At 37.4% G+C, this 69,330-nt stretch overlaps 9 protein-coding genes across 12 annotated transcripts; 3 read left to right on the top strand and 6 right to left on the bottom strand.

Annotated features, from left to right (window-relative positions):
• Window positions 1-7,198: 7,198 nt before the first annotated feature.
• Window positions 7,199-8,758, bottom strand: LOC104226085 (uncharacterized). The gene is made up of 3 exons (XM_070155456.1): window positions 8,473-8,758; window positions 7,521-8,289; window positions 7,199-7,451 (listed from the first exon to the last, which is right to left on the bottom strand). Exons 1-3 carry the CDS (start codon window positions 8,756-8,758, stop codon window positions 7,199-7,201), a joined length of 1,308 nt encoding a protein of 435 aa, XP_070011557.1.
• A 5,072-nt stretch (window positions 8,759-13,830) lies between these two features.
• On the top strand, window positions 13,831-17,835 carry LOC104226084 (uncharacterized). The gene is made up of 3 exons (XM_009777974.2): window positions 13,831-14,857; window positions 17,013-17,549; window positions 17,638-17,835. Exons 1-3 carry the CDS (start codon window positions 13,994-13,996, stop codon window positions 17,731-17,733), a joined length of 1,497 nt encoding a protein of 498 aa, XP_009776276.1. The 5' UTR covers window positions 13,831-13,993; the 3' UTR covers window positions 17,734-17,835.
• Window positions 17,836-18,091: 256 nt separating this feature from the next.
• Window positions 18,092-20,656, bottom strand: LOC104226083 (uncharacterized). The gene is made up of 4 exons (XM_009777973.2): window positions 20,234-20,656; window positions 19,020-19,174; window positions 18,862-18,928; window positions 18,092-18,749 (listed from the first exon to the last, which is right to left on the bottom strand). The coding sequence occupies exons 1-4, from the start codon at window positions 20,607-20,609 to the stop codon at window positions 18,604-18,606; spliced, it is 744 nt and encodes a 247-aa protein (XP_009776275.1). The 5' UTR covers window positions 20,610-20,656; the 3' UTR covers window positions 18,092-18,603.
• A 1,095-nt stretch (window positions 20,657-21,751) lies between these two features.
• Window positions 21,752-26,989, bottom strand: LOC104226082 (sphingoid long-chain bases kinase 2, mitochondrial). Its single transcript, XM_009777971.2, has 12 exons — window positions 26,688-26,989; window positions 26,432-26,508; window positions 25,245-25,298; window positions 25,109-25,168; window positions 24,441-24,518; window positions 24,255-24,301; window positions 24,121-24,161; window positions 23,855-23,939; window positions 23,123-23,237; window positions 22,842-22,964; window positions 22,636-22,736; window positions 21,752-22,105 (listed from the first exon to the last, which is right to left on the bottom strand). Exons 1-12 carry the CDS (start codon window positions 26,854-26,856, stop codon window positions 21,976-21,978), a joined length of 1,080 nt encoding a protein of 359 aa, XP_009776273.1. The 5' UTR covers window positions 26,857-26,989; the 3' UTR covers window positions 21,752-21,975.
• Window positions 26,990-28,592: 1,603 nt separating this feature from the next.
• LOC104226081 (uncharacterized) lies at window positions 28,593-38,258 on the top strand. Its single transcript, XM_009777968.2, has 10 exons — window positions 28,593-29,424; window positions 29,559-29,657; window positions 29,809-30,020; window positions 32,288-32,481; window positions 32,625-32,730; window positions 32,838-33,157; window positions 34,351-34,746; window positions 35,285-35,366; window positions 35,473-36,990; window positions 37,841-38,258. Exons 1-10 carry the CDS (start codon window positions 29,360-29,362, stop codon window positions 37,993-37,995), a joined length of 3,147 nt encoding a protein of 1,048 aa, XP_009776270.1. The 5' UTR covers window positions 28,593-29,359; the 3' UTR covers window positions 37,996-38,258.
• A 1,024-nt stretch (window positions 38,259-39,282) lies between these two features.
• Window positions 39,283-40,393, top strand: LOC104226080 (agamous-like MADS-box protein AGL61). Of its 2 annotated transcripts, none has more exons than XM_009777967.2 (2): window positions 39,283-39,367; window positions 39,659-40,393. In XM_009777967.2, exon 2 carries the CDS (start codon window positions 39,683-39,685, stop codon window positions 40,172-40,174), a length of 492 nt encoding a protein of 163 aa, XP_009776269.1. In that variant the 5' UTR covers window positions 39,283-39,367; window positions 39,659-39,682; the 3' UTR covers window positions 40,175-40,393. The 2 variants fall into 2 exon arrangements, with proteins under 2 accessions (XP_009776269.1, XP_009776268.1); XM_009777966.2 differs by having other exon boundaries at window positions 39,323-39,424.
• A 479-nt stretch (window positions 40,394-40,872) lies between these two features.
• On the bottom strand, window positions 40,873-49,391 carry LOC104226078 (protein REVEILLE 6). Of its 3 annotated transcripts, none has more exons than XM_009777964.2 (9): window positions 48,980-49,391; window positions 47,659-47,716; window positions 46,450-46,573; window positions 46,194-46,358; window positions 45,983-46,108; window positions 44,344-44,397; window positions 43,160-43,269; window positions 42,061-42,157; window positions 40,873-41,421 (listed from the first exon to the last, which is right to left on the bottom strand). In XM_009777964.2, the coding sequence occupies exons 1-9, from the start codon at window positions 49,237-49,239 to the stop codon at window positions 41,387-41,389; spliced, it is 1,029 nt and encodes a 342-aa protein (XP_009776266.1). In that variant the 5' UTR covers window positions 49,240-49,391; the 3' UTR covers window positions 40,873-41,386. The 3 variants fall into 3 exon arrangements, with proteins under 3 accessions (XP_009776266.1, XP_009776265.1, XP_009776267.1); XM_009777963.2 differs by having other exon boundaries at window positions 42,098-42,157; window positions 48,980-49,389; XM_009777965.2 differs by lacking the exon at window positions 44,344-44,397 and having other exon boundaries at window positions 42,098-42,157; window positions 48,980-49,388.
• Window positions 49,392-50,143: 752 nt separating this feature from the next.
• LOC104226077 (C-terminal binding protein AN) lies at window positions 50,144-56,080 on the bottom strand. The gene is made up of 7 exons (XM_009777962.2): window positions 55,370-56,080; window positions 54,950-55,118; window positions 54,720-54,850; window positions 52,079-52,867; window positions 51,640-51,687; window positions 50,787-50,900; window positions 50,144-50,479 (listed from the first exon to the last, which is right to left on the bottom strand). Exons 1-7 carry the CDS (start codon window positions 55,943-55,945, stop codon window positions 50,408-50,410), a joined length of 1,899 nt encoding a protein of 632 aa, XP_009776264.1. The 5' UTR covers window positions 55,946-56,080; the 3' UTR covers window positions 50,144-50,407.
• A 463-nt stretch (window positions 56,081-56,543) lies between these two features.
• On the bottom strand, window positions 56,544-57,916 carry LOC138876471 (secreted RxLR effector protein 161-like). Its single transcript, XM_070155452.1, has 2 exons — window positions 57,526-57,916; window positions 56,544-56,590 (listed from the first exon to the last, which is right to left on the bottom strand). Exons 1-2 carry the CDS (start codon window positions 57,914-57,916, stop codon window positions 56,544-56,546), a joined length of 438 nt encoding a protein of 145 aa, XP_070011553.1.
• Between the last annotated feature and the right edge of the window lie 11,414 nt (window positions 57,917-69,330).

Genomic DNA, 69,330 nt, shown 5'->3' with positions numbered 1-69,330 from the left:
GGGCATTAAAATGAAGAAAAGGAAAGGCAATGAAAAAGAAATAAAAGCAAAAAGACAAAACGAATGTTCAAAGTGAAAAACAATAAAAAGGGATTCAAGAAAAAGCAAAGATTGAAAGGTGTGGAAAGTTGAGAAAGGAGAAAAGGGTTTAAAATGCATAAGATAGAGTGACAATATGTCTCTCTAACCCCTTAGAAAGACGTGAAATGACTCAAAGAGTCAAGAGAATGTGTGCCAAATGAATCAAAAGAAGTACTTAAGGGAAGATGGAACCTACTTAGACCAAAATATGTCCTACCCTGAACCAAAAGCCTTCACAATATCTCCACAAAAGCCCTATATGATCTTGAGTTGAATGAAGCTTACATTAGTGGATTCTCACATAAGAGGCAAGCATATGGTACTCACATGAGAGATAAGTGAATTTCCATTAGCCTCGTTTTGCGTGCTAATATTCTAAAGGTGAGGTATGTTTAGGGAGAGTTAAGGATGTGTGAGTTTGGGTTCCACAATGACCAAAGTAATTGAAAGAGTTCTTTGATGTGTTGAGTCAACTCTTGATGCTCTTGTGTCACACTTGATCCATGGTTTTTCAAAGAGTAAATTTGTTAATTAATCATGTGTGTTGAGGGCAATTGTTAGTCCCAATTGATGCTAGTTGAGGTTGCTTTAGGAAAGCTGAAAATTTCTTGGATTTTCCCTTAAAGGGTGGGTCTTATTTTGTTTGCTTGAGGACAAGCAAAAGCTTAAGTTTTGGGGAGTTGATAACTAGGGATTTTGATGCATTTTATACTTATTCTTGCTTACGCTTTGATTATAAATTCATACAAAATAGTCCCAAAAGGCTCATAAGTTGTGCTTGATTGCAGGTTTGATCAACAAAGTGACAAGATGTCAAAGATCAGCTCAAAAGGAGCGAAACTTGCACAAGTACCAAAGACAAGACAAACTCAGGAAAAACAGGCCTAGTGCGGCTGCACTTCACTTTGTGTGGTCCGCACTAGGGAGATTCAGAGAGCTGGTATTTCAGGCATTAAGGCAGTGTGGCCGCAGAAGGTTTTGTGTGGTCCGCACTGAAGGCATTGCTGCCGCACTACCATTCTGTGCGGTTCGCAGAGCCAAAGTTCAGAGAGGGTGAAGTTGGAGTTTTCATGCCTATGCGGTCCGCGGTCCAGTTTGTGCGGACCGCACTAGAAATCTCTGCGGCCGCAGTCGATTCTGTGCGGTCCACGGAGCCTGAGTTCAGGGAGTCAAGTTTTCGAGTTGAAGAGCCTAGTGCGGCCGCACACCATTTTGTGCGGTCCGCACTAACCCCGCAGGGGAAATTTTGTCCTGATTTTCTAGCATAGTATAAATAGATTCTTTTTTCATTTTTAGGGTATCAGACATTTAGAATAGCTGATGCGCTCGTGGGAACGTATCTTGTAGCCATTTTGGGCATTTTTACTTACTTTTTATCATTGAATATTTGTATTTAGCGTAGAAATTAATTAATATGCGTTCATCTTCATCTATATCTCTGTTTTTCTCTTCAAGCATGAGTAGTTATACCTGTTAGCTAGGGTTGTGGCTCAACCCTAGTGTAGGTAATTGATGGGTGTTGTGATTTAAGGCTAGATTGACTATGAGTGTTTGTTATTTGGGTCAATTTCATGGTTTAACTTATGAATTAGTGGTTGCAAACACTAGTTTGTGCTAAGTCGACTTGGGATCTTCTTGAGAAAGAGAGCCTAAGTCTCTGAAATTGACTCAACAAGGAATTGGGATGGACTCAAGAGATTTGATAGTCCCAATTAAAGGGTTAAACCTCGAGAGAGTAATACCCGACTTGAACCCTAGTTGCTTGGGCAAATATGCATACCCAATTGATCTTGAGAAAGTCAATTGGGCAAAATCAATCTTTCTACCGAGAGGTGTAGAGTGGGTAGTATCGATCAACGGTTATAATATATTACCCAATCATGTCAATCGTGCCTTAGATGCAATTACCCGTCAATTGACCACCTAGGCGGAAGTCACTACCCTAGTGCCTTTTAACCCATTAGATACAACTTGTAGCATTTAACTCTTAGCTTAACCTAGTTGCAACTGTAATTTGTAGTTTGATAATAGTAGAGTATAAAGAAAACCCAAAAAATGAATAGAAGTGCAATTTGGAACAATCACGCAATCTTAAGCTAAATATACACCCAATTCCATTCCTAGATCTCTGTGGAAATCGATCCCGACCCACAAATCAGGTAAAAGCTATTGCGACCCTCTCTCGCTACTTATTAGTGGTGCGGAGTTGGTTGCGGTAAGATATATCGGGCAAAAGCTACATGTCTTGGGTGCTTGATGCTGAAATTTGTACGGTTTAAAGCAATCTGGGCGATGTGGTATAATCGCCTTAGTAAATATTTGCTGAAAGAGGGTTACATAAATGATGTTATTTGTCTATATATTTTTATAAAGAAAATGGCCTCAGAATTTGTTATAATTGTAGTTTATGTTGATGACATAAATCTTGTTGGAACTCCAGAAGAGCTCTAAAAGGCAATTGAATATCTTAAGAATGATGAAAGATCTAGGAAAGACAAAACTTTGTCTTGGTCTGCAAATTGAACATTTAGAAGACGAGATCTTTATCCATTAATCTGCCTATACAGAAAGGGTCTTAAAATGCTTTTACATGGACAAAGCACACCCATTGAGTACACCAATGGTTGTTCGATCACTTGAAGTGAATAAGGATTTGTTCCGACCTCCAGAAGAGGATGAGGAGCTCCTTGGTCTTGAAGTACCCTATCTCAATGCAATTGGTGCACTAATATATATTGCTAATGCTACAAGGCCTAACATAGCGTTTTCTGTTAATTTACTAGCAAGATATAATTCTTCTCCTACACGGAGACATTGGAACGAGATTAAGCATATATTATGATATTTAAAGGGAACTCTTGATATGAGTTTGTTTTATACTAACAAAGATAGTGCAGATCTTGTTAGTTATGCAGATGCAAGTTATTTATCTGATCCCCATAAATGTCGTTCTCAAATCGGGTACGTATTTACATATGGAGGTACTGTCATGCCATGACTTTCCACAAAGCAATCTATTGTTGCTACTTCTTCAAATCATGCCGAGATAATAGCTATTCATGAAGCAAGTAGGGAATGTGTATGGTTAAGATCAATAATTCATTTTATTCGAGAAAAATGTGGTTTGGAATGTGAGAAAGACCCATAATTTTATACAAAGACAATGATGCATGTATAGCCCAATTGAAGGTAGGATTTATAAAAGGAGATAGAACGAAGCACATTTCACCAAAATTATTCTACACACATGATCTTCAGAAAAATGGTGATATTGATGTGCAACAAATCCGTTCAAGCGATAATCCAGCAGATTTATTCACTAAATCTTTGCCAAATTCAACTTTTGAGAAGATGGTATACAAAATTGGAATGCGGAGACTCAAATATTTGAAACAAGGTTTTCGCCAGGGGGAGTAAAATACGTTATGCACTCTTTTTTTCTTACTTAATTTATCTCCGACTTTGATAATAAAGAATGATACTCGACATAAGACTAATAAAAAATAATACTCATGATACTAAAAGAATGACTATGGAGCGACTCTAAGTATTCAAAGAAAAGACCATAACAATTGATAAAAAAATCTTCGCCCATGCGAACAACTGCGAGGCTCACCAAGAATTCTCAACTTGAGTCCTCTAATAAACGAAATCCTAGCTCAGTGAGTAATAACACTTAACCACAACCATTTTTATTTGGGGACAAGTCAGAAAATATGCTAGTATCTCAAACAGATAACATCAAAATGCCCTTTCAGAAACCATAAATAATTTTCAGTCTCATCATACTTTTCTTGTAGTATAATACAATTAACAGTTCAGTAATAAGCTCGGTAACCACTGTATAATATCAATATTCACATTTGGGAGGTTTCAATGAACGGATCATGTAATCGGTATAACTGTGGACTTCTTTGCAAGCAGTCATATATAACGGTAGTCCCTACTCGAGGGAAATCGATAACGGTATGCTAGTTCTACCTTCCCAATAGCGAGGGCTATAATGGTAATCGGTAATTACAAGGTGCACCAGGTCTAACGAACCCGCCGTTAGCTCCGGGATCCTTCAATGTCTACTCCCATTTATACTTTTCTCTGTAATCCGTATATACTCGTAGAAAATAATTTAAAACAATATAGAGCATTTCGATTTTTATCAAATCATGTAATTTTATTTCAGTAACGGTAAATCTCATCTCAAGTAATAGAAAAACGTATTCAGTAACAATGAGAATATTCAGAATAACTGTAATTGTCTAAAATAAATATAATAGTATCATATCGAGTAAAGGACTTGTCCCACATGCAGATTCAAATCAGTCGGTATCATGCTCATATTAAAATCATATGTAAATCATGTTAGTTGTAGAAATACAAATTGAGGTAAGGTTACTACTCACAGTACTCGTGCCGAAATACCAATTACTTCACGTCAAGCAACTCGTACAAATTCCTCCAATCAATCTCTTGAGTCGGAGGAGAGCTTTAATACTTTCAATTTCAACTCTAAATTCTTCCTTTGCCCAAAGCTTTCTTCTTCTTCTTGTTCTCTTTTCCCCTTTTTTCTTTTTCTGCTCGTTTCCCTTCTTTTTTTGGCCATTTTGAAGCTTTTAGCTTCGTTATTCCTTATAAGGGTGTTGTTAACCCTTTTCAATTTTTTGTTGGCAGCTTATGTAATGGGCCTTTTGGCCCTTTTTGCTTTTTTCTTATTTTTTTTGTTATTTTGTTTTATTAATTTGCTCCCTTTTTTGTTATTATTATTATTATTATGATTTTGCTAATGACCAATACACCCTTATTAAATATAGGGTATCACGTCCTCCCCACCTTATGAAATTCGGTCTCCGAATTTAACTCAAGTACGTACCTATAAACTGAAACAAATGGGGATACTTCGCTTTCGTATCTTTTTCTACCTCCCAAGTAGCTTCTTCAACGGTATGATTTCTCCATAAAACTTTAACGAACACAATTTCTTTTGACCGTAGCTTTCTTACTTGTCTATCAACAATTACCGACTGCTCCTCCTCGTAAGACAATTTCTCATCAAGCGGTATAGTTGGTGCTTCAAGCACCTGAGATGAGTCTGATATACATTTTCTTAGCATTGAGACATGAAACACTGGATGAATAAAGGAAAACTCGGGAGGAAGTGCCAAACGATAAGCCACAGCTCCCACTCGATCTAGTATCTCATACGGTCCTATAAACCTGGGGCTCAGCTTGCCTCTTTTCCCAAACCGCATCACACCTTTCATAGGACAGACTCGTAGGAGCACTTTGTCTCCAATTGTGAACACTAAATCTCTTCTTCTCTTATCAGCATAAGACTTTTGTCTGCTTTGAGCTGTAAGCAATCTCTGTCTGATCAACTGGACTTTGTCCATTGCTTCTTGTACTAAGTCGAGTCCCAATAAGTTAGTCTCACCATCTTCAAACCATCTGATAGAAAAACAACATCTTCTACCATACAATGCTTCGTACGGTGCCATTTGAATATAGGACTGGAAGCTATTGTTGTAAGCAAATTCAGCTAACGTTAGATAAGTGTCCCAACTACCTCCAAACTCAAGAATGCAAGCTCTCAACATATCCTCCAAGATCTGAATAGTATGTTCAGACTGCTCGTCTGTCTGTGGATGAAATGCAGTACTAAGATCTACTCGTGTACCTAATGCTTCTTGAAAAGATTTCCAAAAGCGTGAAGTGAACTGTGATCCTCTATCAGAGATGATGGATACTGGAACTCCATGAAGTCGGACAATTTCGTTTATAAATATCTATGCATACCTGACTCCACCATATGTAATCTTCACCGGCAAAAAGTGTGCTGATTTCGTCAGTCGGTCTACAATCACCCATACCGAGTCATAACCTCTATGGGTTCGTGGTAGCCCTATGACAAAATCCATAGTAATTTTTTCTCATTTTCACTCTGGAATCTCAATTTGTTGTAGTAGTCCTGCGGGTCGCTGATGCTCTGCCTTGACCTGCTAATAAGTCAAACAAATAGAAATAAAGTTAGCAACATCTTTCTTCATACCTTCCCACCAATAAAATTTCTTCAAGTCATGGTACATTTTTATGGATCCAGGATGTATAGTGTATTTAGTATTGTGAGCTTCTTTAAGAATAACATGTCTCAACTCATCTACGTCTGCTACACATAGCCGGTCACCCATTCGAAGAACATCATCACTTCCAACAATCATATCCTTGCTTTTACCAGCTAAGGCCTCATCCCTGTATTTGCATAATCGTTCATCCTCATATTGGGTGGCCTTAATACTCTCAAATAATGAAGACTTAGCCTGAGCACAAGCCAACAATGCCTCTGAATTTCCGACACTAAATCTGATACCTGTATCTTCTAGTCTCTGAGTATCTTTGGACAAAAGTCTCTTTGTAGGGGCTATATGTGCCAAACTCCCCATGGATTTTCTGCTCAATGCATCAGCCACATTGGCTTTTCCAAGATGATATAAAATAGAACAATCATAGTCTTTGAGTAGTTCCATCCATCGACACTGCCGAAGATTCAGATCTCTCTGCTGAAAGATATACTTCAGACTTTTATGGTCGGTATAAATCTCACAAGTTTCGCCGTATAGATAATACCTCCAAATTTTAGAGCAAATACCACTGCAGCCATCTCCAAATTATGTGTAGGATAGTTTTTCTCGTGCTTTTTCAATTGTCTCAAAGCATAAGCTATAACACTTCCATTTTACATGAGAACACATCCTAATCCCACCCTCGAGGCATCACAGAATACTGTAAATCCTCCAGAACCTGATGGTAAGGCTAATATTAGTGCAATTATCAGACACGTTTTGAGTTTCTGAAAGCTTTGCTCACATTCCTCTATCCACTGAAACTTTGCATTTTTCTATGTTAGCTTGGTCAGTGGCGCTGCTATTCTGGAGAAATCCTGCACAAAACGCCTGTAATAGCCTGCTAAGCCTAAAAAGCTGCGAATCTCTGTAGGAGAAGTAGGTCTGGGCCATTTCTGTACAGCTTCGATCTTCTTAGGATCTACCATAATTTCATCTTTGGATACAACATGTCCCAGAAATGATACTGAGTGTAGCCAGAATTCACACTTCAAGAACTTAGCCTAAAGCCGATGTTCTTGCAATGTCTGCAACACAGCCCTGAGATGATTCTCGTGTTCTTCTTGGCTATGAGAATATATTAGGATATCATCAATAAATACTATTACAAATCTATCTAGAAACGGCTTGAACACCCTATTCATTAAATCCATGAATGCAGCTGGAGCATTTGTCAGTCCTAAAGGCATCACAAGGAACTCATAGTGTCCGTATCGAGTTATGAAAGCAGTCTTAGAAATATCTTCATCTTTGATTCTAAGTTGATGATAACCAGAATGAAGGTCAATCTTTGAAAAGTGGGCAGCTCCTTGTAACTGATCAAACATGTCATCTATACGAGGCAAAGGATATTTATTGCGTATTGTTATCTTGTTCAACTGCCTGTAGTCAATGCACAGTCCCAAGGATCCGTCTATCTTCTTTATGAATAGTACTGGTGCACCCCATGGTGATGCACTAGGTCTAATAAAACCCTTATCTAACAAATCTTGTAACTGTTGCTTTAGCTCCCTCAACTCTGCTGGTGCCATTCGATATGGGGGTATCGATATGGGTTGTGTGTTAGGTAGCAAATCAATACCAAAGTCTATTTCTCGTATTGGAGGCAATCCTGGTAAATCCTCAGGAAATACATCAGAAAATTCTCTCATTACTGGTACATTCTCTATACTAACTATTTCCTTTCTTGTATCATTTACAATAGCTAAGAGACCTAAGCAACCTTTCTTCAGAAGCCGTTGAGCCTTCATAAAAGATATAATTTTGTAAGTCTCTAGAACCTGACTCCCTCTTAGAATAAAACTGGGTTTATTTGGTATATCAAACTTAACTATCTTTGCATGACAATCGACTATAGCATAGCAAGAAGATAACCAATCCATTCCCATCAGTACATCAAATTCAATCATATCAAGTACAATAAGGTCAGCTAGAGTATCTCTACCCTCAACCCGAATTTGACAAGCACGATACACGCATTCAACTAACAAAGACTCTCCAACATGAGTAGCAACTAGAAAAGGATCATTCAATAGCTCGGGTTGTCTACTAAATCTCAAAGCAAAGTATGAGGACACAAAGGAGTGAGTACAGCCTGGATCAATCAACGCAAGTGCATCAAATGAACAGACAGAAAGAATACCTGTAACCACTGCATTCGAGGCCTGAGCATCCTGTCTAGTAAATGCAAAAACTCTCGCCTGACCTCTACCAGCATTGCCTTATCCTTGATTCATAGTAGCACGGTCTCCAGCACCTCGACATCTATTTCTTGTACCTGTAGCACCTGAAGTATTACGAGTAGTCTGAGTCGGTGCAGCTGACTGAATAGAAGCCTGGTTGAAATTTCTCGGAGGCTGAGGGCAATCCCTCAAGTGATGTCCCAACTGGCCACACCGAAAGCACTCTCCAGTTAGAACACGACATTGGCCCAAATGTGATCTACCACAAGTCTGGCAGACTGGAGTAGTGGCATATATCTGCCCAGAATTACGATGTCCAGAAGATGATGGTCCTCTATTACCTTGTCTGTAATGTGGTCTGTATGTGGATTGTGAAGACATGTGTGTCCCTGTCTGAGAACCCTGTTGTTGTTGTTGTTGTCCCTGATTTCCTGCTCTTCTATTTCACTAAAACCACCACTAAAAGCCCCTCATATCTTGGCCTTCTTACGTAAATCACTAGCTGCACGCTCCTCATGTCCCTTGTTTTCAATCTTTCTAGCAAGGTCGACTACATCATAGTAGGATAAAGTCTTCATCCGTGGGGCTACTGCAGTGTATAGACGACCAACCAATCCATCAACAAACCTCTGAACTCGAGCTTTTTCGTTAGGCACTAAGTGAGGAGCATATATAGCCAGCTTACAGAACTTAGTGTTATATGTTGACACATCTATATCTGGAGTCTGAACCAATCTCTCAAAGTCTCTAGCATATTGTTGCATCAGACTGTCTGGAAGAAAATGATTCTTGAACAACTTAGTGAACTCGTCCCATGTCAGCGGTGGTGCTCCTGCTGGCCTTCCTAGCAATACCGTTTCATAGCATGTGTTGGCCGTATCCTCTAGTTTGTATGCTGCGAGCTCCACGACTCTCTCACTAGAACATCCAAAAGCACGTAATGCCTTGAGTGTCCCATCCAAGAAACCTTGAGGATCTGCTGAGTTATCGGAACCTGTGAATTTTGGTGATTTCAATTTTAGGAACTCATGTAGGGATACTTCCTTATTCCCAAAAGGCTGAGTCTGTGTAGGTGCTTGTGTCTATAAAATAGCCTGAGGAGCTGAACTTCCGCCCTGAGTAGGCACCAATACCTCTAACACATTCAATAACTTTGCCACTGCATCTGCAGGTAAGGCGATAGTAGGTAAAACAGTTGGCATTGGTGGTGGAGCGTTCTGAACTCCTTGCTCTTGCACTTGATCTGGCATAACAACTTGGGTTTGATCCATGTTCCCAACTTGAGTTTGAGGAGCAGTCTGTCTTCTAGTTTGACGAACCCCAACTTGACTGCCACCTCGGGTAGCACCACGTCCAGCAGATGAGGGTGTGCGTGTCCTAGCCATCTGCGAAAGAAATATTCCAAAGTCAATCTCAAGTTATCTCAACGCACGATCAAAGAATGAAAGAAGGGAAATCATTCCTAAATGTTCAGTAGCCTCAAGGTCATAAGTATGGGCGCCTACATACCCATGAACAAGACTCTACTAAACATTGCTCCATGACTCGGGACTTAAAGCCTAAACTCTGATACCAACTTTGTCACGACCCAATTTAGGATCGTGACCGGCGCTTAGGAGCAAGTGCTCCCAAGTAAGCTTTATCGGTATTTTACAGAAAATCGGACAGAGTTTTCCCTGTTTTTGGACTATCCCAAAAAATTTCCTGTCTCAAATCAAAAACCAAACATCCTAATAGCAATTCAACCAATAGACAACTTATCAATTAACCAAAATAGTCTTCACCATTACTAGTCAACCTACTAACAACCAGAAATACTAATTTATCTCCGACTTTGATAATAAAGAACGATACTCGACATAAGACTAATAGCAAAATAATACTCATGACACTAAAGAATAACTATGGAGCGACTCTAAGAATTCAAAGAAAAGACCATAACAATTGATAAAAAAATCTCCGCCCACGCAAACAAGTGCGAGGTTCACCAAGAATTCTCAACCTGTGCGCTCTAATTAACGAAATCCACGCCTGCGTCAACTGCTGTCTCTGTAAAAAAAAATTAGCGGGGAATGAGTCGCTAGTTCAGTGAGTAATAACACTTAACCACAACCATTTTTATTTGGGGACAAGTCAGAAAACATGCTAGTATCTCAAACAGATAACATCAAAATGCCCTTTCAGAAACCATAAATAATTTTCAGTCTCATCATATTTTTCTTGTAGTATAATACAATTAACAGTTCAGTAATAAGCTCGGTAACCACTGTATAATATCAATATTCACATTTGGGAGGTTTCAATGAACGGATCAGGTAATCGGTATAACCGTGGACTTCTTTGCAAGCAGTCATATATAACGGTAGTCCCTACTCGAGGAAAATCGGTAACGGTATGCTAGTTCTACCTTCCCACTAGCGAGGGCTATAACGGTAATCGGTAATTACAAGGTGCACCAAGTCTAGCGAACCCGCCATTAGCTACGGGATCCTTCAATGTCTACTCCCATTTATACTTGTCTCTGTAATCCGTATATACTCGTAGAAAATAATTTAAAACAATATAGAGCATTTCGAATTTTATCAAATCATGTAATTTTATTTCAGTAACGGTAAATCTCATCTCAAGTAACAGTAAAACGTATTCAGTAACAATGAGAATATTCAGAATAACTGTAATCGTCTAAAATAAATATAGTAATATCATATCGAGTAAAGGACTTGTCCCACATGCAGATTCAAATAAGTCGGTATCATGCTCATATTAAATCATATGTAAATCATGGTAGTTGTAGAAATACAAATTAAGGTAAGGTTACTACTCACAGTACTCGTGCCGAAATACCAACTGCTTCACCTCAAGCAACTTGTACAAATTCCTCCAATCAATCTCTTGAGTCGAAGGAGAGCTTTAATACTTTCAATTTCAACTCCAAATTCTTCCTTTGACCAAAGCTTTCTTCTTCTTCTCTTTCTCCTTTTTCTTTTTTCTGCTCGTTTTCCCTTCTTTTTTTTTTTGCCGTTTTGATGCTTTCTGCTTCGTTTTTCCTTATAAGGGTGTTGTTAACCCTTTTCAATTCTTTGTTGGCAGCTTATGTAATGGGCCTTTTCGGCCCTTTTTGCTTTTTTCTTATTTTTTTGTTATTTTGTTTTATTAATTTGCTTCCTCTTTTTATTATTATTATTTTGCTAATGATCAATACACCCTTATTAAATATAGGGTATCACACTAAGATTTTTTCCCACATAGTTTTTCTTATAAGGTTTTTAATGAGGCACCTAACAATATGTATTACTAAAAATATGTACTCTTTTTCCTTTACTAGGATTTTTTTCCCATGGGGTTTTTCCTAGTAAAATTTTAATGAGGCGCATTATCTTTTAAAGATCCAAGGGGGAGTGTTATAAATATATTATATTATAGATGTTTATTTAGTACTCCGTTGTAAATAAGCTTCCTGAAGAAGCCTATCCATATGGGACTCCGCCGTAAATATTTTTATCTATTTAGTACTCTATTGGAAATAAGCCTCCTCAAGAAGCTTATCCTTTCGATACTCCGCTATGGATAAACATTACCCTCGGTAAAAAATTATACATACCTAGTACAATGAGCTTATCCTTTTGGTACTCTGTTATGGATAAACATTATCCTCAATAGAAGATTATCTATATCTGGTACAATAGCAGCTTACACAGCAACTTGAAGTCTTCTATAAATAAAGGAGATTTCAGTTCATTATGTACATAAGTTTGAAGTTGAATAATATATCAGTTTCTCTCTATACTTGTATTTGGTTTATTTACTTTATAGACGTTATTTTATAACAGAAAATTATTTTTTAGACAACATTAGACTCAGATCTAATATTTTCTCATAAAATATTAGATTGTGATCTAATATCTATAATAACTTATAAATCTATGGACCATAGTTTAACATTTTTTCATATAATTTTGGGTTTGCTTAAAAAGGATTTTTAGAGTGTGCTGCGAAAATTCACTAACAAGTAACTAAAAGCCCAAAGCAAAGACTTTCCATTGTGAAATGATGTACTATTTATCTAGATAAACAATTATTAGAGTTTTACTCATTTGGTATATTATTCGACTGAAGTCTAATACGTAGTTGGAATTACTTTATTTTACAGCAAGATTCCATCTTTTGACCAAAATTTAAGTAACGAGCTATCAAGTTTTTGGGAAAGTGTATATTTTATTCCCGAAATGCTTTCAAGATTATATTGTACTTACTCATTTTAACGTCTCAAGCTCGCACTTACCATTCATAGGAAAAAAATATTATTATACAATAAACTTGAAAGAATTTCCAAATTAACAAACCAAATCCAAATACCCAAAGAAGTAACTCCAGTAAATTAACAGGTAAATCCTCTTTGCGATGTCTCCTTACTAAAAGGTAGTCTGGTGCATAAAGTATCCAGTATTTATGCAGGACTCGGAGAAGAATTGCACCTAATGAATGTGATGTAGGCATCCTAACCTAACTACATAAAGCATCTCGCATTCACGCAAGGTCCGGAGAAGGACTACATCCAATAAGTGTGATTAGGATCGGCAAATAGTCGTGTCGGGTCGGATATGGTTCGGGTCGAAAACATGTAATGAAAAATAGATAAATTATCCGATCCGACCCATATTTAATACGGATAAAAAAGAATTAACCGGCGGATAATTTGGGTAACCAAATTATCCATGACTTCTTGAATATGATCACTTTTGGGAGAATTCCTAGTCTCCCAAACTTGAGCAACCCCCAATTTAAGGCTTTACAAATGTAAAAGTTAAACTCATTGGTTAATCATTTTCTAAATGGATAATATGGTTCTTATCCATATTTGACCCGTTTTAAAAAGTTCATTATTCAACCCAATTTTGGTGGATAATATGGGTGGTTAACTATTTTCTTTTAACTATTTTGTCACCACTATGTGTGATGTAGATATCCTAACCTAATGCAAACAAGTGACTACTTTCACGACTCGAACATGTAACCTATAGGTTACATGCACGAAGACAACTTTACCGTTTAATTTATTCATACTTTTTAGGGATATAAGGTTTAATAATACCATTATATTTTTTTGCCTTCTATATCAACTAATCTTGTTTTTATGGTAAACTATCCACTTACTATAAAAACAAGCCGCACTGTAGCATATTATATCAAATATACAATGATATAGTATTAGTTAGCATATATAGTTTGTTTTTGAACTTCCAACCAAATCAATACGGATATCTACCACAATTAGTTTACCTTATTTTGCAAGAGAATTATCTTTAAAAGAAAAACTTATTTTTTATCAACACTCGAATCAATCATGAATTAAACCAAAAAAGAAAGGTTGTTTACTTGTATCAAGCTTCTACTCCTATAAGTGTTCAAAAAGGTATTAAAACTTAAGAGTCTGTATCAAACTAAAACTTCAAATAGCCTTATTATACCCAATTTCCATCAAATTAAACCTCTCCTTTTCCATCTCCTTCCGTATTATTTGGGGAAAATTTCAGGTTTTGCAGAGGAAGTATCACTTTTCTCTTTCCTATATAGGAGGAACGATTTTTTTTTTTATTGTCTTTGATTTTGCCAACAATGAAAAACAGACCACAATATGTGGTCTCCTTTATTATTGCTGAAACAAATAATGTGTTAAACACTTTTAGAAGAATACTTCCCAGAATCATGATCACCTTCATCTTTTTCTTTTGTCTTTTATGCGTTTTTTACTCTTTAATTTTCTTAAACCCTTCATTCAAGTCCACCCAAAAACCTCTAGGTATTTTTATTAGATTTAACGAAGAAAACCAGTCAAACACTATCCAAACTACCCCAGAAAAAACTCAGCTCCACCATATTGTATTTGGCATTGGATCGTCACGTACTACATGGAATTATAGAAAAGAGTACGTAAAATTATGGTGGAAACCAAATAAAATGCGAGGATTTGTATGGTTAGACAAGCCAGCTATGTCAAAGAATAATCAAAGCACGAGTATTTACAACGTTACTTCTCTTCCAGAAATCAAGATTTCAAGCAACACATCAAGATTTAAGTACACTAACCAAAAGGGCGATAGATCAGGAATTCGTATATCGCGAATTATATCAGAAACAGTAAGGATGGATTTGAAAAATGTGAGATGGTTTGTGATGGGAGATGATGATACATTTTTTGTGCCTGAAAATTTGGTTAGGGTATTGAGGAAATATGATCATAATCAGTATTATTACATAGGGAGTGTATCGGAAACACATTGGCAGAATCATGAATTTTCATATAATATGGCATATGGGGGTGGAGGTTTTGCTATAAGTTATCCATTGGCTAAGGCTCTTGAGAAAATACAAGATAAGTGTATTGAGAAATATCCTCATTTGTATGGATCGGATGACAGGATTCAAGCTTGTTTGGCTGAACTTGGAGTTCCTCTTACTAAAGAAGTTGGATTTCACCAGGTTTGTTCTTCTTTTTTCGCATCTCTTTTTCTATTAGAATTCTTAGCCCAACTTGTTTGGAATTGAGACGCATTTTTTTCTTGTTGTTATTAGTATTGTGCATGATAGTTCAACTTAGTAATTTATTTACGGTCCTTCTTCTTAGGTAACTTAGTAACCGTGACCTTTCCTTTAATTTAGTCGATAGGATCATACCAACTAATAAGTCCCTAATTAAAGGAGAATATAATTATTCCCTAAAATAACAAATAAATAAGAAGGCGATTAGTAAAGTGGGAGAGATTTTGTTGTTTATTGCAAGGCAAATGAATTTCCGAAATTAATTGACCCACTTTGACTTCATGTTATATAACCCCAAAATTGTTTAGGAGACACCAAATATCTAAATGTTGGTGGCGATTCTTGTCATGTAATTTCATCAAAAAAAATCTGTTATATAATTCCAATTCTTCAAAAGTTAACATTGTCTCAATATTTTGGTTGTATTTCTGAAGGTAAACGGGGGAAAAAATGCATTAGAAAAAGATATAAAACGTTAGAGTACAGTTTTTAAGAGATCAAAAGTGAGCCAAAAATCTTCACTGCACCTATTGCCGCATATCAGAGGCGGATGTAGTGTTTAAAGGTAGATTCAACTGAACCCATAACTTTTTATTCGGGGTAAAAATTTGTATTGTAAAAGTATTGATATGAACCCATAATTTTAAAAATATAATGGGTTCAATGTTAAAAATCTTAAAAGTTGAACTCATAGGGTTTAAATCCTAGATCTGCCTCTGCTTTTGGTTAGTTCTAGCAGATGTATCAGATTTCCTTCGTTTTATGCAGGTAGGAAAGAGGAAGTAAAAATTAATCTTTGTCTACTTAGTGGAGGTGTTTGGGCAAGATAAGTTTGATATTAATAAAAGAGGTAGCATAAAGTCTTAAACTACCTGCAACTTCCACCAAGATAATTACTTATTAATTTTAGCATGTATTGGTTTTGCATAATCATGTACTTTTCTGTAACACTCTTTGCTTTCTAATTTGCTCCAAAAATAGTATATCGTTTTTAGGGTATATTTGAAAATAGCTAAACTTTTAATATTTAAGGACAAATAATATTCAAATTGCAATATCTCTAGTCAAAATATGTGTTGCAAAAAGAAAACGGATTTTCCTTTGGTTGTTATAGTGAATTAGAATTGGTAGGTTCTGGATGGAGAGGGCTAGTGGCATCTAATCCTCAATACTAAACCACTCCCCCGTTAAGGTGGGTGGCCTACAATTATCTACTTTTTAGGATATGTCCCTTAATTCCCATTTCTCAAATTTTTTCCCCGGTTTCAATAATAGCAACACAAATACTACTATATTAGGAAAATGGTAGTTCAACTAAACAAATTTCCCTCTGCGTATATTATATCATATCAATATAGCTTTCTCATCAACCTACTTGTATAAATCAGAATACTTAAGTAGAACTTAGCCAATATAAGAGCCCGTTTGGATTGGCTTAAAAAAAAGTGATTTTTCTGCAAAAATAGTTTTTAATCCAAAAAGCAATAAGTTGGGGTTGCCCATTTCATTGTTTTTGGCTTGTTTTAAGCACTTTTAATCTTATTTTAAGCACCTTTTGACTTTGTCAAACACTAAAAAACTAAAAAGAGCTTAAAAGCCCGTCCAAAACACCCTCTAAGTTCAACAATAACAAATAAAAAGTAAAGGTATTAGTCACTCAAGAAAAATAAAACCAATAGGTCCAAAAGGGCAAGCATCATATAACCAATTAATAGAGAAATGACTTGTGTACATAGTTAAACCGATCCACACACCTAGGGGAATTAAATTTTAAAATCTTATATTAATATTTTTGATCTAGTCATCTAGGTATCAAGATAACTTCGATTTATAATTATATTTGCTTAGAAATTATTGTGTTCGTTTTGCTCTCGTTTTTTGTTTGTTTGTAAAACTAATTATATTTGTGGCAAGTTTTAATAATTATATGTTTTTAGAATTTTAAACTATATTTATAGGTTAAGTCTGTCAATGTGGAGTAATAAATCCAATTCTTTTGTACCAATAATAAATTTCCTTGTATCGGTTTTTAACGCATACTGTATATGTTTATTATTTGATGATTTAACAATAAGACAATATTTACCTGGAACAGTTTGACCTACATGGCAGTGTGATGGGCTTCCTCTCAGCCCATCCAGTTGCACCACTAGTTTCTCTTCATCATCTTGATAAAGTTCAGCCCATATTCCCAAAATTAAGCCGAGTTGAAGCGTTAAGACGGCTCAACAAGCCCATAAAACTGGACTCAGCTGGGCTCATGCAACAGTCCATATGTTATGATAGGTCCAGGGGATGGACCGTTTCTGTCTCGTGGGGCTATTCGGTCCAGATCAATAGGGGCATCTTACCGGCCCGTGAAATGGAAAAGCCCATTACAACTTTCAATGATTGGTATGCAACTGGGGATGAGAATTCCTTTACATTCAACACAAGACCATATCATAAAAATGCTTGCCAAAGACCATTTTTCTACTTGTTGTCTAATGCATACGTGACAACCAATCGCACAACAAGCGACTACGTGTACGATGGGGCCCGTGGATCGAAGTGCAAGTGGCGTATGGCTGATCCATCGAACGTGCGCCACGTGGAAGTGTACAAGAAGCCTGATCCAAATTTATGGGACAAGGTAATTAATTTTAGTTTTATGAAGTTGTTGATAGCTAGTCACTATGGTATGTGCTGATAAATATGTCCCTTTTGATGTTGTCAAGCAGTCTCCTAGAAGAAATTGTTGCAGAGTTTTGCCAACAAGCAAGAATGACACTCTTTTAGTAGATGTGGGTGAATGCAGAGAAGGTGAAACCATCTAATTTTAGTGACAGAGACTTAAAGAGGATTTTTTGGTATTCATGTCATTATTTGTAGCCCCCCACCCCCACCCCAATTGAGTATTCTTTTCTTCTTCTTTTTTCTTCCTTTTCTAGGTCTGAAAATGAAAGGAGCTCCAGATTACATATATTGCCATGTATAGAAAAAGCTAACACAATGCTTCATGTGAGGCTGTGAGCTCCTAATCTTCTTATACTTTGAAAGACTGCAAGATCTTATATATTTCATATAAACTTATAGTGAGGAAATTTTGTTAAATGAAGAATATCAATGTACTATCACTTGAACAATATAATAGTAACTCTTACTATTCTAAGAAGAATAACAACATTCAGAATATAAGGCAGAATGCGTCTAATTCTCTCTATATTCCTCATGAAACCAGCATAATTTTAGGTGTGAATCTGATGAACGGGCCTAAACAATATAAATACACTTAATAAAAACTCTACAAATTTGTTTCAGATACTTGCACGCAAACTGTATTTAATATGTACCTAAAGCACTAGTTCATTCAACATATTTGATGACATATATGACCAACTGCAAGACTTAACCCTCAAAGGGAGACTTCTCATCTAAAGGCCAAAGCTTATATTGGTCGCAAAATGCTGCAAGAAAAATCTATGCGCTACTTCTGCAACACTTGTATTGACCTTGATGCGCTAGGCATATGTTCCAGGAGTTATATCTTCTCATCCCTTCATTCTTTTTCGACACAATCCACATAACAGACCTCCCTCCTCTTAAAGTATCAATATAGTGTATTGGTGCTGTTTATATTCTTGTTCATGTTGTGAATTTGAGCCAGTTTTGAGGCTTGTAGTTCACATGGATCGCTAGCTACTACTTCAACCACTGGCTTTTTTCTGCCATATTCCCCTACTAGGCCGTATGATTTGCTTCAGAAGAGCCATCTTTGGGACATTCCAATGCTCTATATGCCTGCATACTTTTCCAGATTTCTCACTGAAATAGTATTCTGTATAACCAGTTGCTGCAATAGAATATAATGTTGAGTTAAGGGCAACGACAAGCATCACAGTCAATAGAATGTCCCATAAAAATAAGAAACGCTTTCTATATGTAAAAACAGTGATTTCACAAACCTGAAAGAATGGGCTTCCATGGAAATGACAGTATGCAACTGAAACGCCAGTGACCAATCGCCTTCTCCTGTATTTACAAACACGCGCACTTGGTAAACAACAAAACTAAGCATGAAAAGTAAAACTTTTAGTGCTATCTGAATCAATTGTGATCTTACCTCAAAGTCCTCCCACTTCACGAGCTTCATATTTGATCTCTCAACAAGGTAACCAAAATTAGTGCAATTCCTTTTAAACCGACTAAGCCCTTTGAAGGAACCTGCTGGATCCGCAAATTCACAATTCTCTTCATATGCATTAAGGGTCAGGTTTCCTGAAGCATAAGATAGCAAAAGACTTTAAGCTGATGGAATTTGCAAGTGTCAATACTTAATCATTGATCTCATAAACAGCAATATCAAGTTCTGATCCAACTTATTGTACTCAACAATATATAGCGCTCAGTTTAGCTCATCTTTTTAAGCATAGTTTCTGCTTTAGAATTAGGCTAAGTTTATTACTGACTGCTTTTCTTGCTCCTTATTTGTAATGGCCATGAAAACTTGGACGAATTAGTAATTTAGTTATCGCTAATTTGTTCTTATCAGAGGATAGAGTGCGGAACTTATTTCAAGATTTTCTTCCTTCCCAGTAGCTACAACCGAAATCTCCAAAAGCTATTATTCCTTAGCAATACTCAACAAACCAATTAAATACAAATAGTATCACACTACAGGAAATGAGAATTTGGAATCTAGATATACGAGCCCATTTGTTAACGGCAGGGTTATATTTGACCCCAACTTTTACAGCTTGCTTGGATGGTGGTTACGCATCGTTTCATAATGTATCGTATCGTACTGTATTGTATTGTACTGTATCGTTTAATAAAAACAATGTTTGGATAGATTGTGTCGTTTGCCATCGTTTTATGATATCACGCACCAGCAATATGAAGATTAAACTTGTAATATTAAAAAAAAATGATACAGGGTATATTAGAAGGTAGAGTAAATGACAAAATAAAATTATTTAATAATAATAAAGGGTGAAATTGAGAGAAAAAGACAAGGTAACGACGCGACCACACTAAATCGGTCGTTACCTAAAGTGGCATATTTCATCGTTATGTAACGACGGATTTAACGATACGATACAATAAAATTTAAGTAACAATCAAAACAAACATCGTATTTAAAGCATATACGATACAATAAAATGGGTAACAACCATACAAACAAGCTGTTAATGGAGGGCAAAGTTAGACCAATTCGCATAGTTAGGGGGTAAATTTCGACCTTTTCCCTCAGTATAGCCAATTCCATCAAATCCCGAATTAAGTCTGACAGGTTGGTCGATTGAAAATGTTAGTTAATTGTCTTCAAGAAAATACCTGTAACAAAGTAGGATCTTTGGAAGTCATCTTTAATAGTATCAGCCACAAGGGCACGATCAACAACTCCAGACCCATCAATTTCAAGTTCCAAATTCCCCCCAGAAGAAGCTTCAGTACCCGTGGGAGAACGAAAAAAGGAAGCAGCAATGCCAAGAACCTCAGAACCATACCAAGCCATCTTCAGCAGCACATTTTCAGACTCAGAACCTTGGCTGCTAGTACTAGTACTGGTGGATGAATTGCCTGTTGAGTTTTCAGCATTGCATCGCAATAACTTGTGTATTTTCTGACTACCATTTGGATGGAAAATAGAACGTCGGTCGCTGGACTGAAGATTGGGAATTCTGATAGCAAAAGAAGTAAAAGTTGCCATAGCAAGACACAGACAAGTTAGGCAGTTGGAAATTGAAATTGAACTATTTGCCACATGGTTTACCTTATAAAATATCTGTCCTCATTAAATACTGACCACGGAAAAATTTGAGGCGGCAAAAAATGAATTGACTTGAGAGGAAATTTTATTTTTTTATTTTTCCATTAATGGAATATTTGTTAGTTTTACAATGCAATCTTAATCGGAAAAGAATTAGTAATACTCCTAACAAATATAAACTTGGCTACTCCCTCCGATCCAAAATAAATGATTTTTTGGCTTTTTTCCTGTGGTCCAAAATAAGTTATTTTTCCAGATTTCAAGAATGAATTAATCATTTTTTCCTACATTGCTCTTTGAGTAATTAATGTTGAAGTATGTGTTAGGAGTGTTTATATGAATAGATAGTAAAGGTTAATATGGTCAATTTTATTGCTAATTAATATTAAAAGGTGAATTTCTTAATATGTGTGAAAACAATTAAAAAATCACTTATTTTGGACCAGAGGGAGTATATTGCAAGACTAACATTTCAAATTCTCTTTTTGAAGATACAAATGTACTAATCAAGACACACTCAGAGAGCATTACATTCTTAGTCAAATTATACATGGATCGTAATTCGAAAAATAATAATCATTATAATATTCTCATTTGTTATCATCATAATAAACTTAGCTACCTTACCAATTTAAACAATATTGTTGTTTTCCTCTGTTATTGAAATGAGTAGCATACTACAATTAATAATCAAAATAAATCTATAATATCAATATTCAATTATCTCATACAAAGAACTAATTTTAAGTGAATTTAAAATGAGACATGCTTAAGTATGAGATAAATAAAGAAATATTGCACTAAATATGATATTTTGCAATAAAGAAATATTTCAAACACTTACTTTGCTAGAAATATGTTAGAGATAATATCTAACTAAACAAGTGATAATATAATGGACATTTTTCACATTTACAAATGGTACAGAAATTCGTATAACAAATTTGGATATTGTTAATAAGAGAAACCAAAAAGCCACCCAAAAACTCATTGTTGATGCAAAATTTAATAGCAAAACAATTTGTGATAATTCAGGTAACCAAACGACTCCTAAGTGCGTGTTAGAAGAACATTAAAAAAAATAAAAAAAATCTGAACTTATACAAATTATTGCAGCAATTAACCGTGTGCAGACAATGAAATGCTAACAAGACCAGTTCAAATATCTAGCAATTCCAGTGGGTTCAATCTTCTGCAACTATGAGTACACATGAAATATACCAACTTGCCTCCAAAATGAAGTCCTAAAACTGCTTACTAAATTATTTCCAAAATCATGTCCTTTCATTAAGTTTTTTCCTAAAGATTAGCAAATCAGTTCAATAACACCAGGTAGTAAAGAAAACTTCCTAGGAAGGAATCCTAAGAATTCTCCATCAGACTGAACGTATATTGAGCTATTGCTTCCAATCTCTTCGACTTCAATTGAACGTGCCCTGCAAAGACAAATAAAACTGTTGAAGAATCTCATAAACAAAAACCAAGCTAAGTAGATTATAAACAGTTCACTTCTAGTGTCTCATATGTCAAATGAATCATGTTCAAATAAAAAATTGCCGGAGAAATTTATCTCCTCTACTTTTATACTTTGACAAAGAGCCTTTTGCATTAAAGTGCTTAATAAGGAAACGTAGACGAAGAGAAGGAAAAGCAACCGTCACAGATGAGAGTCGTGATTCAAATATGAATACACAAAGACCCCTTAAAGTGATTATTGGAGGTTCTTATGGAAATTGTAGTATATGACCTGGGAAACCCCAAAGACTGTGTGTTAAAACACAGAATCATATAGATATACTTTCTCAAAAGCTGAAACAAAAATCAGTAACTATGTATAAACTGACTTCTGTAGTGATGCAACATGCACTGTTGCACTACTGTAAGCAATGGGCAATCTGGAATTCACAATAAAATTTGAAGAAGAGATGAGAAATGCTTTTTTCTTTCTGAAGCAGTGGCGCTATACCTTCTTGAAGATACATTTTTCACTGATAAGTGTGTCCCATTGTACAGCTTATGCATTTTGAAAATGAAATCATACCACTTGAAGTCCTGCAGGATGACCACCTGCACAAAAAGTAATTAGTCATAGTAAGTCACATCTAAACAGTTCTTGGAAAACAGAGATGTTGAAAATGATGACCAAGGACAGGGAAAGAGAAATCATTCCACCTCATAATCCCCGCTTGAGGGGTTGGCATTTGGTGTAATCTCCATTCCGCCACCAAAATATTTTGCATTCCCAATGCAAAGAGCAGTTACTTGGGAGCATACTTCCCATTCCCCCTCATCAACCTAGATCATCATGTTGTTTTTCTACTGATAAGTGAGAACAAGCAAAGCAGAAAGACTGACTAATGTATATTGACTATGCAGTGCATTGCAAAATGAACGACCCCCCTTGCTGCAAATAATCGAGAAATACCCAACTCCAGCAGGTAAACCAAACTGACCTTGATCCTTAAATCTTGGTTGTGGTGCCGAAAGAAAGCTTGCAAAGCACCAATAACATAACATAAGTTTCCAAATTTCTTGTACCTTGAGGCATAATAACCTGCTTTTGCGCTTCTGCGAAACATTAAAATTTACAAGGCTCAATCAGATGTATTTCCTGATCAGAAGCTAGAACTGCATTGGCACACAAGAATAAGACTACTCACTAAGAATGGAATGAAGGCAACAAAGCCAGAAATTTTAGTTCCTTTCCCACAATTTGCTATATGCTAGAATCAGTTCCCCTTTTCATGCAATGCTTAATTTTGGTGAAGACTCAATTGCTTGAAGGGGCAAATACAAGGAGAACAGAATGGAGTAAATCCAGAGAATGTAGAGGACATGACTAGCCTGTCCAATCGTTTTATTCAATGCCTAATTTTGGTGAAGACTCAATGCCTTGAAGGGGGTAAATACAAGGGAAATAGAATAGAGTAGATTATGGTGAATGTAAGGACACGACTAGCCTGTCTAATCTTCCTAAGAATTAACCTCACTCGCACCTTAACAAGAATCACAATTTTATGGGGGTGCCTGAGCAATGAAATCAGCAGCAATACAGGAATTACCAATCCAAAAAATAGAAGAGTGGGAATGGAGCCCTTATTGCAGATTCCCCTCCCCTCCCCTCCTCCCCTCACCAAATGTCAAACATAACCTTAGACTTAGGAATCTTCAGAAACTGTCCTTACAGATGAATATCAGCAACATTGATGAAATAATGGGATTCTCCAATTTCTCCAGTTATGCATCCAACATCAATTTTGGATTTCAGCCCTACAAAAGACCTAAATCAGACTTTCTTCAGCAAAAGGAAGGAGAAGGGCGAAGGATAGAAATACTGAAGCTGTTACTATAGAGTAGGACATCTCTTTTTCTCTCCATTTTATTAGAAGAAAAAATGATGTTTCAGATCAGAAGTTTCTACAGCAAGAGATGGAGTCTTTCTGCCAAGTACCTTTAGCAATGCGTTCTATGGCGTCATGAGGATCATTTTTCCTGATGAGAAGCAAGACCATCTATAAATACCGATACACTATGCAAGGAAATGACAAAAAATTAAGCTACAAAAACAGCAGAAGTTCCAGTTACCAGCCAAGCGTCCTGGCAAAGTCAGATCCAGTACCTAAGGGGATTATCTGTTAAGAAAGGAGACCATTTAGGTATCTTCACATGGTAATTGATACCAAGCAGTTTATGATGCAACTAACATACAAAATCTCAAGATAAGCTTTTCAATTTGATGTAAACAACGCCAATCAGCCAATGATGACTTACGCCAAGAGCAGTTGAATGACTGGAGTTCATATCATGATTACAAACAGGTTTTCCACTGCAGAAGAAGCCATTAACAACCTGAAATAATTGAGCAAAAAGTTAATAGTGAGCACAGACATCATGTGCCAACAGGGGAAAAAAACATGAAACACTGTTTGAGCTATAATATCTGCTAGCAGTCATAGAAGTTGCAGCAAAGAAAAGCGAGCATTAAAATAATTTTAAGGAAAAATTGATAAGGGAGTTTTATGACTAAGCCAAAATGATGATATGCTACCACCAGCTACCCATAATGGCAGGTGAGAGAACCTTACATGAACAATATTTCACCAGCTGTTTATTTGTTACTTGACAGTTTTTTACTGGATAGCAGTTCTGGGCTACTAGAAGAAATGCGAGTTATTAATTTCCTTCTTATCTGTGCCAGAATACTATCTAAGTGTCTTAAGGCTGGATGAACCTTAGAAGAAAAGACAACTGAAAAGCTTAGTCCAAGAGAGGTTCAGAGGCAAATGAGGAAAAACAAATATAGAAATTTAAGTGATAGCCAAACACAAGCCACACCACTCCTTTCTGTTTCCTTCTTTTGTGCTAACTACATGTACGTGTGCTGATGAGTGAAAGCAGAAAGAAGAGATTTTAGATTTCAAGAAAGAAGCAGGATGCACCTCATGAAGAGTCCCATCACCGCCCACTGCAATTACAGCATCAGCTCCTTCACGGATAGCCTGACAGTACAATTGAGATAAAAGTTTCTGCATTCCATCTGATACTAGCTTAAAGCAGAGATGTTTAGGTGTTTACCTCTCTTGTTATATCAATGGCATGAGAAGGACCTGAAGTTAAAGATTCGCATATCTGGTCAAAATAGAGAGAACTTTTTCACCTAAACAATCATTAATAAAGAACCATAGTCTATCGGAGCAGCGCCATTGCATTTGACATTTATTTCCATTTAAGTTACAGCACGTCGATCTGTTACATGTAGGACGGGTATATCCTACCAGTTGAAAATTCTTACCAAAATCAACTTATATGATACTTCCACCATATTTAATTTAGCATTGAGAACATGAACAGGCTGAAAAATGTTAGGTTCCCTAGTATTTACTGGGAGAACATAGAATGAGATTGTGAGGATCAGGGGCGGACCTAGAGCTTACAATACGGGTTCCCGGGAACTCAGTAACTTTTGCGTAGACCCTGTATTTATATTAAGAAATTCACTAAATATTTGTAAATATCTAACTGTGAACCCAGTTATTATTGCATATTAATCTAAAATTACGGTAGGAACCCATAAGCCTCAAATCCTGGATCCGCCTCTGGTGAGGATCTCTTGGATACTCGTGCATGCAAAAGTGAGATGTTACCAATATGTGCTTCATCACTACATTCATTTTTAAAGCCTTGGCGTGTTGTAAGAACTTACATTGACCAAAATCCTGAATTTCCAGAAGTACTGGAATCAAAATTTAACTCAACATATACAATCAAGTTCATGAGAAGTCTAACAACCCTGGTATGTGAGAATTTTGAAAGTGGTTCTAAGCATTGACCACTGCCGTATGCTAAAGTTCTTGCATTTTTTTTATAAATATGAGCATTCTCACATCGTCTACTAACGGAAGGCATCTTTCAGTGTCATAACAATGGTATCTGCCAAAAACAGCCATAGATTGCAGGAAACTGGTGTGTGTGTGTGTGTGTGGTGGTGTGTGTGGTGGTGTGTGTGATGGGGGTGGGGGGGGATCACTTTCAAAAAGGGGTAGAAAATAAAGAAAAGATATGCTTTTGTGAGCAATTACAAAGTTGTACCTTCTGAAATAAATTGCCTTAACATATTGAAACGAAACATCAAATTCATATGAAAACACAATACTATCATAAAAACAAGAAAATAAACATTACAAGTTCTACTTTCTACCGAAGTTAGAAACTTTAACATCGAAAAGAAAAGCAAGGAAAAAACATGAGTTGGAAAAACTCACATTACAGTCATCACCCAAGCGAGACCTAAGGTAAGGAAGTAGCTTCTTCCATTGCTGAACCGTTGTTCCATTAGCTCCTGCTCCAATAAAATCAAAAGAGTAATCAATCAATTAAACCCCAATCCCCAAATGCTGCTATTTAATTCCTTTATATGAATCCAGTTCATTGCATTCCAGTATAAAAATAAAAAAACACGTTATTCAACACCTTAATTCGAAAAAACAACAAAGACAAAATTTATGAAAGAAACAAAACCTCGGGGATTAACGACGAAGACGAGGTCACGGCGGCGACGAAGGGAAGCGCCGCCACGGAGAGCCGTGCAGTCGGTTGAAGAGAGATCTGAAGCCATAGGCTGTTCTGCTCTGATTAAAGAAGGATTTCTCGCCAGTGCAACTGCTACTATACCTTGATATATAATCATTCTTGTAGCAATAAATTTTTATATATACTCAACTAATTATAGTAAAGGCACACCTTTCTATGTGGGGTTGGGAGGTTTTGATGAGGATAAAGAAAGAGAGTGATTAATAAAGCTTTTTCAAATGGTGATCAATGGGAGCGTTGAGAGTTCGAAAAAATGAAATGAGGGGTTTGCTTAGTTGTGTAATTACTGAATTATTTTTGGATTGATTACTGACTAATAGGCCTCTGTTTTTTAATTCTAATCCTTTATTGTGTCTTTTTGTTGTTTAAATCCGTTTGTTCCTCTATCTTGTTTTCCCTTTCAGACAACCAAAAGTCATTTCACAACAAAATGTTAGGATCAATGATTAATACTGTTTGGCCCAGCTTCAGCACTTTTTTTTGTCAAAAATATTATTTTTCTAAAATTAAGGTGTTTGGCCCAACTTTTAAAGAAAAAAAGATGGTTCTCGGGATAAGCAGAACCAGTTTTGAAGAAGCAGAAAAAAGTAGTTTCTCTTCGAAAGCACTTTTTGAAAAACACTTTTGAGAAAAATACACTTAGAAGCAATTTTTTTAAAGTTTGGCCAAACATCAATCAAACACAAACTGTTTTTTACCAAAATACTTTTGAGAAAAGTACTTTTGACAAAAATCACTTCTCAAAATAAGCTAATTTTTGCCGCTCGGCCAAACGGACTATAAAAAGTTATCTATCAGATGGGATCTCTTTTGGACTTGTCATTACTCAAAGCTGGTTTGATTTAGGGATGGTAACATACGAATTATTTATTACAACTAAATTTTAATTCATGATATTAATTATTATCTCTTCTAATGCTCTTTAAATTCGTCAAAACTTATAAATTGTTCTGTTTTGCTAGAATTTGAGGTATACATCTTGGAACAGTGGCTTCTATTCAAGTGCTTTTTTGTGCGAATTTATCATCGTATTTTTATTTTTAATGACGAAATATAAGAACAACAACAACAACAATAACTCAGTAAAATTTCACAAGTGTAATTTGGGGAGGCTGAATCTTACCCCTACCACGAGGTTGTTTCCGAGACACCCTCAGTTAAAGAAAACAAACATAGATAATAGAATCTGTGAGAGCAACAAAAATCAGAAAAATAATATAAACATGTAGGAAACAAAAAATAGATGAAAAACCAATAACAACAATCACGTTACTAGGAAATACCAGAAAAACGAGAAGAAGAAGAAAAAAATAGAAAATGATCCTTCTTTCACCATTTTCGTGCTCTTCATTTGCACAAACTCTGGTTAAATAAGTCAAAAATTATATGTACAATCAACTGTGAAATATATTTATCACGGTATTTTTATATTTTACTACTAAGCAAATGTGTTTAGTTGGCACAAGTCTAAGTAAGAGAGCTGATTTTATAAACTTGTGCAAGTTAAAATGTCAACTTTTGTATTAAGCTTTCTAAACTAATGTTATTATAGCTAAAAATGTACCTCAAAAAAATATTTTTCTAATTGATGAAAATAATTTCTGCCATAAAGATAAAATTGGCTTTCTTGAAAGTTTCATTTCTTTTTACTTCTCTACTAGTAATATTAATTTACTCTTGTATATCACATGCCAACTTCTTAACACAATCAAAATTTTAAAATAAATTTTCTAGATAACATTTGTTACAGTAAAGCAAATACACCTATTTTTTTTTTAACAAATTTATTTATTTTTATTTAGTTTTTAAGTAGGCAAAAGTCATCTCCTTGGTCCCGTTTTTGATAGAAGAACAGAGAACCCCTCCAGCCTTGTCTCTCTCATCTTCTCCTCCTCCTCTCCATATACATACGACTATATACATACCTATATACACATGTCTACCTATGCAAACATATACGTATAGATTGATGTATCTATCGCAATCAGTTGAACGATTTTGAATTTGCACCCCAAACCCCTCTCTCTTGATCCAGGTAGAATTATCAACCCTAGCTTCGTATATGAAAAGATCAATTTCAACATCAGTTTACGAAGGAAAACCCTAGATTGCGCGAATCGTACTGAGCAATAACTGCTTGTATATAATCCTGAGAGAAAGGAAAGAAAATAGGTTGTAGGCAATATTAGGTTTTGCATTGTTTATATCAGGAGGTGGAAGTTGAATTGAAAATAGCTGAGCTGATTTTGTCGTATATTTTGCTGGATCGAAGTTCGAATTACTGTTGGGTAGCTGTGTATAATTCGTTTCCGGTTTCATTTGAATGGAAGTTTCTGGAATTTAGATAGGTGCTGGCATTGGATTGATGTTTTAGGAATTTGGTATTGGTTTGATCATGTTATGAATTTTGGTCCTTTATTGCAAATTTGGATTAGTTGGAACGTTATTGGATCGCTTTTCTTCTGGGGGTTGATTTGAAAGAAGTTTTGTAGAAGATGGACTTGAATCTCGTTTATTATTGTTGATTGATTTCTTGTATCAAGTTTTTTTTGTGGGTGAAGTATAGCTGGTGCACAAGTTGTTATACGTGGTATTGCACAATGAGCTTGGAGAATGAGGATCGAAGCGCCACCGATCACGTTTCTGAAATTGGTGAAGTCCGGAAGTAATGATTTAACTTTCTTGTTCCATTAATTACAGGGAAAGTTGCAGCTTATTCTATTTTCTTGGAGGTGTTGGTCTGTTATCATTTTTGTTTATTAACTTTTTTAAATGCGAATGTTCTTTGCCATGACCCAGGCATTCAAAAGTATCGTATACAAGAGAGTTTCTTTTGTCACTCAGTCAACTGGAGATTTGCAAGAAGATACCAACTGGTTTTGATCAGTCGATCCTGAGGTAAGAGTGTTTGCATAACGTGCCATTTGCTTGAAATTTAGGAGCAATTAATGTTTTACTCTCCCATATTTTATTGGTATTGCTCTATTAGGTAGTTTTATTTTGGTCGGCATGGAAAGGATTAGTAATGTGCATTTTACAATTTAAATAGTGAGCTTGAGGACACCTCACGTGGCATACAAGACCGCCAAAGAATACCTGGAAGCTTGCCCTCTCAAGGTTTCAGACGTAATGATTATAGTTCGTCTCCACCTACTCGTGGGGATTCTGATGGCAATTCAAGAGGCATTTATGGAAGATGGGAAAGTCGTTCCTCTGGGCGTAGTGATCGAGATAGTGATACACAATCAGATAAAGATTCCGGTACAGCTGATATTCTTTCAGATATAGCTGTTGTCTATGTTATACTTGATTGTTTCAATTCCGAATACATATTTGTATTCTATGTATTATTAATGGGTTGTAAGATTACTGTGGTGGTTGCATAGCATTTCAATCCATGATTTTAAAATTTACTGCCCCGAGACCACAGACTAGGCATTCACATATCCCCTATCTACTTTGTAGTAGAGTTGATTCTTCCAGTGCAGAATTGGTCCTTTGGAAGGGGAGCCTTGCCTAACTGGTAAAGTTCCTGCCATGTGACCAGGAGTTCATGAGTTCGGGCCGTGGAAACAGCCTCTTGCACGAATGCAGGGTAAGGCTGCATACAATGGACCCTTGTGGTCCGGCCCTTCCCCGGACCCTGCGCATAGCAGGAGCTTAGTTTATCGGGCTGCCCTTTAGAATTGGTCCTTTGCATGATCCTAGGCCGTCCAGCATAACACTTGGGATCAAATACGCGTTGTGCCTAACCATAACATAAAATGCTTATTCATGAAATACAATTACGTGGGAGAATACCTTGAGAAAAAACTGCCGCTTCCATAAGACTATTCTGTCTCTTCTTTGGTGTATCCAGAAGCTCTTGGGAAGTTGAAATTTGACAAATTATATATGCTTTCATTACCTGCACGAACAAAGATAGAACTGCAGAATCAATTAGGCAGAAGTGTTGAGGAGGACATGTGGGGGAGCTAATATTAAGATATATTCAACACCTTGGCTATTAAATAGGTATTCAATGTCTGGAAGATATTCTAATTGGTTAATTGGAGCCAAACATCGGGAAAAGGTGACATTTTGTGTTTAGTTGGAAGCAGATGACTAAAGGTTCAGGCCTTTTGATGTGAAACATCCGAGGTGGAGTTGCTGTAACTATTAATGAGGCCTTTGCCCCCGATTGATGGGTCCTTCCTGTTTGTGATCTCATAATGTGAAGCTAATGTAAGTGGCTGTCCCTGAGTAATAGTGAAATAACAAAGGCCATTAATGTGAATAACTGGGACTAATCTTCGCAACCAACTAATGTAGAAAGCTCGGGCTAAGAACCATATGGAATGTTAAGGGGTATTTAATAACTAAGGTTTTCCTAGAAGTTTTCTTTACTAAATAGTAAATATCACTTGCTCACTAGACATGGATGTCGTATTATCTTCATGTTACAAGGATTTACTATAAAAAAAAATAGTGATTTAGGACAAAGGTGTGAGCCTGAATAACTAGAGAGGTCCTGTTAGGAACATCATGTTGTACGTGTCTCGTCTGCCAAGCTTGGTGATGCAGGTACCACCGTCAAATGAGTTATCGGAGGGTAACAGTCCAGGAGTATTGATGCAATCTAAACATAATGCGAGCACACTAACCGCATAAGTAGTACAACGCAGAAAAAGTGTTGATCATATGAAGATTATATTATATGTACGATTTCTTTTAAACCAAAAGAGAATTATGTTACATATACTATCAAGAATTTTTTTCTTCTATTTGTTATTTGAGAACAGATTTAGAGGGTGTTTGGATTGGCTTATTTTAAGTGCTTATTGACTTTTAAGCTCTTTTTTAGTTTGTGTGGTGTTTGGCAAAGATAAAAAGTGCTTAAAAGCACTTACTTTTAGGCATAAAAAGTACAAAAATAAGCCAAAAGCCAAAAGTTGGGTATTACCAACTTATGGCTTTTGGCTTTTAGCTTAAAAGCAACTTTTTATAAGCCAATCCAAACACCCCCTTAGTTGTGAAGATCAAGATCTACTGACTGTTATGAACAATTAAAGTGGTGTATGCAAAGTAGAAAGGAAATGAGACAGTGTAAGACTTAAGAGTAATATCATGAAGAATAATGTCGGAATCGACTTTTCCAAGACAAATGCTAAGGTTAACAAGTGTTGGAATGTCCCACATTGGTTGAGGAATGAACTGTTGTCTCCTTATATTTTCTTTAGCAATTCTCACCTCATGAGCTAGTTTTTTAGGTTGAGTTAGGTCAAAGGTCCATTTTCTTAACTTGGAATCAGAGCCAAACCTATCCTTTTGCTCAGTTTACCCAATATAGGGCCCCTATCCACGCTCCAAATGTCTGGCGTTGCGCATGTAGAGGGGTGTTATAATGGTCCACAATAGTAGAGGGAATGAACTATTGTCTCCTTATACAGTATGATCTTGGGCAATTTGTTCATTTTATGTGCATGTGCATGTGGGTACTAAATGGTAATTTTCCCTTTAAGAAATTTATTTAGCGACATTTTATACAGATCCTGGTAGACGCTACGGGAATCAAGCACGCCGCACTTGGCAGAGTTCTGAGCATGATGGGCTTCTTGGAAGTGGTTCATTTCCCAAGCCATCTGCATATGCATCTGGAGTATCTGCAACTAAGGTCCGAGCAAGTGATAACTATCAGCTTAATAGGAGCAATGAGCCATACCATCCTCCTCGACCTTATAAGGTGAATTTTCACTTTATCATTGCTGTCCAACATGATGAGCACTTGCTTGATCTGCTGCATTTGTCCCATCATTTCAGATTATGCTTTAAAGATCTTTGAGAAGAATTTAACTTATGTCAATTTTATTCTTGCGATACCTTCAGGCAATGCCTCATTCTCGTAGAAACACTGATGCATGCAATGATGAGACCTTTGGTTCAATTGAGAGTGCAAGTGAGGACAGAGTGGAAGAGGAAAGGAGGAGAAGAGGTATTACCTCTTTCAGTAATATCATGCATGGCTCTTACGGTGCTATATATATGTATGCAACTTTGATGAGTTTGTGGACGATTGAGTTTTGATTGACTTTCTCTCAGCTTCTTTTGAGTTGATGAGGAAGGAGCAGCAGAAGACTCTTCAAGAGAAGCAGAAATCAAATGCAGAGAAGCATACAGCTGAGTATGACTCGGACATTTCAGTACTGCTGGAAGATAATAAAAAGGATAGGAGGCTTCTGGACAAGAATGCTGAAGTAGATATAACGACCAGCCAGCCTTGCGCAAGCAATGAATCTGGAAAATCATCTTCCTCTTCACAGAATCTCCCATCTAGACCACTTGTGCCCCCAGGCTTCAAAACCACTGTTTCAGATAAGAATTCTGGCTCAGCAACTTTGAACCATTCATGTTTGACAGAGGTATTTACTTGTACTTCCCTTAGTTTGTCTTCTGTAGAATATAGTTGCACATGAGCCTCAACTCAGGTGCATCATTATTGGAGAGGAAGTAATCCACTCTGCATTGTGCATTAATTAGCCTGGTGAATCCACTAAGCATTGTGCATTTTATTGGCCTGACTTTTAGTGATATTTTCCTCCCTCCCTATCCTAATGATGGACTTTAGGTAACGGATCCAAGGGGGCAGCTGTGGGAAACTGGGAATTGATGATTCTTCTTCTTCCATCTTTGCTCTTTTCTTATTTAATTTACATTATATAAGACCCCATCCCCAAAGCCCTTTTTTATAATGAAGAAATCCCTTGAGTTTTGTTTGAATGGCACTAAGGGGTCGTCCATCTAAACTAGCTCTAGGTTCTGAAGCCCTCAAAGTAAGTGATATTGTCTATGCTTCTCTTGTCTTCCTCTCTGTTTCAATATATAACCCTTTTTTCCTGAAGCTCAATATTCAGGGAGAGACAGGTTTAATGTACTTTTTCGTTCATTGTTCATCTTTTCAAGACGAGCTAGAGACTGTGTGAAATATACACAGATCTCTGTGAGCTGCAATTTTTATTTTTTTTTGTTTTACATTTTTTTTTTTTGGAAAATAAAATTGTATCAACCAACTGGAAGTATTACAACGAAAAAAACTGCAGAACTACATTACAGTTTCAGCAGAACACAACTTTCTCTCCTTAACTTCAGACCCTGGCTAAACACTAAATAGGATAAAAATTCAGGGTTTGCAACTTCTTAGCTATCTTAGGTTTTGCCTGGCCCCGATAGAAGATCTCCTGAACAATAGTTTTGATGATATGCTCAGTACTCCTGCTTTTTCCCTGGAAAATTCTCAAATTTCTTTCTTTCCAAAGATGATACACAGTTGCAACTTTCTTCTTCCTTTTGGGGCTGTCTTCAGCAGTAGGTGATAGGCTGCTGTTAGGCATCCTAATCCTTAATAATGTTTAATAGCTTAGTTTAGTCCCATCTCTTTCTCCCTCCCTCTCTCTCTCTCTCTCCCTATATATATATACACACACAATATATATATATATGTGTGTGTGTGTGTGTGTGTATATATATATATTATGTGCACACACATATAAAATAGATCTTCATGAATCTAAATGATGTTTTCTTTAATTGCCTGCTCTTCATATCACTTTAACAGATAGGAAAGCATGAAACTGAAGAAATTCTATTGGAAGCTAAATCCGACGCCCAAAATGGTATCTGTCAGAGCTTAGAAAGACAAAGTTCCCGAGAAATTAGTTCGTGTGATCAACTTGAACACAAGAGTTTGCATGCTTCAATTCTGAAGAAGAATGACCAAATTGTGAAATTGTCAGTGAACTCAGATGATTCTGACAGGAAATTTAGCATGGAAGATCATTCACGCCGGACTTCAAGTCTAGATTTAAACGAGCCTGCAATTTTGGAACTCAGTGCCCAGAATTCAGGGGGCAAATTTGTTGCGGAGTCCAATATCAACCATTCAACATCCATCCTGGATAAGATTTTTGGAAGTGCCATTGCAAATCTCACCGACTCTGATGCTCCAGTTACGGTAAATATTGTTCATGCTTTATGACTCGGTGTGATATTTGAATCTCGATTTGCTATTCCTAATGCAATCCTGTGAAGCCCCATGACCCTCGTCCTTTTGCAGTTCACCTCAAATTTCTTCATGTTTTCCAAACCACGTAGATTGAAATGGGTTATTATTTGGGATGATCATAATGTTGTTCATAGATTTATGAGTAATTCATTACTGGACTTGCGATTGTTTTCATGAATGCTGTGGTAACATGTCATTTCATCCACACCAAAGATTATGACAGTATCCTTAACATAGGAAAACAATTTTAAAGACGCCCTATTATGACTGGGATTGGTGCAGGAACATATACAATCAATAGGATGGATGTTTTCTTTTATTTTTAATGTGATCTGCAGAGATGCTAGAGATCAGCTTGTCTGTTTGTTTTCCTCTTTTACTGTCCAAGAATATTTAATAAATATTCAGACTTATTTAGTCGTTAAAACTTCTCACTTTCTGGCATCCGTTCTAACTAGTTATTTTTTGGCTCGACCATGTTGTCCAGAATGAAGATAGTAAGCCTAATGACAAATTAGACCCCAAAGCTGTTCAGTCATCAAAATTTGCTCATTGGTTTTTCGAAGAAGGTATATCCATTTCTTTTTTGTTTTCCCCCCTGGGTTTCTTACTGAATCCTATCAAAATCTCTTGAAATCTTATGTAGATGGTCTCATCTCATTTATGTTGTTGCAGAAAGGAAGCTGGAAGATGATTCTTCATCAAGTAGGCCTAGTGATTTGCTTGCATTAATTGTTGGTGGTGATAAAAACAGAAAGCAACCCTTTGAGGGTAATACTTTGGAACAATTACCATCAGAATTCTCCTATCAAAGTCTTGAGCCTACAAGTAAGTTTGTCTCGAATTTACCTTCTTCACTGCTTGGCGGGCCTGAGCTTGTGTATAAGTCCAGTAAAAGGGGGGCAGCGCCGACGATCCTTACTTGTGAAGACCTTGAACATACAATGTTGTCAGAGTTCAGCGAAAAAAAGTCTAATTCACAGCCACAAGGCTCGAGTACTAATCACACAAAGACTGAAAAACCTGTAAATGTGGATAGCCAGGCATCTCAGCACCTCCTTTCATTATTACAGAAGGGGCCAAATCTTGGAAATGTGAAACAGAGGTCCAATGCTGGCATTGAATCATTGGAGGCACATGGTGAGACTACCGTGCAAGACAGATCTAAGAAGGAAGATAACAATAGTCATGTTTCAGGGAATACACTTACTCTTGAATCACTTTTTGGAACTGCTTTTATGACGGAATTACAATCTGCGCAAGCTCCAGTTTCAATTCAGAGGATTTCAGTTGGTTCTGGACTAAATGATTCTCAGGAAACTCAAAAGTCGTCATTGCCTAGTTCTGATGATACCCTTTCTTCTTCGATAATTGATGATATTGGACTGAGAGGAGCAACGAAGGAGAATAACGTCTTACCTTCAAATTGCAGAGATCACCCAAAGCTGGATAAGGCAGAAAACTGGTTGGGATTCAATGATTCTTCGTTTGAAGTCAACTCCTTAAAGCGCCAAACTGAAGCGCTGTCCAGAAATGGTGATTATCGGGCTGGTGAATTTCGTCTACCTGAAGGAGAGAGCTTATTTAGTGTTGGTGATCCTTTGGTATCCCAGGTCCCAATGCCAGCAGGAAATATGAGTAAAGGTGACCTGGTGACTGTTAATTCAGTTGGCAGTGATCAAAGGTCTTTGGTGGGTCCAGGGGCACTACCCTTTCCACGAGTTTCTCATGACCAGATTGAGTCTGAGATGCTTTTTCACCATCTTCGTGCTCAACCATCATCTTCTCAGTTTCATCCTTTGCAAATGAGTCAAGGGAAACCATTACTTCATCCATTGGATTCTCGTCCTGCACATTTGAACTCTCAGATTTTCTCTGGTCCAGAGGGCATGATTCAGCACGATGCTCTTCCTGGTCATCAGTTTGCCGGAAGTATAATGAGACCTCCATTTCACCATCCGAATGCTAGGGTGACAGGATTTGATCTTCCTGCTCATCATCCTATGTTGCAGCAGATGCAAATGTCTGGAACTCACCCCCCTCATCTGCTCCATGACCGTCTAAACGGTGGTCCAGTTTCTTCACATTCCAGTAATCAGGCTGCTGGCGTTGTGCATGAAGCTAACCCGATGCAAGGGTTCCCTTTTACGCCTCACCAAGTCAACATTAATGGACTTGGGATGCAAGTTCCAGGTAAAGCCTTGATGTGCCGTCTCTACTGCTCCATGTCTGTGTCTTGTTCTTCTTTGGCTGACACCTCAATATTATGTTGCTCATCTCTGATCTTGCTCAAGTTAAAGCAAAGAGTTTCTTGATCTTTGCAACAGCTTCTGCTTATTTCTTAGTTCTATTATCGCAATGTTGATATTGCTTTCTTTCCTGCTATCCCCTGTCTGCACCATCTCACTAACATGGTTTACTGATGGCAAAGACATAAGCCTGAATTGCAGCTTGTTAGGATTTTTACTCCGTTAGTTACTGCCTCCATACACATAACTGTTAAATGTATTTCCACAACTTACTCATTTTTCGAAGGCTCTCTTTCCTGTTAGGCTTTGAGTTGTTATCAAGTCGAAATTTATGATTAACATGACCAAGTGGTATGCTTTCCATCAGTAGCCTTAGCTTGCCCTGGAAAACCTGTAGAATAGTAAATCATTTCTCCTCAAAAGAAGTAGGTATCTGCTTGTTCTTTTTCCTTTCCTTTTCTGCAGAGTTGTTTTCGTGGTATACTGGTGTTACTACTCCCCCCCCCTTCCTAATTGCTACAAATTACTCTGTTTGCTTTTGAGGCTTGATCAAGTAAATGCTATCCCCATGGCCACTTCTTTTCTGGATGCTATGTCTCAAGATTTATACCCTGCTGAATATCATTGGACGCTAAACATCTAGAACATATTAGAATATATTGTGCACATATCATGCATTCTTAAAAAGGGTTTGCACTTAGTCCTTTAATTGGTGCTACTTTTCTGATTGAGGATGAATACTCTATCGATGTTCTACACTGTTCGAGTTTACATTATATTCTTTTCGTCCTCAGGTCCAGATATCAACAGCAGAAACAATCATCCTGAGGCCCTGCAAAGGCTTATTGAGATGGAGCTTAAGGCTTCAAAGCAGAATCACACTTTTCCTGCTGGGCGTGGACAGGGGACGTACAGTCACGAGCTTGACATGGGATTGCGATATAGATAGTTGGCCATGTAAGGTTAACATTTTTCATGCGGTACTCATCTACCATCACCTATGTGCAAGTATTTGGTAAACATATCAGGGGAAATGACATAAGTCTTAGATTCTACTTTCTGGGTACTTTGTGGGGGTGGGTGGGTTAGTGTCATCTACATACGCCAGTGACGAGTGACTGGAAAGGGCCTCTGTATCCACAACTCTTACTATATTGTGCAAACATGGTTGTGCAATTTTTCAGTTCATATTTATCTTTCTTGTGTTCCTAATTTAGTTGTTGCCTGCTCTCTTCCCTTTTTTATTTTTCTCTGGCATCACTGGAATCCTCATTATAGTACTGGAGTTAACCAATTTCAAAGTGGTGGGACTCGGTTGTTGAAGAATTTCATTCTATTGAAGAGTCGTTTTCGATTTCAACTCTTGTACACTTATTTTCACATCTTAAAAGTACTACTAATCGTTTGATTTGATTTTTAAACAATGCTATTGAAGTCAAAAAATGTTCTAGTTAAGAGTAAGGAAGTAAAATATTTATTTTAACTGAACAATTGACGAATTATCTCCCCTATGATTGATCAATGAACGTCCCCGTTTTAAGTTTTATTAGGTAAAACATAGTATTATCAAGTAAGAAAGAAAAATTAGGCAGATTGCCACATTCTCTACGTCCTTACCCGGTTACCCTTCTTCTTTAGTAAGATATTTCTTCGTTAAATTATTTTCTTTAACGAATAACTGTAAGGTTTCCCCAAAGGCAACTAATTATCCAAGAGTCTAATGTCTAGTGCAATAACGAATAATCACAATTCAACGAGGTGAATTAATACTCAGTAATATGTATATATGATGGAGAAAAAAAGAATTTATATTCGGTAATATAGCCGTTTTCGATATAAAGCTTGCCCCAGCTGATGGCCTTTTTCATCCCATTTACGCCCCCACCAAAATTTGTTACTCCTTCATAACATTTTGCTTTATCATAAGGTGGAAATTACCATTATTATTACTTTTCCTCTAGTGATGCTTGAATGTAAATTTAATATAAATATACTTCCTTCGCCTAAAAGGAAATTACAATGCAACTATTTGAGGAGTTCAATTTTTTATTTTTATTTTTAAGTGTGACTTTTTCAAACATTATTTAAATACAAAAAATTTGCAATTTATTTTTTTTTTGGATAGTTTCTATATGTTAATTATATTTAAATCTTTTACTTTTGCGAAAATAAAAAATCACATTGAAAATTAAATGAATTAAAGTTATATATAGAGTTATACACAGAGCCGTCTTGTGGCCTAGTGAATTACGTCTCCCATTGTGTTACTTTGGCGGCAAAGCGCAGTCTGATTGAAGAGAAAGGCACATTCTCTCTCATTGGTAATCCTCCTTTCCTCTAGAAAATAATTTCGTTACTGTTACTGATCATCTCTCATGGTAAGTTACCCATTAATTTGTGTATCCATTGGCTTGTAGTACTAGTTTTCATTAACTACTAATCTGTATTTTCAAAAAGAATAAAGCAGATTCATGTTTGAATTCGAACTACCTATTGACTTAGTGCAGTTCTACATTCAGAAAAACTAGGGTTTTAATTTCTATTTTTCTTCTTCTTGCATCGTTAAACAAGTCAGGAAAAACCCTAGATTTAAACCCCTTTCAAAATTGCAGGTTAAGTACTACTACCAAGCAAGCATGGTGCGTACAAAAGTAGAGATCAAGAGAATAGAGGATAAAGCTAAAAGGCATACCACTTTCACCAAACGTCGACAAGGTCTTTTTAAGAAAGCTAAGGAGTTGGCCAAAAGATGCGACGCTCAAGCCGCTGTTATCACGTTTTCTTTGGCCGGCAACGTCTTTGCCTTCGGCCATCCTTCTGTTGACGACGTCGTAAACCGTTATATTGCCGCCACGTCAGCTCCTGAAGAAGGCAATGAAATTCCGGTTCATAAAGAGGCTGAAAAGAAGGATAAAGATGTAGTGATTGAGAATAATGTGGATCAGGAAGATGAAGAGACGACATCGTTTGAGTTGCCGGTTGGAGATATGGGTATGGAGGAATTGGAGCAGTTAGAGGTTGCAATGGTGCAGATAAAAAAGAAAGTTGTTGATAGAATAAATGGGATAATTTCAAGCTCAAAGGATGAGGACCTTGGATTGCCATATACAGGTTTAACGTTGAACTGAATATACGTAGTTCTATACATATATCAAGAATTTAGAGACATTAGTGGATTCTTTAGCTTCAGTATTATATAGATGTGATTTGCATGCAAGCTAGGATTTGATTTTAATTTTTCTCTTTAGAGGGGTCAAGGTAGATTTTGATTAGTTCCCCAATTAATACATGTTCTTAGTAGTGAAAGGTGCAATTACAAAGTAAAGTTCCTGAGTCATATTGTGGTATCATTTGATTTGTGCTTAGTGTACGCGTTATTGCTGGTGTACTGATGCAAAAGTAACAACAAAAAGAAACCGAAGAAAATGATAAAGGAAAAGTTGATCTAACGTATTCCGGTGAATCGTGATAAAGCGATCAAATGTTTTTGATGTATACTCTTACGAAAATGCGATCTTTAACACTGTTCAACAAATTGTTTTTAACATGAAATTCGTTGGCTGATTCTCCAATTTTATCCGATATGGTTCAAAAATGTACTGGTCAATCCCTTCAATTTTTGGCTAAAGGACCCAGATTAATGTGTATAGGCATCTACTTGGTCACATTAGCTTCAAACAAATGGCCTAAAATGCATTGATATCTTACAATACTCACTGGAGTTTGTTTTTCTCTGTAACTGAAGCATTCTCCACCTTTAACACTATTTATGCTCCTTGCTTTCTTTCCACCTTACACAGTTTTTATCATTTAGGTGACTGATCTATTTCTTCAAAACCACAGTTTCGATTTCCGTTCTTCTCAACATTGCCAAACAGTATGCCAAACACACTGCTACAAACGTGTCTAACCTATTACATTTTTAGGACAAAACCCATGAAGGCACCTATTACATTTTTAGGACAAAACCCATGAAGGCACACCCCTCAACAATATACAACACAAGCCCTACGCCATCTACCTATAATACAGCACAAACATATACTACTCTCCACAAGTACATACAAGCCCTCAAAGTGTATCTCTACTCCCGCATTGTCTTTCCCTAAAAGTATATACAGAATGGAGCTGGAAACACTGCGAACAACTTGCAAGTTTGAACCATATAAACAGACTAGATACACAAGCTGCACGTGTTTGCATCACGCTGCCCTCTCTTCTGTCTCCACCAGGTATATGCAATGACCACGCATCTTCTAAAACTTCCTCCAGATTCCTAGACAGCTCGGATTGCATTCTCTCTAAAATCAGTTTTTATAGGATGGTCCATTTTATCTTTTTCAGCGCCCAAGCCATACGATGAGAGCAACCTCCTCTGCACAAAGCATGAGAAAACGAATTAAGATAAACAATGGATAATTGACTAACTCACTTAGCTTTCATGCTATGCAACATTTTATCCTAGTTAAAATTACAGTATGGTGATATAGCTAGGCCAACGGATGAACTAGGGACCAAACAGATCTCATTGTTGCTTCGTCTCGGAGTGTACTGGAAAGCTACTACCTCAAAAATAGACCAATGGATGAAGGTCGTTAAAATTCAGCACAGCAGCGAAACTCCATTTCTTAGTTCGTTTTGACTTCTCTCTCTCTCTCTCAATATCCATTTGTTCTTTTTACTTTCTTCACGAAAAGAGAAATAAAAAAAGATTGCATATGCGCTGAGCCCGAGCCATGTCAAACTCAAACCTCCATTAATAGAACCTTAGAAAACAACACCTGCTCAGCTCAACTTGGCTTTTATTTTGTAGAATTGGACTTGGTGTCTCAACACTAAAAAGTATTGCAACAACAGGTACAAGAAGATACTACAAAGAAAATTAGACTTAACCAGTACTATCAGAAACCATAATAAAACAGAAGAATAATCCCTCCCTTAAAAAGACCAAAGTGCAATTCCTCCAGCTCTATCACTATTTTGAGATTTCTAATTAGATCACATAAGCCTTTACCGATTAAGAAAGATGTAACTGATTGATTGAAACTCACGTGATCCTCAAATTCAGGGCTCAATAAATTGAAGGACAGATTCTTCATCAACATCAGTGCCTGTAAACCAACAAAACAGTACATTTCAGTCAAGTGACAGATGAAGCAATTCATAGACTAACATGTCAACATGGCAGCATGCAGTAGTGTATCTGAGGTCTGATAAAAAGAAGTTCACGTCCACCATAATCTGAAGAATCTAACACTCCAGGAACCAAGACCTTACTTACAGTTTGCAGATGAGAGAGAGAGAGAGAGAGAGAGAGGAGAAAGGATAAAACAGGATAAGATTTTGCTATCTTAAAAAGACAAATCTATAGGAAAAAAGAAGTTTGTAATGATCATGTCTGTCGATCGCAGTGTAACTGTCTAAATGTCAAATGTACCTAAAGATGCTGTAAAGGGATGATTCTGACACCTCTGATACTAGCACCAACTCTACTAAGAGAGGCGGTCAGGTACTCAAGAAAGGGAGTGTGCTGAGTTGTATACACAAGCACAAAACACTGAACCTCAGCGTCCTAAAAAGCATGCATTGTTGCCTTTCAAAATTTTGACTTTTTATTGTTCTAGGACATGCATTTCAAAGTGTACAATAGATCAGGAAAGTGCTTTTTTCCCTTCAGTTTTGTGCAATATTGAACAAAACAAAATTGATAGGTTTCAGAGGCTCCCACTAATATGAAGTGCATAGGGGCTGATGATCTAATACTAATTGGAAATAATAGAGATTCGTCGTTGGCCAGTTGTAATGTCTAATGCACACATCTAACTCAGTTATTTCCTGGTATAAAAAATTTCTCCATCTTCAAAACTTTGAAAAGTATTTCATCTTTGCTTAGCCTGCCCAACGACACACATTTCGACTGTGACCTATAAAATTAACCATTCAAGTTCTTCCACCATGGTAGACAAAGTAAGTCATTCCATTTGGGATCAGAAGAGCATTATCTAAGACCCATCTCTCTGCTCCCTCTCGTTGTTCACAACTTTACACATGTGAGATGCAAACTGGATCTATCTAACATTATATGTGTCTCTGCTAAACTAATTCCCACATACCGTCTGAACATCTATGGGGTCCATCTTTTTTAGCCTCTGTAAGTGGTCCCTCGTACTTGGATCAAAGACACTGCCAATGAACCTGTAAACTTGTGCAAAGTCTGGCATAACTGCAATTGAAAAAGGAAAGGAGAACAAATCAAATATATTGAATTGATAAAATATTCTGCACAGAAAAATAACTGCAAAGAAAGAAGCGGTAATCTCTGTAATCTCTGTCTTGGTACTGCAATATATCCTTTTATTGGCACGAACTAAATGAAGATAAAATAAAGGTTATAGGGAGACAGAAGTAGCCTTTTCCCCCCATCTGATTACAAGTCATACAGGGAAAAGAAAAGCATCAAATACTCTCAAATTTGCTCCCCTTTGCTCTAACGGACTGAATGGACCCAACTACTCGTATATTTTGTAAATGTACCTACAGCTGTAAACAAGTACATTGATCATGTGTGGTAAGATCCACATGATATGAGAAACACATTTTCTCAATCTCATCCTAACAACCCTCTTTTCCCAGGAGTATCTCCCTGGATCCCCCAAGAATTTCCAGTACTTTTCACTTTCTTCTCTCTTTTCCTGCTTGTGACTGATTTTTAACCCATGAACCTTTGCATAAATACCACGTTACGTAAAAGAAAGGTTGATGACAACACTACAGAAAATTCTTGTTGGATATTGATACAACATAATATGTCTGATTACTCCAATAAGTTCACTGAAGATTCTCATTGGGCTGTCTCTAAACTACCACTAAAACCAGTACGGATTGCGACCAAGTGCTTCATGATGTCACCAGCTTTAATTTTGCTATGTGATCAAGTAGATTCAAGCTAAGATGATAAGAGCTAAATCAAGTGGAGTCCTAGAGTTATCTACAAGGCAGAGCATGAGAGAGGTAGGACATGAAAAACTTCCCAAGTAGGGGCAGCCAGAGTTGAGGAAGAGAGGCATAGCAACTTTTTGTTTCTTTTAACAATGAAAAGGTGGCATTTCAAATTTGAACGCGGGGAGAGATGAGAAAAGTAACATAAAAAGATAGCACAATTATGATACCTTTAATACAGCATATAATTAACCAGACTCCATATAGAAGTCACCTTTGTCCTTCTGTTAACAATGAAAAGCTGGTATCTTGCATTTGAAAGAGTAGGGAAAGATAAGAAAAGGAACTAGAAAGATACCATGATTATGATACCTCTGGTACTGCATATCATGTAACAGACCCCATATAGAATCTAACAAAGAAAAAATGGAGATCAATATCTGTGCTTAACAGATGACAAAATGCATAGCTTACACACTGATGATATCTTGAATTTTTTGGTACAAACAGCAAATCATCAGCATGCTTGTCTTGGTATCTCTTTTTTTGTCAATTGCATTTGTCAAGCAGAATAGTCGACTGTGTGATTGACATTCAAGGATCAATCTTTGGACAACTTCTAAGAGACATTTAGAATACAATAATCAATCCTCTTGTGACATTTCCCACACAGTATATTTGCTTCAATAACTACTGACTACACTAACGTTCCACTGTTATCACAAATTGGAGTGTTTTTTTTTTAACTCATTATTTCAGGTTGCATTTTCAGTTTCCCTCCATGTCCAGAAGTTGAAAGTAGCGAAGATGAGAATGCTGAGATGGATGTGTGGGCATACTAGAAGAGATAAGATTAGGAATGAAGATATTTGGGAAAAGATGGGAGTGGCCTCCGTATTGGACAAGATGCGGGGAGCGAGTCTGAGATGGTTCGGGCATGTGAAGAGGATGTGCCTAGATGCCCCGGTGAGGAGGTGTGAGACGTTGGCCATGGGGGCGGTCTAATGAGAGGTAGAGGCAAGCCAAAGAAGTACGGGGGAGAGGTGATTAGGCAAGACATGGCACATTTGCAGCTTACCCAGGACATGGTCCTTGATAGGAGCGTGTGGAGGTTGAAAATTAGTGTAGAAGGTTAGTAGGATGTTAAGCATATTCTCTTTTCATGCCTTTAGTATCATCATCACTCTCATAGTTTCTTATACATCTCTATTACTACCGGTTGTTTTTTTGGTTTGGTTGTCTTATTATCATGTTGTTGTACTACTTTTTTATATGGCTTCTCCATTGATGTATTTCTTTTCATTTATATTGTTACTATGCTATTTTCGAGTCAAGGGTCTCTCGGAATAACCTCTCTACCTTCACAATGTAGGGGTAAGGTCTGCATAAACGCTACCCTCCCCAAACATTAACACTGGTTTTGTTGTTGTAGTATTTTCAGTTTCCCAAATAACAGTTTTTTCCTCCAATGAAGCGCCTGACTTCCACCCAAAGATAAGTCTTTTTCCACCAGTATATAACTCTAAATAATGACTGAAACTAGCATCAAACTCCAAAAGACAACTAATTCGACTGCGGCATTTCTACAAGCATTCCACAATCCATCCTAAGCCCACCAATGGTTAAAACTCAGTTTAGGTCTAACTGGCGTATACCACTTAGGTTAGAGGAGGAAAGTCATTATCAAGCCTAACAGGGCAGAAGAGATTGCTTTTGATATATCATACAGTTCTTATGAGTGTATCGCATCAGGTTAGTGGGCGCTAACATGAACTGACACTTTCTTTAACAAGCCTATGCATGTTCCTTAGAGATATATGAAACTTGTTCCAATTATTATATGCACCAAAAGCATGATGAAACAAGATAGGACCTAAGTAGTACGTTACTTTAAAATGAATAATTCATCAGCTTACACTGAGCCAGATCACCGGCACATCCTGAGAATGGGGAATCTTTCATAAAATTACACCTTTTAACCCAAAGAGAATACACACCTTTCATTTGCTTCTTGCTCTCCTTTTGGGCATTGCTCTCTTTAGTCGTACAAATCCTAGGCATGCTCTCGTTACTGCTGCTGCTGCAATTTTGCACGACTCCTCCACTGGATAATTGTGCGTCATCTGAGAATAACAAAATTCAACCTGTAGTTTTTCTTGAACAAGTCTGTTCAAATTACATATATCTCCTTAATCAGCAGACAAATACCTTTTCTCATGTGTGTTGTGCTGATAGCAGGCACATTGTCGTAAGTCCAGGGAGAGAAATTAATTGTATTTCCAGGCACTGCTAGAGAATCAGGCCCGATACCAAATCCTGGTTCAGGCAAAGCTCCTGGAGGTTGAAATTGGATGCTGCCAACTTGGGACAGAACTGTTGCAGGCAGATACAACAATGCAAGCAACAATTAGTTTCAGCCCAGTATCTTGTAACAAACAAAACAGATGAAGGATATTGTCCCTACCCTTTTTAGGAGCTTTTTGTGGATAAGGATGAGCTGCTTTTCTCTTTGGGCGCGGGGGAGGTACATGTTCACTTGTCCCACTCTTCTGGACCTTCAGAAAGTATTTCTGCGCATGGCTACGTATCTGCATAGCTTGCTTTTTAGCATATTGACATATATCAAAATATACAGCATATTTCGTTAAGTGTGCCCAAATATGTGAAGCAACTGGCACTATGTTTGCCCCCAGATATTAAGCCGATGCTAGCTTGTCCTGACATACAACAGTTGTTTCTCTTCCAATAATTCTTGTATACTCTAGCTAAAAGAGAACACATTCGGGAAACTATGTGAAGATTGCTCCTCATCAACTACAATGATGTGTATACTATTAAGGGCTCTTGTAAACGTGTGAGAAGTTATTGAAATGACAAGCTTTTAACTAAGCACACTTTCTAAGCAGATTGCCTTGGGCCAGCATAAGATAAACAAAAAATAAGGAACAAAGACTCCGATGATTCTCTTAACTAGAACGGACTCGAACACAAGTATCATGTGAAATGCAGATGGGCAAGAAAGAAATAACAATATTGAGAATATCTTTTATCGAACAATTATATATATATATATATATATATATATATAAGTTATTGCATGTTCGCAATAACTTTCTCTTTTGATAAAGGTAAGATATTATTGATAAACAAAAAGAACTAAGAAAGTGCAATAGAAGTCTAAAAGTTGTGCAAAGCATGTCTAACAGAACATTACATCATTTACAAAAGCCTGGTTGCACCAAAAGGATAGAAGAATAATAGACCGATGTTTAAGGCTAAGTACATTTTCCTTTTTGCCTTAAAAAATTCTAAAGTTCCTTTCTAACCACCTGTCCACCAAATGGCAGCAGGAAGATAGGGGTAAGTTTGAGCCCAAAGAAAACGTTAGGGGCATTTGTAGCCCAAAAGGTTAATGGAGGGTATTTTGAGACATTTTCAATACGTTAGGGCCATTTTTGGCCCTTTTCCGATTTTAGAAAAGCAAAAAATGCACAACTAGAATCTAACTTCTCTTAGGAATCAAAATATTCTCTCAATCTGAAGGTAAATTTTAGCCAGATAATTAGATACGGTTCTTTCTTCTCTATAGAAAACATCAGATGTCAGATATTCTTTCAATCCACAAAAACAAAGAATAAATAAACAAATAAAAACCATCTGCTTAACAAATTACCTGGATAACAGTCTTCGACCCAACAAATGCTTCAATCTTTTTCCAATCACGATCGAAGCTGAAAGAACAATAGGCACAAACTATTAGGATATGCATTCTCTGCAACTCTTAAATTGAGATTTCAGAATAGAGACTATCCTATGATCCTAAGCTAGACCTTGAAAACTATCCCAGCCTTGTTTTCTCATTAATCTTGTTCAACTAGAGGTTGTGAGTGTTAAAACATAGCTAGCACAGGAAGATCTGCAAATTATAATATAGTCTACGACAGAATAATCACTTGAAAGACTTCTTGCTTATGACATTAAGGTTTGATTTTAGTAAGTGCATAACATCACATATGGAATGATGAGCTTTTCTTCTCGGCTCCCACTTCTCCCTCCGTTGAAACTTGACCAATAGATGGTTCCTATCCACAGTAGACTAATTTTTTTTCTTTTTAATAGTAGGTAGCTTTGACAGCCTACTTAAAATCAGTGCCACTAAGACAGACTTTGCATTTATGATGTTGCATATGTTAGAGTCGTATCCCCCTAATTCTAAATTTATGATCATCATAGTTGCAATATTACTCCTTACCTCTGGTATCTAGCTTTCATTATAATAAGCATGTACCGTCAATGACAATTGGGGACAGTGAGCTATATTCAAAATGGGATAATGAGTTCTTCCTGATTCCCACTTTCCATCCCCTGAAGCTGGTCAGGAGGTGGCGCCCATCTGGTATATCACTAAGACTACCTAATTTTTAATAGGTAGATTTTGCCTCCAGGACAACTTTGCATCAGATAACTTTTTTTTCTTTTCGTATAGACTTTGTATCGACATATTATCACTTAAAATTTGGTCCTTGTCCACATAATTCAGAGCTCCTGTGTGCATCTTTGCTGTCCAATACTCCCCTTGTCTCTTCAAAAGTGGACTTTACTTCACTTAATTCCCTTTGTAAATGTTAGGAGTCCTAAGTCATCCAAAAGTGATATGCAACTGCGGTTCCATTGTTCTGCTCTAATTTAACTCACTTGCCTGTCTCCATGCTATTAATTTTTACTTCTCTTTGAAGAGACTCATTTTCTCCATTTGAAAAGACAAAAAAGAAACTACACCACTAAACCAATGTTACAACAATTACCCATTTCATCAACATAGTATAACCCAAAAAGTGCAACGCCACCATTTTTACCTCATTCCTCCTCAACTTTCTCAAGAACATCAAGTATTATTTAAACACACACATACACGCAAAACAAGCCGACAAGGAAGAAACATCAGCAAACACAAACAAGTATAGCGAGCAAAAAAGAGAGAGAGAAAAACTCACAGCTGAAGAGCTTCAAGAAACTTGTCATGTTCCTGCTCAGTCCAGCTCTCTCTAGACTTGGTAATTGTATAGGGCTTCCGGGTCTTCTTGTTATGGTCATCGGGTACAACTGAACCCGTACTCGAATTTAAATTCCCAAGTGTACCTGCTCCATTAGAACCAGATTGTATCGGATGCAAACCCGGAAGACCCATTTTCGTCGGATCCCCTATGTAGTAGAAATCTTGACCCGCTGGTGGTGTTGGGTATACAGACACCATATGTGTAACTTGTAGCTCTATCAACCAAAATTTCTGAAACGCTACAGCAACTTTAGAGGTTTGTGTGTGTTATCTGTGTGTGTGTTTCTGATTTATTTCTGGTCGTGAAAATGAAACAAGAGAGAAAGGCCATTTACATATGGAGTGTCTGATAGAGAAACGACGTAACCGACATTATTGTAATGGAGGGAAATTTGCGATCGAGGACGTCCACGTGTAGTAAACTGGAAGGTGGAGATGGGTTTCGCATCTCTTGACAAATGGCAGGTTCTAGAATTGTCCTAGGTCGTTAAAAAGATTTCATTTTCCAACTTTCATTTACTAGTTTCTTTTTTTTTCTCGATTTAATCATCTATTATTCAAATTCAAATAGTAAACCACATCAATCCGAATTTTGGTTGAATATAATAACAAAGGAATTATTTTAATCTTAAATATTTTTTTCAAAAAATCAAGAATTGAGTTTGCTAATTCATCTTTTGTTAACTCTAAGAAGGCGCCATTGTTTTAGCCCATTGGCTCCTCAGGACTTCAGCTTATAAACAGTACAGCTATTGCTGTTTCTGGCAATCAGTTTAGGAAAGTTGGGCGCTTAAGTGTCCAATCCCAATATTATATTAAGAACTCACGCGTATATTGTCTCCACGTTTTTGGACAAGTTAAAGTTACACCTGGTTTAGGATGGGATTGCCACTCAATATTGCCACCCTATTAGGAGGCAAAACAAGGATAATTTAAGAAAAGAAATCACCAAGCAATATGTTTTTGCTTATGCTAGGATGTAAACTTTACTCTCACATAGTATTCGTTCCGTTTCATTGACCTCAGGCCAAAGTCTTTGGTGCTAAGGGGATTCAAGATTTTAAATAAGCAGTTGTAAAGAATCACTATATTCATCACTCTGTACTCACAAAGCATGCAAATTTCATTAGAACGCAACAGTCTAAACAAACAAAAAACAAGCCATTTTGAATCCTCGAAATACAATCAGGCCATTTTCATGGGGGGAAAAGATCCCTGATAGGAGGCAATAATGAAAGTTACATTAAAAACATACAACTCTTGCTTCGAGTGAGACTCAATGCCTTACAAAACTACTTGTGGTAAATATTCCAAACAAATCAGCATAGCATATTTTAAAAATCATGCGCAATGGCTCAGACACTGCCTAGTCAAGCCATCTAGTGATACCATCTTCTCCAACCGCTGCTAGTACTTCAACACGTACATCCAAAACAGCCTGCAGGTTGCAGTGACGAGATTATCAAAATATGGGTATTTCTATAGTGGACGATAGGGAATAAAGCCTTGTTAAATAACTGATTCTTATGACGGTAGTACTTGTCACTTGATTAGAACCGGAGTTCAAAAAGGAAAGAGGTCAGGTAGAGATGTTTTGGAGAGAGTTTAGATGTTTTGGAGAGAGTTTTAGAAAAAGGGAAAAGATATGTTCTGGGACATTGTTACCAAAATAGTTACAATATGTGACTACCATATGATGGGGCAGGAACCTAGTTCTGAATGTCTGAAGCAGAACAAGAACTTACCAGAGGATTCCTACAGTTCACTAGTCGACATTCTTCCATAGTACCTTCAAATGTCCAGCTTTCCCAAACATCAAAACTGTGACTCGCAAATACAAATTCCATCCTCCTATTTATCTGCAATATCAGGGTCAGGGTGAAACCACAGCTTTTATGTGATACAATAAAATCAAGCAAGGTGATAATCTACAAAAGAACGGAGCAACAAATATAGTGCATCCATTTCCCATTGAATACCTGCATACGTCAACCTCTAACATTGATAAATTTAGAACTTTTCCAGCATAAAACTTCTCTCAACCTTTGGAAAGAATAACTTCTTAGCCGCAAGTGTTGGCAACTTGCCATAGGAAATAAATTTCTATCATACTCAACTATTGGTCTAACTTCAACATGGACAAAGTATTCAATTTTTTATTTTTTATTTTGATAAGGATGGACAAAGTATTCAATATCCTACCAAAATTAAGGACGTAGAACAAGAGCACTTTGAAAGCTACGGCATCTTTGCGGTAAGGGGTAAAAAAGCACATTTCTTACTTCTAAATATAAAAATAAGAATTATTTTGATGAAATAAATATAAGAACTACTAATCCACACTTGCCCGGACACCGATCATTAAGAAAAAGAATTACTCATCCACACTTTTATACTTAATTATTTATCCAAGTGAAATAACACGTAAGTGATCTCAAACTTCCAGTTTCTAGCATGTGTAGAAGCAAGAGCAACAACTTAATGTTATAAGCTTTTGCAGTTTCTTAATGGTTAAGCACAATAGAACACCAAAATACTTCACCTGAGGTAGCATAGCTCAAGGATGTTTTATGACAACAAGTACAGTGATAACCATACCTGTAATAACTTCCCACCAGCAGTAAATGATCTCAACCCAATTGTATCCTGAAATAGAGCCTCGGTTATTAAATGTATTCCCAAGGCATTCATTTACGGAAATATTTTTGAAACTCGCACAAAATCTTTCCAACAAAACGCATTTAATTTTTTTCAAGAAGTTTCTGCAAATAGTTTTTTTTTAACCATTGTTTTTTCTGTAAAAATGGCTTGATGGTGCTGTCAAAGAAAAGTTTTTCTACTCACAGAACACTCACATCTAAAGAAATAAACTATAACCATCCAAACATAATTTCTTTTTGCAAAATACTTTTTTTTCAAAACATTTTCCAGAAGTCGTCCGAATGGCACCCAAAGCACTATGTGGATAGTTTGGCACTATCTGAAAGTAGAGGGCAGCGCTGCCGTAAATGGAAAACCAAATTTCTTTTCAGCATACCTTGCTTCTAAAAACCACGAGGAACTGTGCTGCTGGGTCTCTTTTTGTGACATCTGACATTGTGTCGAGGAACCAACCACCCCCTTTAACTCTTTGTCTGGAAACATGCAAAGCAGGGTGATGTCTTGCATGTAAAGCTATAATATAACCATCCTTCAGCAGTTCCGCAGATTTTCTGCTGAGATCCATGCCTTGTTTTGGGAGCTGCTCCCCTGATGATTCCTGTATTGATTCAATTGGTGTCTTCCTACCTCTTAAATCTTCTGGAGAAGCAAAACGTGAACTGGAACTCACACCTTGATCTGTTCCGCTCATCGTAGCACCATCTTCATGGTGTGACGTACTCTCCTTTTCAAATGCCAAAGAATCATCTACTTTGTGCTGTGATTTATGGCGTCCATGCCGCTTTTTAGCCTTTTTACCTGATCGGCTTCGCTTTACTTCAGATCTACCAGAACTATTTTGAGATACTATGGAGCCTTGAAGCTGACTAGGTGATTCCCTTGAATCATTCACTAATCTTTTCTGAGAGTTCTCTGCAACATCTTCAATGGGTTGATGACTAACAGAAACCTGCAATGTGCTTTCAACATCTTGTATTTGGTGTCGTTCGTTTTCATACCCTATCTCGCTTTCTTCTTCATCCTCAGATACAGAATCCTTTGGAGCAACACCATCCAAGAAGAATGATTGCAGCATAGAAATAGCTTTCTCCCTTATTTCCATCCACACTTCTTCACTATAATCTGCGCTACGTGGCAGTATCAGAACATTGGGCATCTCCCTTACCTAATCCAAAGATACATTGACTTCCTTCAATTAAAAAAATCTAATAAAGACTATATTTAACATCGCATATTCCTGATATCAAATTACTATAAATCCAAGAACCCAATGTGACAAATAGATACCACCAACAACATTTTAAATCTCCTGCTAATAATCATCAATCCTGCCTCTACTGAAAACAAAGTGGTGAAAAAAGAAAAAAGGACTGAACACTCCTTGAAGTCCAAGGGTAACCAAAACTTGAATTCAAAAAAGTAAATCTACTAAGAGCTCCACACATGTCAAAAGGACCACACAAATATCAGAAAATTACAAAGTCTTAGTTAAATGAGCTCATAGTGTCACATAGTCGATAAAGCTTCTTACAAACAACTTCACTTAATACCATATACTCCCTCTGTTCCAGTTTATGTGAACCTATTTCCTTTTTGGTCCGTTCCAAAAAGAATGAACCTTTTCTAAATTTGGTAACAATTTAGCTTAAAGTTACAATTTTACCCTTAATGAGAAGCTTTTATAACCACACAAATACTCTGGGCCCCATTTGGACTTGTTTAGGACCACAAATTCCAAAAGTCTTCATTTTTTACTTAAACTCCGTGTCCAGTCAAACAGGTTCACATAAATTGGAACGGAGGGAGTAGTAAATATAACAACGTGAATATTCTAAATTTTGAAGAAGCTACTTTTGGCTAGTAATTAATTGGGAAAAGATCCAATACTATCAACATAGCTCTATCAACTGTTAGGTAGCTTACACATATTACAATCATAAATTTTCCAGAGTTTTTCGTTCTCCTTTCTTCTAGTAGCTTAGATTAGTAAAAGGCAAAAAGTTATAGAAAATAAAATAGATTTTCACAAGAGTCTAGTGAATTATCAAAATCAGTGTTTAGGAAGGACCCCCAAATTTGATAGTGAATAATAGCCAAAAAGCTATTTACTCTTAAACAAGTATATCTCTAGAAAGTAGAACATTGCCAAAAAGTCACAAGTAAGGCACAACCCTAACTACTTTAAAGGCCTTTCAAATGCAATAATAGAAAATATTACAAGGAAAAAGAAATAACAAAAGAAGAAAAGAAGATAAAAGGCAACAACATTCAGGTTGTTGGACTTGGGTCATAACCTTGTCATCCTGAAGAGAAGATGAAATGTCAGCTCTCTCACCCAACTCCAACTTATGGAGCATAACAAGAGAAAGGAGTTGAGGGAAACTTCAGAACAACTAACCAACTCAAAAGCGTCCAGAATCCCTTCCCCTCACCATTAATCTCTCACCAAAACAAGTGTTCTGGAGGCAACCTCCTTGACAAGGTAAGGATGAGTGCTAGACCACACCAGACATGTGCTGGTTGCCTCATTGTATATACACCAGGTGGGGTCCGGTCTACTAGCTACGAATGAGAATCACTATTCACCAGCAAGCATTGGAGTATTGGACTCAGGGCTATAACACTTAGATTAGAACTCATCCTCGGTGCTTCAAAATTAATTCAATTTATATATGCAACCCAATTTCACTCTCACAATTGCAGAGAAATATCTATCAAACAAGCAAGATTTCACGGTGAAGCAATTACCCACTTTCTTCATAATTTCCTATATGAGTATCCATTCCTATAGGTGTATGAATCTCAGAACAACACCAATTATTACCTGGCCTCTCAGTCTTTCTTGCACAAAAGAAACAATTTTTTTGACGAAACAGCATCGTTCAAACTTCAAAGATGGAAAACTCAGTCCCACCATCATTTACTAGCAAGCACATGAGAGAAATTCAACAAAACAAAAGCTGCTTATCCAAATATAATCCTATCATTCAATCATACCCTAAGACTATTCATCATACCCATGCTTCCATCCATTGTGGCCCTTCAGCACCATCCAGAGCACAGCCGGCAAGGCCTCCCTCAATTAGAAGTTGTTTGACAGCACAATCATCTAACAGTTGGCTGCTACCGGTATTAACAAGAAATGCCCCTGCATGAAATGCTCAACAAGTCATCCCCCAGGATAGTAGAAATGGGTGATCGGGGCAACAGGGAACTACTTCAGATACATATCTATAGCAAAAATTACCAGGCTTTAAATGCTGCAAGCAATCTGCATTGATAATTTGAACTGTTTCATTTGTTAGAGCACAGTGTAACGATATAAGGTCACTTGCAGCAAGCAAGTCATTTAGGGTATCCATTCTCCTGGCAGCAGGTGGAAATCTAATGGAGTGTCTGCTCACTTTTCCATTTCCCTGTAATCATTTAAGAAATGAAACCTTTGTTAGCATGCATTGATATTAAACACTAATACTTATCTCAACAATCCTTCACACTACTGTGAGAAGCTATGAAAAATCTACTCAATTAAACCGAAATCAATCAACTTTCCTACCTCATCAAAACGGAGCATGATCATGTTGATTAATTGATTATATTTCACTTAAGCTACGAAAATTTAGCCAGTAAAGTTAGAATTTAACGGAAATACTCTCAATTTCGCTACCTCAACATCAAAATAGAGCACGCTCATGTTGAATGCTAAACTCCGAGTAGCCAAAGACCTTGCCGAAGCAGATCTACCAATAATTCCCAGTACAAGGCCACGACACCGGCGCATTCCACGACATAGCGGCTGAACGGAGCCAAGCCAGCCGGAAGCCGATAAGGTATGGCGAGAGAGGAGATGAGTACGGCGGAGTAAACCGAGGATAAGCGCCATAACAGTATCCGCCACCTCCTCAGCGCGGCTAACGTCGACATGAACAAGCCGAGAGAGTCCGAGGTCGGAAGCCAACGCGGAGTCGACGGCTCGGTCGGAAGATCCGAGGCAGAGAATGAGCTGCCACGAACGGAGCCGGCGTTGTGCCGCGCGTGGGAGGAACGCGAGTGAGTGAAGAAGTACGGCTGTAGCTGACTCGATCCGCGCTTCCGCTAAGCGGCTGAGAGGCACGTGCTCGATGACTGCTATACCGGAGAGGCATTCTTGTTCTAACGCTGTGTCTTCGATGCAATTGAGAGTAATGACTAGAGGAACTTGTTGAGTAACCGACGAAGACGTTGTTTTGTTGTGGTGCGCCATTGTTTCTGTCCAGAGGAGATCTGGATGATGACGTTGTTGCTCGAAATGATTAAGGACGCCGGAGAAAGGCGGCGAGCATTTCCGTCTTTTTCTCCGGCGAATTTAGAAGGCAATGAGGTGTCAGTTTTTTTGCCTAAAGAGTTGTGAGAGACCCTAGTCTTCTCTGTCACTTTTTTTGTGTCACACCGGCCCCGTGACTTTCTCTTTTGTTTCAAAAAAGCCTTTATTAATTACCTTATTTCTGAATCAAGTCCCTAATCTGCAGGAATATACTTGGGCAACGTGATGGAATCATCGCCTGGATTTATTTTGGATATTTTTCTCATTTGTTTTCTTTCCTCTTTTTTGGTTTTAAATTTGAAAATATTGCCGTTTAGACAGATTTTCGGAAACGGTTTTCACAAAATGGAAAATTTTATCTGAGAAAAAAATGTGTTTTGTTATAAAATAAAAGACGATAAAGTAAAGACTAATATATAGAGAAACTGATATATTATTCGAATTAAAATTGATGTACATAATGAACTGAAATCTCTTCTATTTATAAAAGAAAGAAAGCTGTTGTGTAAGCTGCTACTGCAAATTGTTGTGTAAGCTGCTACTGCAAGCTACTGTGTAAGCTGCTACTGCAAGCTACTGTGTAAGCTGCCATTATATCATATATGGATAATTTTTTACTGAGAGCAATGTTTATCCATAACGGAGTACTGAATGGATAAGCTTATTATACCCGGTATGGATAATCTTCTACGGGGAGTAATGTTTATCCATAACCGGGTACTGAAGTGATAAGTTTCTTATTTTCAATAGAGTACTAAATAGATAAACATATTTACGGCGGAGTCCCATATGGATAAGCTTCTTTAGGAAGTTTATTTACAACTGAGTACTAAATGAACATTCATAATATAATATATTTATAACACTCCCCCTTGGATGTTCATTAAAAGATAATGTGCCTCATTAAAACCTTACTAGAAAAATCACGTGGGAAAAATCCTAATGAAGAAAAAAGAGTACACATATTTAGTAATACGCATTGTTATGTGCCTCATTAAAAACCTTATAAGGAAAACCTCATAGGAAAAAACATTAGTAAGAAAAAAAGAGTGCATCACGTATTTTACTCCCCCTGATAAAAATCTTATTTCAAATATTTGAGTCTCCGCATTCCAATCTTGTATACCATCTTCTCAAAAGTTGGAGTTGGCAAATATTTAGTGAATAAATTTGTTGGATTATCACTTGAACGGATTTGTTGCACATCAATGTCACCACTTTTATGAAGATCGTGTGTGTAGAATAATTTTGGTGAAATGTGCTTCTTTCTATCTCCTTTTATAAATCCTCCCTTCAATTGGGCTATGTATGCAGCATTGTCTTCATATAAAATTGTGGGTCTTTTCTCACATTTCAAACCACATTTTTCTCGAATAAAATGAATTATTGATCTCAACCATACGCATTCTCTACTTGCTTCATGAATAGCTATTATCTCGGTGTGATTTGAAGAAGTAGCAACAATAGATTGCTTTGTGGAGCGTCATGATATTACAATACCTCCATATGTAAATACATACCCGGTTTGAGATCTAGCTTTATGGGGATCAGATAATAACATGCATCTGCATAACCAACAAGATCTGCACTATCTTTGTTAGCATAAAACAAACCCATATCAAAAGTTCCCTTCAAATATCGCAATATATGCTTAATCTCATTCCAATGTCTCCGTGTAGGAGAAGGACTATATCTTGCTAGTAAATTAACAAAAAATGCTATGTCATGCCTTGTAGCATTAGCAAGATACATTAGTGCACCAATTGCACTGAGATGGGGTACTTCTGGACCAAAGAGTTCCTCGTCCTCTTCTGGAGGTCGGAACAAATCCTTATTCACTTCACGTGATCGAACAACCATTGATGTACTCCATGGGTGCGCTTTGTCCATGTAAAAGCGTTTTAAGACCATTTCTGTATAGGCAGATTGATGGATAAAAATTCCGTCTGCTAAATGTTCAATTTGCAGACTAAGACAAAGTTTTGTCTTTCCAAGATCTTTCATCTCAAATTCTTTCTTAAGATATTCAATTGCCTTTTGGAGCTCTTCTGGAGTTCCAACAAGATTTATGTCGTCAACATAAACAGCAAGTATAACAAATTCTGATGCCATCTTTATTATAAAAATACATGGACAAATAACATCATTTATGTAACCTTCTTTCAGCAAATATTCACTTAGGCGATTATACCACATGCGCACAGATTGCTTTAAACCGTACAAAGATCTTTGTAATCTAATTGAATAAATTTCCTGAGATTTTGAATTCGTTTTAGGCATTTTAAATCCTTCAGGGATTTTCATATAAATTTCATTATCAAGTGAACCGTACAGATAAGCTGTAACTACATCCATTAGATGTATTTCAAGCTTTTCATGATGTGTTAAACTGATGAGATATCTAAATGTTATGGCATCCATAACAGGTGAATATGTTTCATCAAAATTGACTCCAAGTCGTTGTGAGAATCCTTGTGCAACAAGGCGAGCTTTGCATCTTTCAACTTCATTTTTATCATTCCTTTTTCGCACAAAAAAAAACCATTTATAACTAACTGGTTTTATACCAGCAGGTGTTCAGACTACTGGTCCAAAGACCTCTCTTTTAGCAAGTGACTTTAATTCCGATTGAATTGCCTCTTTCCATTTTGGCCAATCAGATCTTTATCGACATTCTTCGACATATCGAGGTTCAAGATCCTCACTATCTTGCATAATATTAAGTGCAACATTATATGCAAAAATATTATCCACCACTATTTTAGATCGGTTTAAATTATTCCCATCACCGGTCGAACTTATTAAAAGTTCTTCACTCACATGAGCTTCGGGTTCATTGATTTCTTCAGGAATCTCAGAACTAATCAGATCTTGGGTTTCTTCAGGAGATCCCTTCATAGTATCGTTTTGACCATTTGTCGATTTTCTTTTTCGAGGATTTCGATCTTTAGAACCCAAAAGCCTACTACACTTCAGGCGTGCTTTAGGTTCACTAGCTCTCATGCTAGTAGATGGTCCTACTGGAACATTAATTCGGATGGGCACATTCTCTACTGGGATATGTGACTTAGTTATCCTTTTCAAATCAGTAAATGCATCTGGCATTTGATTTGCTATATTCTATAAATGGATGATCTTCTGGACTTCCTGATTACATATAGGGGTACGGGGATCAAAGTGAGATAATGATGAAACTTTCCACACAATTTCTTTTTTGATTTCCCTTTTCTCTCCCCCTAATTGTGGGGAATTTGTTTCATCAAACCGACAATCTGCAAATCGAGCAGTAAATAAATCTCCTGTCAATGGATCAAGATAGCGAATAATAGAGGATGATTCAAACCCAACATATATTCATATCCTTCTCTGTGGTCCCATCTTACTACAATGTGGTGGTGCTACTGGCACATATACAGCACATCCGAAAATTCGTAGATAAGCAATATTTGGTTCATGGCCAAAAACTAGCTATGACGGAAAATATTTATTATAATTGTCACACCCCTTTTTTAACAACTTCACTAACCCTCTTAAAAATAATAAAAAAATTAGTAAAGCTCAAACAAGGGTTTTTAATTAAAAAGTGACAAAATTGTGTTCAAAAGGAAATAACTCAAAGTCGCCACCTGACATTTATTTCGGTGTGCCAGGTCACCATTTTTTAAAAAGGATTTTCCTTTTAAAACACTTAGGACTCCAAAACTAAGTCTGCACCAGAGATTCAGGTAAGGGGGTTCATTTGACTCGGGGAGAAGGTGTTAGGCACTCCCCAAGTCCCGTGAAAGTCACGGTTGCATACTTGATCTAGTCGACTTTTAAAATATTTGAATTGAGGTAATAAACACATAAAAGCAAAATAAACACACGCGAGGCTCAAGGTCGTCCCCACCTAATAAAAGAAAAATAAAAATAAAAAGAAAAATACTACGAGTTCTACTATCGACCTCCGAATACAAATACTTCGGGGCATACCCCGGAATAAAATATATACAAATCCCTCAGGGCATTCCCTGAATAAATTTAACTAAGGGAACGACCTCTCGCCTCGAAACTAATAAAAATCCTAAGTTTGCCTACCCAAGTGTGGTCGGCCTAAACATGATACTAGCGATTAAATTAGTAAAGTAAACAAAATAAAGCTAAGTGAAACAATTCATGGCTCAATTGTTTAAACTTGGTTGGTTAGCCCCTCCATTTTAATTTCCTATTGGTTAACACCCAATTCATTTTAGTTCATCAAAGTATCACCTGCAGCCCATTAACTAACAATTCCAGCACGTCTTCACCCAAAGAGACGTAATCATAGTTCGATTAATTATTATCCTATCAATATAGTCTAGTTAATATGTAGCAAATCATGGGTAATTCAACAAAAATAATACCCAATTAACATAATCAAAATAGAGTGTCGGAGAGAAAAATAGACCTCTGTTATCTCGGAAAATATGAATGTGCTACTGGACGAAACTAGAACCTTCGACCAGAAAATGAAATCGGCAAATAGGCACTCAACCCGAACCTCGAATGGTAGTCGCGCTGCTCGTGACTAATGTTGAATGTGTTGGAACCGCGACCGAACCTCGGACGAAACTGAAACGGAGCTCCTTGAACAACGACCACTAACAAACCTGAAGCTCGCCGAAATTTCAAACTCGAACCCAAAATCGAAGACTGAATAACGACGACCCAAATTCTGAAAAGGCGACGAGAGTTTTGGAGTGTGCTGCTGTTTTTTTAAAAAAAATGAAGAGAGGACGAGAGCTGCTGGTTGTTTTAGTGAAGCAGGGGTGTCCAAGGTTAGAGATCGAGAGTGAGATGAGCGACGGATATGGAGGTCTCACCGGAGTTAATAAAGTCCATCAGAAAACGAAAACTCCAGACGGAATCTAAGAGCAACCCTGATGAAGCAATAGCCAAATCTGATGAAACAACGGTGGTTGCCGGATTTCTGTCCAAATCTGTCACTCTCCGTCGCCAGTAGTAACAGAGAAAGAGGAATACGACGGAGAACGACTAGCAGTAGTTGAGGCGGATGATTTCGCCGGTGATGGAGGTGGAAGGATACTATGGGTGTGTGTCTAGTTTCATGAGGAAGAAGAAGTAACATAAGCCTTTTCTGTATTAGGATTCTAGGGTCCTTTTTTTTGTCTAGGGTTTTTGGTCTCTCTCCATGAAAGAAAACGGCTTATTCCAAAATGTCTAGGTCTTGTTTTTTTTTTCTTGTATATTATGCTAAATGGGGTGTCTAGGTTTGGACTTTTGAGTTAATGGGCTAAGAGATTAGTTTAATTAGGCTACAAAAAAGACTAAATTAGTCCAAAAAAATTAATTATATTCCCTCCTCCTTTTTGTATGTAAAAATAATATAGCAAACAAGATAAACTATTAAAATACTACTTAATCTTACTTAAGAAAATAACTATTAAAATAACACTAACCATTTAAAACAAAGTTATTTTTTGGTATTTTTTTCAAGATTAAAAATGACTACAAAACCTTAATGAAACTATTTTTTTTTTGTAATTTTTATTTTTTATGAGAAAATAAAGCAAAAGGGTCAAAACTAATTAAAATAGCGATATTAGGCCTAAACTAAATATTTGCATGCTAAAATATAAAAAATCTTGGGGAGGGTCAAAAATCGCATGTCTACAATAATGTGTCGGTCTGAGACGGATAATTGATACTGCATGCAAGATAGCATGGCCCCAAACAGTAATGAGCAATGTTGTTTTCATAAGTAGTGGTCTTGCTATCAACTGCAGGCGTTTAATAAATGACTCTGTAAGGCCATTTTGAGTATGAACATAAGCTACAGGATGTTCAACTTTTATCCCAACTGATAGACAATAATCATCAAAAGAGCTTGAGATGAGAATTCTCCAGCATTATCAAGGCGAATAGCCTTTATAGGATAATCTGGGAATTGTGCCCTTAATCAAATTATTTGTGATAGCATCTTTACATGTACAAATATAAAATGTGTAAATAGTTCTAGATATGCATTCATTTTATAGATCTCAAATTCAAATTCTGGCAACTTTTCATAGACAAACTCAAAGTACTTAATACTAATGCTAGTTGTTGGTGAAAATACAATTAATTACGGTCAACAAATAAGATGAAAAAAATAAATATTTTTCAAGCTGAGGCATGGATATCTCGTTCTCTTTAAAGAGATTCAAGCCTATTGCGATAGCATCTTTACAGGTCTAGCAGTAATATTCTTGATTTGTCCTCTCCAAGATACAACAGCCCGATAACGTCGTATGACTCGAACAAACTCTAGACAAATTGTTGAGTCCAAAGCTACACCAGAATAAACACCTTCCTTCAACAAAATAATATTTTTTTTTGTAGATAATAAGTTGGAGACTTAGATTTTTTCCTTCTCTCAACTCTCTTTTTCATTACAACAATTTTCACTTTTTCCATGCACACTGCAATATTTTTCCATCCACAATACAAGGAAGAAACACCACTATTTATAGGTGTAAAATTTCTTTCATAAAATAAATAACAAAGTAGTGGGATAATAAAATTGTAGAACATAATTGGCGGTTACAAAATTTAATCTTTAGTGGATAATTAGTGGTAGATCATGGCGTTAATAGTTTCATGAGTTACACCAAAGTAATGACCACTTTCTTGCCAATTTATAACCACTACCTTACAAGAAATAATGCACTATAATATTATGATATAATATTAAAATGCACATACCAACATTCTCTCGCTCATTTTAATATTAAATTAGAGAGTTATCACTTGAAGGGAGACTATTATGCATAATGAAGATGTGCTCTGTATTGAACCTCTACTTAGTGAAACAGTAATATTTACTCCAGAATCAGTAGTGGTCTCGGACTTGAACTATGACTGCTTTAGGGAAATAAAATATCACTGCTCACATATAATAATTAAGGTGTTGACATGAGCTTCATTAGCCAGCACATTACGGTCTTGTGTTATCCCGATTTTCATGAGTGTTTTGAGAATAAGCCCAATTCTCATATGAAGCGGCATACTTCCATACTCACATAGGTGAAATCTGTCAAGGATGGTCCTGTAACTCTAACATCTCACTCATACGAGCTACAGATTTCCTCTAAGAGTTAATAAAACTCAACCTCACTAATCATTATAGGATAAATGTACTCATACTATAGGGATGAAATAATAATAAATTTAATAGTGCTTCAAAGTAAGCAATCATATGATTTCTTCTTCCCATTGAACCTGATTATAGGATCTCTAGTCCCTAGGTTGGGTTTCCTCGATATGCTCCAAACCATTTCTCTTGCTAAGGCCTTCGTCAGTTGATCTGGAAGATTATCACAAGATTTAACATAATCAACATTAACAGTACTATGTCAAATATGATCTCATAGTACTGTGTTTTCTTCTTATAGGTTTGTATTACTATTGTAATAATGATTTTGTACTCTACTAATAGCAGCGGTGCTATCACAATAAATTAAAAAAAGGAGAAATTGGTTTTTCAAAATAAAGAATTTGAAATAATAAATTTCTCAACCAATTCGCTTCTTCACTAGTTGAAGTTCAGCCTCCATGGTAGAGTTCGCGTAGAGGAAAGTTGAGCGGCTGGGTTGAGGTTGATTTGTTCTTCGAGTTCGCGGAAGGGGAGTCGCGTTCGTGATGAGTTAGGGAGCTAAGTCTTCGCATTTGCGAGTTGGGTGTCGCGATTGCGATGAAGGAATTTTGGTCAAAGTAAGTTTGTGCTTCGCGAACGCGAGGTGTTGACCGCGTTCGTGGATAAGGATTTGATGCCTGGGCAGAATGTTTAAATAGCACGATTTTGGTGTTAACTTCCACCATTTTTGAGCGATTTTGGAACTTTTTGAAGAGGATTAAAGAGGAATTTAAGGGGAAACACTTGGAGGTAAGATTTATGAATTTAATACTCGATTCTTATGTGAATTCTACCTAATTAATCATGAAAATTTAGCCTAATATTGAAGAACTAGGGCTTGTAATTGGAGACCTAGAATTTGGGATTTGAGGGGTCGTTTGTGGTTGGATTTTGATGCTTTTGGTATGAATGAACTCGGGGAGTGATAAGAAGTCTATTAATGCAAATTTTATCGAAATCCGAGATGTGGCTCGGGGGTCGGGTTTGGCCAATTTCGGGATTTGTGTTATAATTTAATTCTTTTCAAGTGGACTTTGTTCCCTTAGCATATTTTGATGGTTTTGCACTGATTTTGGTTAGATTTGGAGCATCCGGAGGCCGATTCGAGGGCAAAGGCATCGCGAGCTAGAGATTTGGACCGGGTAGAGGTGAGTAATGATTGTAAATGTTATCCTGAGGGTATGAAACTCTGGATTGCACATCGTTGTGCTATATTGAGGTGACACACAGGCTAGATGACGAGCGTGAGGTCGTGCACCATTGGGGATTATGACTTAGTCCATCCCGTATGACTGTTTTACCGCATATTTGATTGAAAAACTAATTTCTATCATCATGTTTTAGGCTGAATGTCATATTTGGGCCTCATGCTAACTATTTGAACCATTAGGGGATTTTTACTGATATTTCTTCACTGTTTGACTTTATACTTGTACTCAGTCATGTTATATTCTACTATTTTCATAACTTAGCCATAGTTACTCTGTTTTGATACATTAAATGATATTTTAAATGATAAATTGGGTTGAGCATCATGTTTTATTGTTTCCCGAGTGGCTTATGAGATTCTGACCGAGTAAGGCTGAGGGTCTGTGTTGTGATGATATACTGATTTATGATTATGAGGCCGAGAGCCTAAGATTGTACGCCACGAGATGGCTTGATATTGCGCTTGGGCCGGAAGGGGCCCTTCTAGGAGTTTGCACACCCCCAGTGAGCGCGGGTACCCATTGTGCTATGAGATATAGCCCGAGGGGCTGATATTGTTCCATGTGTTGCCCGAGGGGCTGATTCTGTTGGTATTATGCCCAAGGGGTGGTTCTTTATGTGTTTATCTTTCCTAGTTGCATGTCATTTACTGGCTTAATTGTTAAAAAGGCATTTTCAAGAAGTTTAAACTGAACTAAAGTGACTCCACATATTTTTATTGCTTCATTGTTTTTCACTAGCTTTTACCACTTCTTTATAGCATGTTGATGTGCCTTTACGTGATTTGTTATTTCTCAGTCTGCATTTATTACTGTTACTCACTGAGTTGGAGTACGCATTTTACTCCCTGCACCCCGCGTGCAGATTCAGGCGCATCAGGTCCTGCTTGCGAGGGTTGAGAGTTGTCCAACAAATTTCGGAGATTCACTAGGTAGCTGCCCGGCGATTCGCAGCCCAGTGCTTCTCCCTCCATCTTATTTTCTTCTGTTTTAGTTATGTAATAGTCGTGTAGACTCTTTTCAGACTTGTAGTTTTATGATAGATGCTCATGACTGGTGACACCCCGATGTCGGGCTATGTCTATTCTACAACTGTATTGTTTACCTTATTTTGGGATTTTTATTATTATGTTAAAGACTTAGTTTTAATACTTAATTGCTAAAAATAAATTGGGAATGTGTCGGCTGGCCTTGTCTTCACGAGAGGGGCCATCACGATCGGGTATGGCTTTTGGGTCGTGACAAGTTGGTATCAGAGCCTAGGTTATATAGGTCTCACGAGTCATGAGCATGTTTAGTAGAGTCTCGCAGATCGGTATGGAGACATTTGTATTTATCCTCGATAGGCTGCAGAACCTTTAGGAAAAACTTCATATTCTTGAAATTCTTGTCGTGTGAATCTGTTGATTCGAGTACTAAACTTCTGTTATTCTATTCTCTCACAGATGGTAGGACATGTGCTACCGGTCAGGATAGACGACCACCAGTACCACCAGCTGTGGCCACTAGAGGCTGAGGACGTGGTCGAGGTCGCGGTAGGGGCAGGGGTATGGCCCGCACAACAGCTAGGGTAGCATATGCAGATCCACTAGCCGCCCTAGTTCAGGATCAGGTCCCAGCTGTGGATGCTCCAGCGACACCAGCTCAGGCACCAGCTGTGCCTATTATGATTTCAGGTCTTCAGGTGGCCTTGGCTCAGATCCTATCAGTATGCACTGGTCTAGCTCAGGAGGTCTTAGTTACTACAACCGCAACTACTTCTCAGGCCGGGGCAGGCACTCAGACTCCTACCACTCGCACACCTGAGCAGGTCGTGTAGGGACTTCAGACACCGGGGGCACATCCAGCCCAACCGGTTGCATCTGCTCAGGACTATGTAGCTCCTGCCATGCCAGAGGACGAGCAGCGCAGGTTGGAGAGGTTTGGTAGACTTCAGCCTCTGACTTTCAGTGGTGCAGAGGGCGAGGATGCCCGGGGTTTCTTGGACAAGTGTCAGAGGATTCTTTGTACAGCGGGTATTCTGGAGACCAGCGGGGTCGCTTTCACTTCTTTTCAGTTTTCTGGAGCCTCCTTCACTTGGTGGGAGGCATACGAGAGGCGTAGGCATGTTGGTATAGCACCCCTTACTTGGCAGCAGTTCTCCATTCTCTTTTTGGAGAAGTATGTGCCGCAGTCTCGTAGAGAGGAGCTGCGTAGGCAGTTCGAGTGGTTGCGTTAGGGAGATTTGACTGTGATGCATTATGAGATAAGGTTCTCAGAGTTCGCTCGTCATGCTATTTGGTTGGTTCTGACAAATAGAGAGTGGATTGGGAGGTTTGTTGATGGCCTCAAATATCAGCTTCGTATTCTCATGACCAGGGAGAGGGTGTCTGGTGCTACTTTTGAGGAGGTTGTTGACATTGCTCGTGAGATGGAGTTAGTTCGTCGCTAGGAGCAAGATGAGAGGGAGGCCAAGAGGCCTCGGGGATCTGGTAGTTATGGTGGTGCTCCTTCGAGAGGTTAGTTTCAGCACGACAAAGGCCGTCCATTCAGGCATGCTCAGCCAGCTCGCCCAGGTTATCGTGGGGCGTCATCGAGTCATGGTTCTAACAGTTCTCATCAGGGCCTGTCATCACTCAGTGCCCTTCCAGCTTAGAGTTCGTCCCGTGCTCCATCAGTTCAGGGCTCTTCGATGCCAGGTGCATATGCTAGTCATTTCAGTGCTAGGGGTTCCCTTCAGTCCCCATCTCCAGCACCCGGGAGTTGCTATGAGTGTGGATAGATGGGTTATATGTGGAGGCAGTGTCCTCGTCGTCTTGGGGGTTCATCTCAGCAGAGGAGTCAGCCATCGGCTTCAGTGTCAGTTACTTCACCACCACCCACCCACCCAGCTAGGGGTGGAGGTCAGTCAGCTAGGGGTCGCCCTAGAGGGGGAGGTCGATCAGGTGGCGGTCAGGTCCGTTTCTATGCACTTCCAGCTAGACCCGATGCTATTGCTTTAGATGCCATGATCACAAGTATTGTCTCAGTCTGCTACATATATGTCTTTGTATTATTTGATCCTGATTCCACTTATTCTTATGTGTCATCATACTTTGCTCGTTATTTGGATACGCCTCGTGAGTCTCTTGTTTTATCTATTTGTGTATCTACTTCGGTGGGCGATACTATTATTGTAGACCATGTGTACCGGTCATGTGTGGTGACTATTAGGGGTCTGGAAACTCGAGTGGATATGTTATTGTTATGTATAGTAGACTTCGATGTTATATTGGGCATGGATTGGCTATCTCTGTATCGTGCTATTTTGGATTACCATGCTAAGACAATGGCATTGGCTATGCCGGGTGTGTCACGAATTGAGTGGCGAGGTTCGACTGATTATGTTCCAGTAGGGTAATTTCATTCTTGAAGGCCCAGCAGATGGTTGGGAAGGGTTGTCTTTCATATCTAGCCTTTGTGAGGGATGTCGATGCAGAGACTCTTAGTATTGATTCAGTTCCTGTTGTGAGGGATTTTCCCGATATTTTTCCTGTAGACCTGCCGGGTGTCGCGCCCCCTTTTTCCCTCTTCGCATTGGAAAATTGGGTTTATGACATTTTTAGGTATGGGACGACTCATTACTTTTGGGAACTGGATTTGCATTTGGAGAGTCACCATCTAATGATTTAAGGTGCATTAGGACACCTATAGGGTTCATTTCTAAGTTTGTTTGATAACTAGAGTCAGGGTAAGGGCTTGAAATTATCCTAAGGGGAAGGTGTTAGGCACCCCTCAGGATCCACTAGAGTGGTTCCGGTCAGACAGTTTTTTGTGAATTTTGTACAATTAGCAGATAAACAAATATAGGCTCAAATATCATGGGATTTAAGTTTGAACACATAAGAGTTTGAAAACAATTGTTAAAAGGCAAATTTTGAAAAGGAGCTACAGCTCTACAAATACTTGAGAATATAAAAGGGAGGAGGGGGGTCCTAGGTTTATTTACAATATGGATCACATCTGTACGATACCCGGTATGACACTCCTCAAAAGAGGGGATACACGTGGTATTAGCACAACGGTCATCATATCCATATCTACCCTTCCCACCTCGTTAAGGTATTAAAGCGCGGATTGGTCTCGACCTCTATTGCATGCTATTACTCATCCCATTTCTATCAGTCCCAGAGGAATTTAGGACTACTATTCCTATAAGAGGGAGGGTTTTAGGCTGACTCTTGGATTTTAAAGGTAAAAAGGCTAAGGCGACATACAAAACACGTAGGACTGCATATTAGGGGAAGCATACAAACAAATAAGAGGCTCATATATACCTCCGCAGACAATGCACATAAATGGCATGACTTAAACGCAGTTAGGGTCAGAATTTAAAGTACTAAGGCAGTGTGTTTTAATTGTTGAAGCAGACCATATTTATTACATAACTCAGATAAGAAGTCTGAATCAGGCCCGCCTGCTGGTTGTAGCAGTTGCTAATTAAACAAAGGCGAATCCAATTTTATTAAGCAATTACCTAAGACTTGCCTAAGTGTGTATTGGTGATGTCCTATAAGCATGATATGTATCACTGATTAAGAATGCATCAGAGCATGATATGTATTTGGATCCTATAGGCATGCTTTCTAGACCGTATTAATAAAAGGAGTAGGTTGTTTAAACCAATTTAGAACAGTACGAGTCAAACTGATTTTAACTATACTGGTTTTATATCCTATAGGCATGATCTCTATTATAGCTGATTTCAATTCCCATAGGCATGGTATCTAAGTGTTAACGACTTATTTTGATCCTATAAGCATGGAACATGCAGTGAAGTAGGCAAGATTTATTTGATTAAAGCGAAATTATGATAGGCATGATTTTTATTTAAAATGATTTTTTTATATCCTATAGGAATGATCTCTATCTGTGTGAAAATAAAGCATGCAGAACTTGAATTAAAATAGAACAAATCCTATAGGCATGTTTTCTACCCTTATAAT

This window comes from Nicotiana sylvestris, chromosome 1 (assembly GCF_000393655.2).
Source record: "Nicotiana sylvestris chromosome 1, ASM39365v2, whole genome shotgun sequence".
Lineage (NCBI taxonomy): Eukaryota > Viridiplantae > Streptophyta > Magnoliopsida > Solanales > Solanaceae > Nicotiana > Nicotiana sylvestris.
This window is presented reverse-complemented; position numbering and strand designations above follow the sequence as displayed.

Bases quoted from the DNA above. Each gene is read 5' to 3' on its own strand.
- LOC104226085 (XM_070155456.1), bottom strand. From the start codon at position 8,758: ATGTCTTCACAATCCACATACAGACCACATTACAGACAAGGTAATAGA. The intron at 8,290-8,472 runs GTACAAGAAATA...TGATTGATCCAG, and splicing joins TAATACTTCAGGTGCTACAG to GCTGTACTCACTCCTTTGTG. The intron at 7,452-7,520 runs GTTTGATCAGTT...TCATCAACTTAG, and splicing joins TTGCCTCGTATAGATGACAT to AATCAAAGATGAAGATATTT.
- LOC104226084 (XM_009777974.2), top strand. From the start codon at position 13,994: ATGAAAAACAGACCACAATATGTGGTCTCCTTTATTATTGCTGAAACA. The intron at 14,858-17,012 runs GTTTGTTCTTCT...TACCTGGAACAG, and splicing joins AAGAAGTTGGATTTCACCAG to TTTGACCTACATGGCAGTGT. The intron at 17,550-17,637 runs GTAATTAATTTT...GTTGTCAAGCAG, and splicing joins ATCCAAATTTATGGGACAAG to TCTCCTAGAAGAAATTGTTG.
- LOC104226083 (XM_009777973.2), bottom strand. From the start codon at position 20,609: ATGGCAACTTTTACTTCTTTTGCTATCAGAATTCCCAATCTTCAGTCC. The intron at 18,929-19,019 runs GTAAGATCACAA...TTGTAAATACAG, and splicing joins TGAAGTGGGAGGACTTTGAG to GAGAAGGCGATTGGTCACTG. The intron at 18,750-18,861 runs GTTTGTGAAATC...ATTCTATTGCAG, and splicing joins ATGGAAGCCCATTCTTTCAG to CAACTGGTTATACAGAATAC.
- LOC104226077 (XM_009777962.2), bottom strand. From the start codon at position 55,945: ATGGCGCACCACAACAAAACAACGTCTTCGTCGGTTACTCAACAAGTT. The intron at 52,868-54,719 runs GTATGATGAATA...TCTTTGGATTAG, and splicing joins CACAATGGATGGAAGCATGG to GTAAGGGAGATGCCCAATGT. The intron at 50,901-51,639 runs GTATGGTTATCA...CTGATATTGCAG, and splicing joins CTGGTGGGAAGTTATTACAG to ATAAATAGGAGGATGGAATT.
- LOC104226082 (XM_009777971.2), bottom strand. From the start codon at position 26,856: ATGATTATATATCAAGGTATAGTAGCAGTTGCACTGGCGAGAAATCCT. The intron at 22,965-23,122 runs GTCAGTTTGGTT...ATGATGATCTAG, and splicing joins ACCAAGATTTAAGGATCAAG to GTTGATGAGGGGGAATGGGA. The intron at 22,737-22,841 runs GTGGAATGATTT...CTTTTTGTGCAG, and splicing joins CCTCAAGCGGGGATTATGAG to GTGGTCATCCTGCAGGACTT.
- LOC104226081 (XM_009777968.2), top strand. From the start codon at position 29,360: ATGAGCTTGGAGAATGAGGATCGAAGCGCCACCGATCACGTTTCTGAA. The intron at 29,425-29,558 runs GTAATGATTTAA...GCCATGACCCAG, and splicing joins GAAATTGGTGAAGTCCGGAA to GCATTCAAAAGTATCGTATA. The intron at 32,731-32,837 runs GTATTACCTCTT...ACTTTCTCTCAG, and splicing joins AGAGGAAAGGAGGAGAAGAG to CTTCTTTTGAGTTGATGAGG.
- LOC104226078 (XM_009777963.2), bottom strand. From the start codon at position 49,239: ATGGTGTCTGTATACCCAACACCACCAGCGGGTCAAGATTTCTACTAC. The intron at 46,574-47,658 runs GTAATTTGTTAA...CAAGCTATGCAG, and splicing joins GGTCGAAGACTGTTATCCAG to ATACGTAGCCATGCGCAGAA. The intron at 46,109-46,193 runs GTATTTGTCTGC...TGTTATTCTCAG, and splicing joins CACAACACACATGAGAAAAG to ATGACGCACAATTATCCAGT.
- LOC138876471 (XM_070155452.1), bottom strand. From the start codon at position 57,916: ATGGTCTTAAAACGCTTTTACATGGACAAAGCGCACCCATGGAGTACA. The intron at 56,591-57,525 runs GTATGTATTTAC...ATATAATGGCAG, and splicing joins AAAGCTAGATCTCAAACCGG to CTTACACAGTAGCTTGCAGT.